Source organism: Etheostoma cragini, chromosome 4 (assembly GCF_013103735.1).
Source record: "Etheostoma cragini isolate CJK2018 chromosome 4, CSU_Ecrag_1.0, whole genome shotgun sequence".
Taxonomy (NCBI): Eukaryota; Metazoa; Chordata; class Actinopteri; order Perciformes; family Percidae; genus Etheostoma; species Etheostoma cragini.
The window spans coordinates 6,263,498-6,334,623 of record NC_048410.1 but is presented as its reverse complement, the minus strand read 5'-3'; the positions used below and the strand labels follow the sequence as shown (position 1 = coordinate 6,334,623).

The window sequence follows — 71,126 nt, the reverse complement described above, 5'->3', positions numbered from 1 at the left end:
AAGTAAGCTACAAAAGACTTAAAGTCTGGTTACACCAGCATTTAATTTTAATTTCAGTGGAATTAAAATGACCGGTAAACCACCTTCACAGTGCTGACCTCCGTAGGAACAGAGAGCCCGAGAGAAGAAGAAATGGTGAACAGACTGGAGACCATGATACAAAAATGCCACTTGAGTAAATGTAGGAAGTTATCGTCCTGTTCTCAATATCCCCTCACCACGGGAAAACAACAACAAACTTCAACCAAGCAAGCTACACGCTAATAATGCCAAGTTCTTAAAAAATTTGGATTTTGCAATAGGGCAGGTCTGCTTTGTTCTTTTCAGGAACGGATTATAAAGACTTACAATGAATATGTTTACAGCATTAACCTTCTTACTGCATGTTTTGGGATTGCTATGGACAAAGCACACACAGCAATACACTGGTCAAAGCAAATTACATTTAATCATGTATCTAGCTAATGTAAATAGCTCACATTACTGTATTGTGTGAATGGTTAACTTCATGAGTTTTTTTTTTTGCAAGGTGCAAAAGTTTTACCAAAACAAGTTCCTTTCCGAGAACATTTTGCAAAGCCCCCGTTGCTGCGTTCAGAGCTTAGAGCTGCCAAAGACGATTGTGATTGGTTTAAAGAAATGCAACTAACCCAGAGTGTTTTTTCTTCTATCCTAGAATTTATCTGGGGTGTAGTCAGAAATTATTTCACAGTGCTGTGGAGATTGGTATGGCAATGTAAAACTAGCTGTTTTTAAATGCTAAATTATTAATTGTGTTACAAAAAAAAATGTTTTTGTTATGGGCGCCTGGTTAGCTCACTTGGTAGAGCGGCACCTAGGTACAGTATAGAGGTTTACTTCTCGACGCCGCGATTGCGGGTTTGACTCCGACCTGCAGCCCTATGCTGCATGTCATTCCCCTTCTGTCTCCTATTTCAAGTATAAACTGTCATACAAATAAACTGTCTATACAAATAAATGCCTAAAATGCCCAAGTTTAGTTTAGTTGGGTACCCTACACACATATAAACATTTGAACATGGTTATGTAAATTGCTCATATTGTATAGTTCATGTTATTTTGTAGGGTGAGAAACAGAACAGAACGAGGTAGTTTCCACTTTAAAATAACTGGTATTTCATTTATGATGCATTTACTAGTATTTCCATTTATGAGCCACTGAAAAATAAGCTTGTGAAAATAAACGGGGGTACAGTTTTATGTTAGCAGCATAATGCTTTTTGTTTGTTGTTAAAAAGAAATACAAGTGTCTGGCTCAGTCCTTGCTTGATTATGGTGCCTTGAGCTCAGTGCCATTAGGCACAGATAATAATGATAATGATGAGGATTTAAGGTTTATAAAATTGTAATTGATTTCACGCTGTGAGGCTTGGATGAATCTTTCTCAGTCACTGGCTTGTAAGACCATCCAGGAAATGTTTTTTTCTTTTTTAAAGATGTATGACTCAAAATTTTCAAGCTCAGTAATGTTGGAGCCAAAACCCTTGTTTGTTTTACTATCTCTCAAACTGATTAAGTGAAAGAAAAATTATGATTACTTGAAATTCCAAGCCCTTTTTCAAATACTTTATTGACAACTCACTCAATTGCTTATTTAAAGCATGTTTTTTTCTGTAATATAATTCATGATTGTAAATGAAATAATATAAATTTGGCATCATAAATTCATTATGTAATGGCAGTTGATTGCATAAATGTCTTAAGCAACCCTGTGTTTTTCATTGCAAATACATATTGAAACCGAGGTGCAAAACTGACTTTGAATTACAGGAATATATTTAGAACCTGGTGTAAATCTTTAATTTAAAAGCCTACAAGACTTCCTCTAACGGGCTGCATTTACCTCACAGCTCTGCTACTGAATGTTATTAACACACACCTCTCATATCCCTCAGCTAGCGCTGGTGAGTAGGAAGCATTTAATCAGATGACATCCTTGGTGTTCAGCATTTCTTTTCATTAAACTATATAAGGAAAGTGTGTCCTTTTTCTAGATGTGCAGTAAAAAACAAGGTCTGAGAGATGTAAAAGCAGCAAGACTGGGGCAATGCCATCTCTACCTGCCTGTAAAAATCATTTACAGCTTAGCCTGAATGCATGTGGCCCACTAATCTTTCGTAATGTGATAGTTGTTATGGTAAAAATATAGAAAAAAATGTTCTTTTTCTAACCACCGCTCTGCTTTTTCACTATTTTTAATTACTAGATCCCAAAACAAGTATAGCTTGGCAGTGATTCTTTTGGGCAGGTACAATGATACGTAGTTCCAGCCCTCAAAGGTCATTTACAGCCATTCATTATAATTGGCCAGTTATTTTGCATGTGCACAACGAAATTAAAATGTATGTTCTGTTCCCCTTTACTCTAGGAGAAAATGCCCCTGAAACTACATGCATGCAAACCAACTCAGGGGTTATATGTTTGAACATTCAGTGTAATTAATTAAAAACTATATTGCAGTGCCACAGATTAAACTTTTATAAGATGTTATTCCACACTACATTTCATTTCACTGTGGCTTAAAATTCTAAAGTCTAAAGTTCAACTACTTATAAGGGCCATCATCTGACAGCTGTGAAGAAAACAAATACACACACTCTACATAGTTAGGCCACTAATATTTCAGAGCCTCGGTTTGGGTCATAGATTCTAACTTGCACAAACCTTGATCAGAAAAAGGATCAATGAGTCAGGCAGCCTAGCCTTACATATCACATATAAATGCAACTACCCTTCTGCCCTTGCATTCTCTAGGGGATGGCGAGTGGAGATGGAGACTCCCCCCTCAAATCACCTACTTCGTATAGCGTAGAAAGACAATGACATTTGAAACTACATACGTGAACAAGCTATAAACATGAACAAATCCAGTCTACGTAGGCAGGTTGTAAGTTGTTTTTTGTGTCCAGGGGGACTGAGTTACAAAGTCTGGGAGTTACACTTTCAAAAGAGTGATTGCCTTTGAGGGTCTTAAAGTCTGGAGTGTGATACACGAAACAAGCCCTGGTCAGATGACCTCAGTGACCTACTAGCAAGATGCACCACCGTAGTCAGTATTGTGAGAAGTAGTCAGACCATGTACAGATTCTATAGTGATAACAAGGACTTTGCCGTTGTTGAATTTATCGGTGAGACAGTGGGATCACAAATATATCCACGGAAAGCATTTGTGAATCATGACGCTGCCACCATTTGCAATCTCCGTTTAAGCAGTGTTTGCTTTGGTGAGACATGCCCTGGAACGAAGTAACCCGACCATTCCAGAGATGACCTACAGAGTCAAGTAAACAGAGCTGAAACTTAATATAAGCATGAGTGATCATGTTCTCATTTGGAGCGATAATGAGCCTCATGATATTCCTCAGCTGGTAAAAACATGAGCAAATGTCCTATAATTTCACTGTGCTTCAAGTGATAAACATGATATTCAAGTAAAGATCAACCAAGAAAGGTTGATTTTAAGCAGAACAGTTACATATGTATTCTGCTAGACTCCAACAGAGAGAGACCTCTGGCTCTCAACTCTGTTTAATCACCTCTCCAAGGGATACACAGCTCTACTGAGCCAGTTTAGCTGCAGGTGTGACACACACACACACACACACACACACACACACAAAAATGTTTGAACCAAACTACACCGCAGTCAACAAAAACAAGCTGACCTGACAACTTGAATTACACTGGTGGTATATTCTCACACTTTTACATGGACAAATGAGTGATTGGCAATCATTATTATTGTTTTTGGAGTTGTGTTGTCATGTCCACCTCCAATATTCACTCTCGTCCAACTCCTGAGGAGAGTATCTGGCTCCAAGCAGGAGGTGTATGAGCGCAGGGAGAGAATCAGATTTCATATCACCAAGGGGGTATGCCTCTCCTCTCTAAGCGTAGCTCCTATGACGCCATTTTAATGCTACGAAGCCATCACCCGCCGTTAGCATCCCATTGACTGCCATTCATTTTGACGTCACTTTGACAGGGAATAACTTTACATGTGAAGCGTTACATCTGAATCTATTTGCCCATTGTTAATTTCTAAAGCAACATGCCAATGCATAAAAGGCTCCATTACCTTGTATTCATTATGGCTTTTTCATGCACTGTTCAATATTGAGATTTTGTGTTTTCTTTTAAACTAGTGGAAAAACTAGTGCTAATGCCTAGTTTGCATATTTAAACTTATCTGCATTTTTATACAACAAAACACCTGATTTCTTATTCTACCTCTGGCCTCCACCAACCTGCATGTCTACAGTGAGTGGGAAATTCAAGTTCCATTATGCAAAACATCAAAAACATTTATCACTTTCCCACACAGATTTAAAAACACAGTCAGCATCCTCAGCCTAAATTACAAGATCTCAACTTTTTTGTGTTTTCGTCCATGTTCTTGTAAGAAAGAGCAAGTGACTTACAGAATCTCTGCAGGTGGCGGAGCTGTTTGGGGACAATGATCGATGGTGTGTTTTATGCCCATCTTTAATTCAGATGTCTCGTGGTTCTGTGTTGGAGAGAAAACCAGAGTCTTAAGATGCAAGATTGATGCTCAAATGGGAGGCATGCACAGCCAGAGTGAGTCATGCAGCTGAGGCATCATGCAACAAAACAAGTGGTAGATCTGCAGTATCTTTGTCACGCTATATCGATCAACTGGGCTGTCTGGTTTGGTTGTTTTATTCATAAATCACATGAATTGTGACACATGTTCAGTAAATTCAAAGGCTATCTTCTAATTTTATTATGTTCTTCTAATTTTATTTGTGTTAAAAGTTGACCTTTACAACTTGGAAATCAGGGGTCGACAAAACCAAGCAAGAATCTCATTCAAAACTTCAATGGATCCGTTTGTGGACAGTCACCAACATGGTGTTTTGTGTTCAGGTCTTCTAGTTGAAGTCTGGCCATCATCCAGCATTCCCTAGTGGTCAAAACAAAGACATCCTTCAGAGGATAAAGGGAAGTGGAACTTACACTTGAACTGTAGTTGTTCAAATGGTATGAATGGAGTGGGACTACAGGTGCTTGAATTAAGCAGTTCCCATGTTCACCCTCAGAGGCAGCACACCTCAGAGAATCAAACACAAAGGAAGCACATAGGAAACACAAATCAGAATAAAACGTTTGGTCTTATTTGTTAAACAGATTCCTGCCAGCGTCACATGTATTCATATTTTGGCAAACTCATTTAAATCCTGCTTTTTCCATGTAATTTGAAAACTGTGGTAAAAACGGATTGAACAATAATACGAGGGATATTGTGCCTATTTTAATCCTGAAATACATCACCATCAACTGATGTTTTTCTAATGATTTATTTTAAGTGATTACTGATTAATCACTTTACCAAGCATTGAGAGGCCCCTTGTCTTAATTTTAATACAGTTTAAGATTCTCTTATGCTTCTGTTTTCTTTGATTCACCATTGTGCCTATACTAACTACCCAGCTATTCTCTTTTATTTGAAGTAAACCACTGTTGCTGTTGTTGCAAAGATAATAATCTTCCATAAACTGGAATCATTACAATGATATATTCATGCTATATAATAAAAATATGAAGCCATTCATGATGATTATTATATAGTAGAGGAAAAGGGGGTAGGATCAAATTAGGCCATTTGATTAGTAAACTCATGGTCATGCTCAAGAAACCAGTTTAAGATGATTTGAGCTTTTGATCCTGCTGGAAGTAGCCATTAGAAGATGGGTACACAGTGGTCATAAAGGGATGGACATGGTCAGCAATAATACTCAGGCAGGTTGTGGCATTTAAATGAGTTGTTTTAACGAGTGGTTATAGGAGTCCTGTTGCTTTTCTTTCAGCTCAAACCAGTGCTGATTCTAGCTTTTGGCCGGCCCTATTCAAGATGCTTTTGGGGGGCCCCTATTCAAACCTTCAAGATGTTAGGAGAAGATGCATCAATCTGTGACAGGCTAGATTTGTTAAAGAAAAAAAAAAAAAGCTCTCAAATTAAAATTAAACACCTCAAGTTGACCTAGTTGACTAGTGGCAGGTAATTTTATTTAAATATATTGAATATAAATATATTGAGGCTGAACTTGCAGCTTGAGGCCCCCTAGTGGCTGTAGGGGCCCTATGCATACGCATAGCTCGCCCAGGAAGTAACGGACCTGGATGAAACCGGTAATCCATTCTCCTCTGACCTCTGCCATCAACAAGGCACTTTTGCTCAGAGAACTTCCGCTCTGTGTATATTCTTCTTCTTCTTCTTTTTGTTTAGGTTTAAGACCTACAGTGGGGACATTTTGCAGAATGTTCCCAATGATTTAAGGTATAGTTTGAATAACTGTGGTGGATTGTCTTTATAAGTAGAGAAATGCCAGTCTGTAACTTCTCAGTCCTCAGTGCCCTCACTATCACATTCCATATGTTAAGATCGACTGTGACGGCAACACAAACTTCCCTTTGCAAACCAATTTACTCCTGCCACCAGCACTCTCCATAGTTGCCTTGGAAACGAAACTTGTGAAGCCTTTCTGTTTAGTGAAAGTGAAGTAATTGATGCATTATATGCTAATCAGAAATAACAGTGTGGGTAGGATGATGTGGATGTTCACCCAGTTGGCATACCAAGCAGATGCAGATGAGTGTAAAGCTGTCTGTTTCCTGGGCAGACCTTTGATGATGAATGCCAGGCGCAGCTCTACTGATGGAAACGTCTGCTTCCTGCTCAGCAGACCAGCAAAGACATTCAATAGAATATTAAAATTAATATATCAGAGAATGGGAAAAAAATATATAAAGTAGTAGAGGCGGAAAACAGCAGTGCGATAAACAGCAGTGATTGTTCAAAAGGAACCATTTCATCCAACTGGAATATCTCAGATGCTGCTGTGGTCATCACTGATCTTCCTAGAGCAGGTGAAATGTCTCTATTTAGGCTGGACAATGAAACAGTCCACCGACATTATAACTTGAATTGGTTGTGAGACTGTATAAGGTCTTAATAGAGAAACATAGACACATGAAAAATCTATTAAATACAGTAAAATGGGTCACTTCTTTAGGACCTTTCCATTTATTAGGGTGACAGTGGATAGACATGAAAGGGGGAGAGAGACGGGGAGATGACACGTAGCAAAGGGCCGCAGGTAGGATTCAGGCCGCTGCAGGACTCAACATGGGGCGAAGACTCTTACTGGGTGAGCTAGAGGCCACCCATAAAATGGATCACTTTTATGTGGTCATAACCGTAGTTTACATGGCTAAAAAGATGATGCCTTTTCACATTGTTTCACTTTGTTGTTATCACCTATTCCCAAAAGGCTGCCCCTAATGAGCAAGGCTCCACATGAATAAAAAAGAAAATACCGTAGAGCCTCAAAATACGTAGCAATGATTTTGGCTCTTGACAGTTGAAAGGTAGAAAAAAAGATGAAAATTGAATAAAACTGAAGTGCAGTGTTTTGAATTATTTAGTGCAGGGGCCGTAGCAAAGATCTGACTACTTGCTCATTTATGAAGATTAACAGATGTGGCAAATCACTCTGTTGTCAATCTTTTACAGTTCAGAGCTGAAGAACTATGAATAAATCAGATGTCATATCTCCAATGGGAGCTATTCTTTATGAGTATTTTCCTCTCTTCCCTGCACAGTATGTTTCAAAATAAAAAAAGGATGCATTTGTCATCCAACCCGACTATGTTGCATTTTTCTCTGTGGCCTTATCTTACTCATTTAAATTATGCCCTGCCAGCGACTTTTGAATCAGTCTTTACCTACAGGAGGAGAAACATTTCTGCAATTCCTATGTAGAGCTGCACATAATGAGAAAAGGATGACGCTGCTGGGCAGGAGATAAGTGTGACCTGTTCAACACTGAGAGGCTACTAGCCACAGATTTTATAGGATGGACAACGTCTCTTCAAACTCAGAATCTATGCAGAGTAATTTTGCTGTCACAATAAGAGTCCCACCTCACCTACCTGAGGAGCACTCAGACCCAATTAAGGTGCTTTTACACAGACATTAATCTGCCACTGGCCACAGCCTTGATTGGGTTCAGATATACTGGAGAATGAGAACTTCACTGTGCCACCAGTTCCTCCTCTCTCTCTTTCTCCCATCTCTCACTCCATCTCCAAGCCACTGTTTAGACAGGATGCAGTGTGCTCAGAGAAGCTGTTGTTAAATTGTACAACTGAGGAGGAAATGGATAACTGCCAACCTTGATCATTTTAAATCCTCTGTCTCAGACAACAGACTGAATCACTAGGAATGATTTTCCTCAAAGGCTGCTGCCTTATTAGTTAGCATTGTCATGCCTCCTACCGCCTTAACATTTAGATTACCTCAAATTCCCTATGGACTCAAAAAGGTCCATAGCCCTGTTAGTGTCTCTGTGTGAGGCTAAATGCTAACATCAGCATGCTAACATGACAATGTTAACCTGTTTAGTAAGTATAATGTTTACCATGTTCACCATCTTAGTTTAACTTGTTAGCATGCTAATGTTTGCTAATTTGAACTTAACACAAAGAACAGCTGAGGTTGAGGATGTCATTAGTTTTTGAGGTACTTGGTTGTAAATCAAGTAATGGACAAATGTTCATTTTGAACTGATGATCCTGCTTAAGGAAAAGGGATCACCAAGTCATTACATTTCATCATGAGGGGACCTTGATTATCTGTAGCAGATTTCAAGTCAATCCATCCAATAGTTATACAGTAGTAATAGTGGCCTCACTATACCTCCAAAGTACTGCGGAGGAGGGTCTGGCTAGCCCGCACAGCACTCCGGGATAAGAGAAAAATGTGCTCTGGTTTATTGTCATTTCTTCAAACCAATCACAATCATCATGTATTGCGCTAAGCGCCGGACAGAACCGCCGTGCAGCTGCAAAATAGCCTCAGGAAGGAACTGGTTTTGGTGGAACGTGTACGTTTAAAAGTGTTTTTAGTCATGCAACAGAAAACTCTGATTGGACCGATAGTCTTGCTAGCTGTCTGGATTTACCCTGCAGAGATCTGAGGAGCAGAAAACCATAGTCCTTATAAATTGACCAGAGTTTAAAATCAGGGTAACGGCCATCCGGAAAAAAAAAGGACATACGGAGGAATTTTGGCGTCAACAACTCGGTCCTGTAACTGGAACGTTCTATAGTTAAATAGTGATAGATATTTCACTCTGAACCACAAATGTTCACCTAAGGCTGGCGCTAGAAAAAGAGTCATGAATTACTGAAGTCAGTAGGCTGACCAAACATTTGTCTAACACCTCAGCTTCTATTGCAATAGAACGTATACATCCGGTGGACATTTGCATTAAAATGGAAGGACAAGGGAATGTTTGACAGTGTCATGTTTGAGCAGTAAAAGTCAAACACCCAGAGCACACTAATTTGGTTACTTGAAGGCTCGGGTCTACTACCTCGAGTGTGATGTGGACATTATGAGCAAACATCCATTTTTCATTGTATCATTCACTTGACTTAATTTCCAGTTTATGATTTCAAATTTAAAAAAAAAAGAATGTTTGCAGAGATGCAGGCCTGTTGAATAGAATCTGAATCATCATAGTTTGCCTCGGTGTATATTAAAATTACACAATAGGGCAAGGTATACTGCTAAGAATTACAAGAAAAAAATATATGTACAAAAAAAAAAGACACTGTGACAAAATAACAATCATTCACAATATAAGTGTTTTAGAAAGAAAATGAAGGAAGGCTGTACAGTCTAGTGCAGGTGTGCCAAAATATTGATCAGGGGATGTGCAAAACTTCCTGTCTACACTGTGGAGTCCATCTGTTTCCTGGGCTCCATTATTTAAGGATGATTAAAGACATAATTTATTATTCTCTTTGACACAAAATGTCAAAGAGACACAGTGTGTCAAGCACAGCTACTGATTGGAGAAGACAACCACGGAGTAAAAACAGCCTTTTCACACTGTTCGACACAAGCCCAGATTGCCTGGAAATTAAAACTAATGAGCAATTACCCCACCAATGAACTTCTATTAATGTCTGTTTTCTCAATGCTCTCCAACTGAATCCGTATTTCTACTTATTTAATCAATCTAAATAAACATGACACTTGTGTTTAGTTCCTTAATCTTTTATTGTGTTCACTGTGAGCCACAGAGAATGAGCTTTTGCATTCTGATGCACATCCAAGACAATACCTCCCAATCTCCGAGCTCCTCCTGAAAGACTGTGAATGCAGCGTACACAGACAAACGTTTTTCTCCATAATCAAAACCCGGCAACCACTATTGGTTCATTTTATTTTACATTCATAAATATTTAATTTGCATGCAGCTTCTATTATGAACCTTTCTGTTCATATTTCTGCTATATAAAATGTATTGCAATTTACCCATTATAAAGAGAAGAGTTGCACTCAGCGTGAACTGGCAGCCTTTTTCAGATTTAATCTGATATCCCCTACCATGCCCATGCAGGGCTCTTCAACACACGACAGTAATGACTTAACAGGGTGTGTTCACAGAGAGAAATCTCTAACAATATAATCAATTATTCACCCACTCTCTCAGCCCTGAACAACTATGATGTAGCAGAGGATCAGCATGTGTGCATTGCTTTGATGATGGAATTCAACAATGTAATCAATAAACGGTGAGGTAAACTGAAGGTTATTGTTTTTGTTTTTTTTATAAACTAAGGCATTGTTGTGTGTGTATTAACATTTTGAATTACAAGTTTATAGATTTGCAGTCATTTTCTCTCCGACAGAGCTGAGCATAATGTTACCTCAGCAGAGATTATTGACAAACCTGTGTGGAGATTCATCGTTAAAGAAAACCATTATACCAAAATGACTGCACTTCCCACAGAACTGCATTTTCGTGAATGTGAAAAGATGCTTGTGTGTGTGCATGGAGACGGGACTCACCTGAAGATTGTGGTTGCTCAAAAAGAACTCTACTGCCACCTGTAGCTTGAAGCCTGTAACAACATCCATTATTTGAACATAAATTATAATATTTTTTCTTTCTTATTGTCCTCTTAGAAAACGTATAAATGATTGCCACTCACTTTGTCACATAGGGAGTTTGAAAAAGTTTGATGTGGGTGGCACTCTTAGCAGCTGTTTTGTAACAGGACAAAATCAGCATTCAAAAGGAGAAAAGCTACTAATTCTGCATGTGCATTTCATTTGATATTACCATTTTCCTCTTCTGTGTTACTGTATTTGCAGAAAGATCTGTGTCGATAGTTTTCAATACTTTCAGGCTCCAATTGCTGCAATCACAGATATGAGGAGGCATCTGCGGAATCATAACAGAATAAAGTGAAGGACCATTTGCAATATTAATGTGGTAATTATGCAAATTAGATACCAGCTTTCATCACTCACAAAAAAGCAATATTTATGTTCATTGATCAGGCGTCTCCTTTCTTGTTCATGATGTTGATAATGCTGGAAGCTATAACGTCTGTAAGCTTGACTGAAAGGCTTGTGCTTGCTTATCAAGTGTCTGAACATCTTTTCCCACAGAAGTAATCAGTGTCATAGTTAATGCTGACAAAAACAAATCCTGCTGTCATGCTTTAATTCATGTACTACGCTGATGGCACACAGCAGGTGTTGAGCTATCTAAGGACAAAGTGTTGTCTCCTGTGCTGTGGAACACACACAGATAATATGTGTATATTGGGTGTTTTTACACTAGTGTAATTTTTGAGGTTCCGTAAATTCAAATTTCAAAATATTGCCATACAAAGATTGCAGCAAACAGGCCTCGTTGCAGAAGTCATCCTGATGTTTATGTGAACCAATACTGCTCCCTAGTGTCAGAAATGAAATAAGGGGAAATTAAATGCAAGTCCTGTTAATAATATATTATAATGCAAAACTTGAATGATCTTTAAATTGACCCTCCACATGGAGGTCAGAGGACAGGTCAGATACAAATGACTGAAATATTAACAGAAGGAGATAATAATTGCAAATGAAGCCATCTTGGGGAGCTGGCAGTGGGCAACCTTTTCTGACCTTTAAAATCAGCTACAGAGCAGCACTCCTGGAGCGTTAGTGTTTTTGTCATGGGTGCTCATCAGGGCAGATGTTTCCAATGCATGACCATGGCTCCTCTGGTTAATGTACAGTCCCTAAACCACTGGTTCTTCCTCACAGTTTTTCAAGTACAACATCAAATGTGAGGTGTAAATTGGTCGATGATTTGTTTGCCATAATCGGAATTGAGGACAAGAATTTCAAAACGGCTGCTCTCAACACTGTGTCACCCTGCTGATTAAAGCAGAAATGAGAAGAAATGTGAGACTGCAAAGGAAGATGACTACAGAACCTGTTTAAATGTGTTTCACAGATCTGAGATAAAACCATAAACAACATACTCCTCATACTTTTTTTATGTGTGCCAGATTAAACACTGAACTACAAGTGAAATCCGAGATTCAAAGGGTCACTCCAAGAATTCAAGAAAGTCTGTTAACTCACAAAATTAAAGATGCCAAGCTTTCCGATTTCCACCCCCAAAAATAGGTTATTTGTACAATTAGAAATTACATTTCATTTGTTAGGCACAGAGATGTTTCCTCTCTACCCCTCTGGACTGAAACAAACTGTTGTTGTTTTGTGGTTCTATTCTACATACATGTGCAAGATCTAGTGGGTCCCCGAGACTTCAGCTGTCAGTCATGGCCGCAGTCTTTCCGCAACCAATCCGGACCTGGTGGGGGAGAACGGACAGCGGAGCACGGAGCCGTCACACAGCGTAGCCGAGCCGCAGCCGTTACGCATCCTGTGAATTTTGGGGGTAAGGAAGTAAGGTGGGGTGGTGGGCCAAACAAACAGGAATTCTACCCATGAGACTGGGTTTTAACTTTGCGGAACAAATGGAACTGCATCACATGCGTATCCAGAAGTGAAGTATCAAATGCACTGATTTTAACACACAATCCTTTTCTAAATTTAACTAAGCAGTTTTGTTGCCTAACAAAACTGTGACCGTTTCACAATACGTATTAAACTGTGACCATTACGTTTATTCCCTGTGACCTGTAAACTAAAAAAAAAAAAAAAAGAAAGTGTGGCCCTATATATTTTATTAAATGTCTTATTCTCTACGTTATTCAAATATAAATGTTTTTATTTCAAATATTTAAAAAAGTATTTTTCTTGTCTCATGGTTAGTGTGTAAATCTAATTTAAATAATTTGTGATCTAACAACACATATTTGAGAAGGCAATTAAAAACGCATTTGGAGACTTTTCTAATTTGCTACTTTTAGTGCAACTGCTCACTTTCCGTTCTTTGTTGACACACTCATTCATCACAGAGAAGTTGCGGTCTGGACTAGACGCTGCCTTCAGACAATAACCACTCACTGCACTGTACGTGTCTCCAGTTTTCCACTGCACTAAGCAATGAGGATGGAAACGTTACCAAGGGAACCAACCAGAGCCATGGAGTGTACTTTTCTATTAGAAGACACTGATAATTACTGACTGGAAATAACTGAAAGTCACAGTGACCCACAGTGAGTCATTTAAGTAGGCCTAGTGAAAAATGTGTTGCCATTTGTTGTGTAGTTAACTACAAAACTACAAACAGTGTTTAGCCATGCAATGAAAGGAATTTTTTACATTTATTTTACCATTGCGTTTCTACTGTAATTGAACCCCTTTTCATCGCTGTGATGACATGCCAAGTCAATGCATTCATCAGACAGCCATTTTTGTTAAGGACAGGTTTAGGTCTCAGTAGGCGACATGCAATATGAAACTGAAATCGTGACACTCGGATCCACATACCTGTGTCACGGAGCGAGAAGGCAGAATCCCAACACACCCCTTCCAAATCCCAGAGTTATCCTTCCCGCCCAGATCCAATGCTACCACTTTAAATTAATATTAGTATTAGACGTTAGCACTGAAGTTAAGTGCTGACTGAGCTGGATGCTAGCTGGCCGGGTATGACTGTGGGTGTGTCCCGGGGCCGGGGCTGTTGTCAGCTCTTATCCCGACTAAAGCCTTGCAGCGCTGGGAGAGTGAGGCAGACAGGCAGGGGTGTGCTAGCTAGCTAAATTACCATTAGATTAGTTGTCTATACACTTAACGTTACTGATGAATTTGTGGGTCCCAGAGATGTATAATTATCAAACTAAAATTAACTGAGCATGTTGAACAATATTGTAATCTTATGTTACAGACCAAGAATCACCTAACGTTATAAACCAAGCATTAGCATTAGCTAGTTGTCAACCAGCACCTTTACAGTGGGCACCAAATCCCTTTTACTCTTTGGTCCCCTTACAGGTTGTAAGCAGAATTGTTCATCACTGTTACCATTACCATTATTCTTATGTCTCATTAGAAATGCACCACTGAAACAATTTTGGAAACATTATTTTAAGATAGGCTATAAAAGAATCTTTGGTGTTGGATCGATTGATATTGAAATCAATCAATATCAATAAATAAGGGCTCTGTTGTATTACTGTGTTGCAAAGTGACATGTAATCAATGACAAAACCATGTCATGTGGCAGAAAAAGAGTTGTATTGCGTTTACTGCGAGTTTTAGTAAATGTTACGAGGACAACTTTTTAGCTGGCATATGATTTTGTTTTCCATCCATCCATCCATCTTCGACCGCTTATCCGGTATCGGGTCGCGGGGGCAGCAGCTCCAGCAGGGGACCCCAAACTTCCCTTTCCCGAGCCACATCAACCAGCTCTGACTGGGGGATCCCGAGGCGTTCCCAGGCCAGGTTGGAGATATAATCTCGCCACCTAGTCCTGGGTCTTCCCCGAGGCCTCCTCCCAGCTGGACGTGCCTGGAACACCTCCCTAGGGAGGCGCCCAGGAGGCATCCTTACCAGATGCCCGAACCACCTCAACTGGCTCCTTTCGACGCGAAGGAGCAGCGGCTCTACTCCGAGCTCCTCTCGGATGACTGAGCTTCTCACCCTATCTCTAAGGGAGACGCCAGCCACCCTCCTGAGGAAACCCATTTCGGCCGCTTGTACCCTGGATCTCGTTCTTTCGGTCATGACCCAGCCTTCATGACCATAGGTGAGGGTAGGAACGAAAATTGCCCGGTAGATCGAGAGCTTTGATTTTGTTTTGTATTTTATATTAATTTTCCAGTTAATTTTCTTTTTGATTTATTTTTTACAAAGTAGTTTGAACTACTTCTAAGTAGCTTCACTAAACCAAATTATATTTCTTTGACGTATAGATCAAGTTCTTCCAGTGTGAAGTAATTAACAGCTCGCGAAGCTTTCAATGTAGATTCCCTAAAACTGCACATTTTTCACATACTTCCTGTCCTTCCTTTTATATTACATGCAGTACATGCAGTATATTGGGACACTAATGGTGAAAAACATGGGTTTATAGATATCAAGTACTTTAATTAGTATTAATACTTTAAACATAATTCTCTTTAGCTGTAATATTCATTGTAGAAAAATAGATTATAAACTGTAAAGGATGTGTATGATATGCTACATTTTTATCAAGTAGCAAGTATTGCTACATTCATGACTATGAAAGCACTGAGCAATTTGTACCACCAAGAGGGAAATCAGAGGGTTCTGGTGTGGTGTGTACAAAAAGTCCAAAACAAAGGCCACTAGGTCAAAGGTGCAGAGAGTTATAACGACTTCCTCCTGGTGTAAGGATTGTTCTTGCCCAGACAGAGAGCTATGCTGCTCGGGGAGGCCTGTGACGACGCGGAGCAGGAGCTGCACGAGGCCTGGTCCACCCTGTAGGAGATGGAGTTGTAGAAGATGGGGTTGTTGTGGCCGCCCGCATGGTCACAATGTGGCGGAGAGGAGCTGTCGTAAATGTCCAGGCCACAACACATGCAGGAAAACAAGGCCCTTAGTCTGCTGGGTTCAGAAAGCTTTGAGTGCTCAGATAAAACAAGTCTGCGCTCTTCTACAGGAGAGGGCAGGAGATCCATACAGCTGGTGCCCCCCTCCATGGGAAGGCTCAGGTTGCAAAGGCTACTGTGTCCATCCTTACAGTCTTTAAAGCTAACTTCAGCAGTTTCTGCTTCTGCCTCCGACACCTCCCTATCCCCCTGCGTGTCCTTAGGCTGCGTTCCCAGATCCTCTACCCTGGCCTCAGGTCTCATGTCAGGCTCCTCAGTGCTGACAGTGAGAAACCTCAGGACCACCAGGTTAAGAAAAGCCCCGATGACTGTCAGCCCAACCAAAATGTACATGAAGCTAAATGCCACGTAGGGGGGGCGTTTCTGCAGAGCGTCTGTCTTCTGCAGAGCCACAAAATCCCCAAATCCAATGGTGGTGAGTGTGATGAAGCAGTAGTAGTAGGCATTAAAGAAGGTCCAGTCCTCAAAATGGGAGAAAGCCGCAGCTCCGATACACAGGGTGCTTGTGCACGACAGCAGACCCACCAGGACCATGTTCCCCATGGACACCTCCGTCTTCCGGAAACCCAGACCCAGCTTGGCTCTCCGCAGGAGGTAGCGGACAAAAGTGTTGATCCTCTCGCCCAGGCTCTGGAACATGACCAGTGTCAGAGGAATGCCCAAGACAGCGTAAAACATACAGAAGGCCTTGCCAGCATCAGTGCGTGGAGCAGCGTGGCCATAACCTACAAAGTCACAGTATATTGCAGGTCACATAATGTCCAGTGTAACGTCTAGAAAGATTTACAGTCATCAAGATTTACAGTCATCAAGATAACTAATGCTTAATGCTCACAGGCACCCACTGCAGAAGTCAAGTCCAAAGTCTCTGGTTCTGATTTTAAAGTAGGTCTTAAACATGGGGTAAACCATCTCAAAATAAGTGTAGTGGTTTCCATGGTTAAACCTATGAATCAATATATTGACAGGATCATTTCCTTAACATGACTCTGTTCAAGTGAAACTGCTCATTGTGACCAAATTGTTGAGAATCAACACCAAGCTGTGCTGCTCTCTCTCTCTCTCATATATATATATATGTTTATATTTATATATATATATATATATATATATATATATATATTGACCCCAGAGGGCAGGCATTTCCAGGGCTAGTATCTACTGTAGCTGGTGATAACGGTCAAGCATTTGCCTCATTGTTTTGATATCTGTCTGCTCCCTACTAGCCAAAAAGTGATTAATGCAGCTTTAAAGAAAAATGTAAGGTGGGTAGAGAGCAAAAATGTGTTTAAAATCTGTAAAACCAGACAATGAAAGTCCAGCTTTCTATTATTTAATGCTTTGAACACACCCAGAGGTCTTTTCCCTTATTTTGCTAATCTAACCTCTGTTCAGGTTGAAGTTGAGCAGGAATGCTGGAATTGAAGTTACCAAACAACATGAACTTATAAAAATGAACAAATGGTGTAACCTCTCCCACCGTAAAAGGTTCAGTCAGATTACACTTCCGTCCTACTAATATTTGCTCTGTCCTCATTCACTTCTTTCAAGATAACGATGGGCTAATTCAATCATTTGTTTCCAGAGTTCACGTTCTTTTAACTTTTACTGATCGGATGTGGTAATTTTTTCCAACAGTAAAATTGTTTGTAAAAAGTTATTTTTCTAGCATGTTTTATCACCGCGTTTAGTGCATTATCACACTATTTCGCTGTTCAGTTAGTGATCAATCCGATCAGCATTTATTTATGATCCAAATCAGATCACATTGGGTGGTTCAAAAAACCCCACCCTCACTGCCAAAAGGTCCATAGTTTAAATCAGTATTTCTTTGGTTAACCAGTTTTTTTAAAGTAACAACAGACAACAATTCAAATCCCCCTCAAATGAAAAAAGTATCCAAACCGAGCCAAAGCCCTAATCTAGTTAAAAACTTTTGTGAATGTATTAACTGGCACAGGACATGTAACAATCTAATGTCTAATTTATCAATGAGCCACACAACTAACTTTATGCACTCATAACAAATTTTTTAGGCTTGCGTGTGTTTGGACAGAAAAGCAATTTAAATAGTAAATATTTAGTAAATAGCAATTAGTAAATATTTCCGGTGGATTAAAAAGCATGCTCATTAAGATACCAACTACTACAGCACAAATTAGTGGTTAATAAATCACTTCAAAAAATGAAGAATTTGAACCTCATTACCAAATACAAAATGAGGGAAAAACTGCAAAAAGGCCCCTTCCACTTGGCTTTCTACCGCCCTGGACTCAGAGAAACATGTGCAACAGTTGAGTGGGGAGTCTGCTGTGAACCCAGAGAGAGTGAAGTTAGGTTGACACTGTCTTGACCTTATGGTGTTGATTACAGAAGATGATTCAAATAAAAAATTGCAGCTCGATTATTACACCAGAAGACCAGAAGACAGGAGAATGCTGCCAATCAAGTAGGGTTACTGTACGTAACCACTGTGAATCCTTGTTGACTACAACAGTTTGTTTTGTGGCCAACTGCCAACCCTGCAGGTAGTAATGCTGCATCTGAAAATATATGATGACAGTTTTTGGTGGAATATCCCTTTAAGTGATTAGTGATATAAGTCACTTATTAGTGATAAGTGATATATGTCACGATGCCAGTTACTAAGTTGGTGTTTATTGTTTACAGTGTGCTAATCAATTGGAGATAGTTCAATGACAATGGCAAAATTCCCTTCCCATTTGCAAAATCACACACAATAATCATTTTAGTGCAACACCTCACGCTGCACCGCAGCCCCGTAAAGTTTCACCTGTTCCTCTGAGAAGTGACCCCCAAAGCTTGGGTCCCTATCACAGGGCTGGCTCCCATTTTAAACTGTAAAGAACGCCGAAACACATACACACACATACAGTGACACAGAATGCTGCTTGCCCTGTGTTTTTTTTACATAAGAAGCGGGTATGGAGAAATCATAAAGTGTAGCCTACTTGCCAATTGTGGTGATAACAGTGATGGCGAAATAAAACGAGCCGGCGAACTTCCACTGCCTCCCGGCGCGGTGCGGCTCCGCCTGGAGGACCACGCGCTCAATCTCTCGGTAGTCATCTTCGGTGAAGTCGTACTTGTTCTTCAGCTCGTTCAGCTTCTGCTCCAGCGCCCTTTCCCTTGAACTCTCGCTGTCCGACTCCAGTGCGTCAAAGACGGCGGCTCCCATGAGCAGGTAGAAAACAATGGAGAGGATGAGAGAGAGGGTCCTGATGTTCTGCGTCTTCATCCTCAACTCCGGAGTGCGCGCGGAGCGGAGGAAGGGAGGGAGGGTGCCACTGCTAAGAGGAACGGACGCACAGAGGACACATGATCTTCCTCCATCAACACCATACATCTTACACATCCAGAGTGATGTGTTGAGGGCCCTTTAGCCTGCTAGGATTACAGCATGCGGCTCGGTATGGATAGGCTGTGTGCTGCAATTGTAGTAAATTTATAGTATCCATTCATAACAATAGTTATCTCGAGACACTTCACAGATAGAGTAGTTCTAGACCACACTTTAATTCACAAGGACCTAACAGTTCTAGTAGTTCCCTTAGTAGTAGTAGTATTTACCCTGTCAAATGATGCAAATAAATGTAAGTCCTTTTCCACTCAAAATGTGTTTTGCTTGCTGATGCATCACGATTCATGATGTTTGTGCAGTTTGACACTAGAAGGCTGTTTTTACATGTATCTGCTGAAGAGGAAAGGTTTCTCAGTGTTCACTTTAAATTTGACTATGCATGATTTTGTGACATCCCAACTGCCCTTTGGGATCTAATATCAATTTACACAAGTGTGACTTCCACACCTCCAGTGCACTTACACTGGTGATGGACTTTACAGCATTATTTATGTATTTTCTTTCAGGATTTCTGCACCAAGGTAAGAGTAAGAATGTTGAAAAGGAGATGCAAATTTTTTTTTTATTGGGACAAAAACATAGATATATAGGATTAGTCTGAGTAAATGTGTCAGTTATCAGTTGGCATTGCTTTCCTTGCTTTATTATCCATATTGGGTAGTATTTATGCTGCACACTTTCTCAGACTTACTCTCTGTTAATAACTGAGCCTGTGTTTGGAGAGATTTGGGATACACAAGTGTCAGCGTGTGTGTGTGTGTGTGTTGTGTCTACCACAGAGCAGAACAGCAGAAACAGCTGTGCTTTCCATACTCTACTCTCCTGATTATTTTGCCCTGTGAAGCGTTCATGTGCAGTCTATTCACAATACGCTCGGCTAAAGTATTACTCTGAGCGATGAAGCATTAGCTGGTGGCAGCGCTGACCTTTATCAAGCACACTTAGTCACTGAGTGATCCAGCAAGCTTTCGTCATTAACTAAGTCCACCACACAGACTGCGCGAGCGAGAGACAGTAGAGATGATCTGTGTTAGTGTAGCAACGCAGAGGCCTGGCTCATGGAGCCTCGCTTAGGTTCTCTGTGGCATCTGCTGGTTTTTTTTGCTCAGTGTCATGCTAATTGGGTTCACAACAGAGCAACCAGAAAAAGGCTGACTGCTGTGTAGGCCCATACTGCAAGTTATTTCAGTTTCATATCCTGCATGAAACTACCATCCATTTTAGGACTACATTCTAATTTGTGGGATCCATTCACGCACTAACCAGGGCCATAAAGAGCCTGAGATCTGTCATTTAAATCCACATTTATTGCCTCCAATCCATAAAGAACATATGGCTATATCTACACCAAGTTTCTTCCAGAGACCTTGTCCCGCTTTAGTGATCACAAATAACCATTGCCGAGCAGATGTTAACAATGTAACATGCAGACAAGTCTTGAGTTTCTCCACTGGCGGAAATAGCAATTATCTCTTTCTGAAAGGAGCCCCAGAGAGATAATAGCCATGCCAGAGTCCGCCTAAGGAGAGCACACAGAGCTTACATCAGTATTATTCAACATCAGCTCTTTATGTAGATTTCACATTGTATGTATGGGAAACATGAACCCACAGTACAAACAGCACTGTACTGTGCAATCACTGTGAAGGACAATTGACGTTTTTCACAAGGATCCCAGGGTTTAACAACTCTCCAGCCATGAAATAATGATGCTGTATCTGATTTGCTCATCTCATATCTGTCTTTTCTACAGGACGCTTCCAGCATCCCTTTATCTCACACAGGAAGACATTAAAAGCAGGATGTCCACTGACTGGAGTCCAGACACTCATCTGTCCAAGTGCCATCCCCGTAAAAGATTAGGCAGGGGACATATACTGCAAACATGATGCTATCTTTACATTGATAACAGCTGGTAATGGCAGCAGAGATAAAGATAATGATCATCCTACAGAGACACTGTGTATTTTGGTACAAAAAAAATCAAAACTTTTCAAAGCTGGTTTAATTAAAAAAAGCTATGAACTTGCAGGCGGGTGTCTCTTTGGTGACATGTCATCAGTGTCACAGAGGGAAACAGGCCTGAACTTTGCAGCTAATGTGAACAGTCCTTTGAGCCTTATTAGCCAAAAGGGCACGGACGTGGTCTCTAAAATCTACGTCTCCTTCAGCGAGAGCTGCATCATTCTGGTTGACGCACCTGGTGTGAGGATGGAGTGTTGTATTTGTTTTTGTTTTTTTTGTTATATGGATCACAGCTTTTTCAAATGATGGTAAATTGTAGCTGACTGCAGTCTTTGTTTTTTGAAATGATAGTAATTGTGTCATTTTCTGTGCAAGATCACAGAGCTAAAATAAAAAAAATTCTATATTTTGGCACTTAGGTAATTTCCTCCTGTGAGTGGACTACCTCGGCTTTGTTGCCCACATGTTATTCTACCAAATAATCGGATAGGCACAGAAAAGAAAAGAAATAAATCAAAATAAAATAAATTCAAATTTAGTGTCTTTAACAAAGAACCTTGTTATTGTTCTTATTTGGATATTTTCTTGATAATTTTCTGACCTGAGAATTCTTGGATGATGGATGGATGGATGAGAAAAAGGGTACTTTGATGGCTACCAAACATAATGAGTAACTAATGAGACCCAAGAACTATAGTTTACATGCACACAAAAAATACAATTAATATAACATCCATCCATCCATCCATCTTTGACCGCTTATCCGTTATCGGGTCGCGGGGGCAGCAGCTCCAGCAGGGGACCCCAAACTTCCCTTTCCCGATTAATTAATTAATATAACATAATAGACATATTTTTGAATAACCTTTGAAAGGCTCAATTGTGATTTTTTTCTGAACAGTGGTTCAAATGGATTTATGATTTACATGACAAACAGCACGTGATCTTAATCTAAATAAAGGAGTTTGGTGTGTTAACCAGAGATCCTCAGATGTCCTTCAAACCCATAAATGTATCAGAATATGCGCAAATTCAGTGCTGGACCTCAAATTTAGGGTTAATTAATGAATGCATTGCTGGACTGTAATTTATTTCGTTTTTTTCAAGGGATAGTCTGCACAATTTAGGGGATTTAACCCCCATCCCTGAAAATTAACAATAGGGTCCTTTTTAAGGGACGGCTATAGCATACCTTAAAATAATACACTTCATTAACATATCCGTTAATTAGGCTATCCAATCAAGACTCATTAAAAATACCTTACTAAGGCCTACATTCAATTTACAGAAATATTCATGTGTAAATTAAAAGGAGTTTGAAGGTAAAATTGTATAATGACAAAGGAATGAGATCACGGCTGCTCTTATTTCTTGAGCTAATTGTGTCTGTTACAGCTAACTCTTAACACTCATCCACTCCTGATGTAGCCTACTCCCTGTTTTAGATTTGTAGAAGTGAAAGTAACAGTTATGTAAGGGCTGTGGATTAAAAAGTAACTTCTGTATAAAAAAAGGGGGGGTTTACACTTCTTAACGTCTAAAAAGTTAACTTTTCAACCAAGTTTTGCCACACTTTAACCTGCAAATACCGATAATAAATTCAATTCTTAAAATGTCTCTTTCAAACTTAACCCACGAGTGAGTTCTTACGTAGGCCTAGTCTATTTCTGTTTATTTCACTTTAACAGCAAGAAAGCAGCCTGAACCTGATAATCTAATTTGTGGGCGTTAGCTGTCGAGAATAAGTTTCTGTTTCCTGTAAAAAGAATTTCAGAGCAAATGAAAGTGAAAGAGACGAACGTGTACAGCACATAAATCGCAGATGAGGACCGTGTACTTTTCCCTCAGACGACTTCTGCGAATCATGGCCGGGTTCAGCTACAACCGAAGTTTTGTTTGGGGGTGGCTATGGCGCGGATTAGAATTTCTGTGGTGCTGTGTAAAAACAGTCGGATTTTTACCGAGACGTTGGTTTAAGAGCATCAAGGGCCAAGGTAAGCCTGAAGTAAACGTAGAGGGCCAACGAAATTACACAGAGGTGGAGGAGGTGGTCGAGCAGTCTCGCTGTGAGGGTCAAAGGGAGAATGCCGCCGACGGTGAGAGGGCCGCAGACTCCAACCGAGATCTCGCCTACGAGAGTAGCCCGAGACTTAACAAAGATGGTGCTACGTTTGACAGCGAGGACGAGGAGTATCGAGTTGAAATCACGGATGAGTTGTACTGTGGCTATGACTCGACCTGGGAGACCAAGGAGCAGCCGAAGAGCACGCTCCCGAGGATCAGACGACCAGCGGCTTCCAGATATGTGAGTTAACCAGAGACCTGCTGCACTGGGCACGGGCCTGCTGTGGGCCTGCAGCAGTGTGAGAGGACCTGCATTATCACTTTCTATTCTTTAGGTTTTAGATGTGATCTAATGGTGAACTAATTGTTGTTATAGCCTAATATCCATCATGTCACATTGGGAATTAGTTTACAGCAATTTTAACACAGTTTTACCAACAACAACAAAATTGGCAAGGGTGACTTGGAAAAATAATGTACCTTTTTTTTTTTTTAAATTTAGACCTCGTAACCAATAAATGTCTTGAGTTTAAATATTGACCTTCTTTTATTTTCTGTGTACTAGTACAACAAGTTCAGCAGATTTGAAAATTCTGCAAGGGACATGCAGAACTACAGGCGTGACTACCCTGTAAGTCCCCCACACACACACACACACACACACACACACACACACACACACACACACACACACACACACACACACACACACACGTTTTAAGTTAATCAAGCACACATTGCTCTTTTATATTTTGCAACAGAACCAGACCAGGCAGCAATGCTTCATAAAGCCAGTATCTGTAAGTACACACATGATGACTGTATTTACGTGACTTATTATATGATGTGATTATTACCAAATAATCTACGTGCAATTCTCTTCTCTCGAGTAGGATGACAACCCTAATTTGAAGTTCTACCTCGGATTGACGCCCTCTTTACCTGACGGTAGGCCTACATGCACATGGACATAAATTAAACAAGCTCTACATTGTGTTTTAATTTGTCGAATAAGCAAATGCAGGATAAATCTGCATCCGAAAAAAGGTTTTAATTAAGTTAAGGACTCATTAAAACATAGTTATGTTTACATATCACCCCTCATCACAGGAGGACGATGAGTCTGTGAGCGGGTTGACCAAAGAATGATTTCTTACGTTTCATTTGAACAACTTTAAGAGCCCTGAAGGTGTAAAACAGTTCAGTATTGCACTTGAGAACAGCAAAGAAAATAGAAAAGCAAGAAAAAAAGATAATTCTTATGTAGCAGAAACATCAGGCCTGGATTAATCTTAATCCACGCAACTATTACAAATTAATCTATTTATGGTGTTTTTCTTTTTGTTATCAGGTGTCTACATACACCAGTTCCACAGTGAATGGTTTAATAAGTATGATAAACTGGAGTCGGTACACTCCTACATTCAATGGTAAGTAACTATAATGAAGACGTATTTTAAAATGTTTTGTTCCTGTTTATAACATTTGTAATTGGTTTCTCTCAAAGGTTGTTCCCACTGCAGGAACCAGGGATGAACTATGAGGCCAGTACACTGACAAAAGAAGAAATAAAGGTGAACTTTTAAAAGATTACAAGTTAAAAATCTTGAAAGACATTCCTACATATTGTGACAGAAATCCTATCTTTCCTTTAGGAGTTTTGCCAAAATAGCATTGCAAAGGCCAATCTATTGACGTCGTACAAGCTCATGTTGGACTTCTATGGTATCAGGTTGCGTGATAAAAACACAGGGGAAGTCGAGAGAGCATCAAACTGGAGAGACAGATTTGATAACCTTAACAGGTGATCTCTGAATTTTAGTAACGTAGTGTTCACTTAAAGTAATAAAACCATCTAAAGTCTGTTTTTTTCTATTTCACTGTTTGTATTTGACAGTCACACTCATAACAACCTGCGCATCACCCGCATCCTTAAGTGCCTGGCAACCCTGGGGTATCCTCACTACCAAGCCCCCTTGGTTCGCTTCTTCCTGCAGGAGACTCTCATCCACAAAGAACTCCCAAATGTCAAGGATAGTGTTCTAAACTACTTTGTGTTTGCGGTCCTTGATAAGAAACAACGCAGGAGTCTCATCAAGTTTGCCTATGCGAACTATGACCGTAAAGATGAGTTTGTGTGGTGCCCGAAGAAAATTCAGATGATGTGGTCGTCAGCGTCAAAGCCGCAAAAGCAATGAATGGCAAAAACGAGGCTTGTGAGTCTGAGTCTGGATCAAGAAGATGAAGCCAAAGATAAGGCAAATTAAGTTGCTTAAGCATAATTTGTCACTGTGCTTCAACTCCATTCTACATAATGATGTATACTATACTACACAATATGTACTACACACTTATTGTCATAGATTCAGGAACAAGAAATTAATGCTGTGATGTTAGTCATCAATCACAGTTCAGTTTTAAGACCTATTCTTTTATCCAGTATGGTTGGACTTTCAAAAACAAAGGTGCAATATTTTGAACTTTGTAACTATGTTAACATCACATGTATGCAATTGTGATGTGCTTGTTTTTATGTGGATACATTTGGACGGATGGTAATTTTTAAGAATAGCTCATCAGTGGGACGGTCAAACGGTTGTCCTGTTCCTATTGTCTTAAAATGACAAATAGTGGCAATGTACTCTACCCCCCCCCCCCCCCCAGTTGTGTTTATGTATTAATTAAAAATCACTTTTTTCAACACATAATTGTCTTTGCCTGACCAGGTTTCAATACCTTTTGCAACATACATCTTCTGAGGTTTCATTAGTATGATGATTTGGTTTGTGTTGAGACCCCACCTGTGCTTAGATAAATGTGGATATGAACTGCAATTAAACATTTTGTAGTATAACCCAGGATGCTAAAAACCCACGAATTATTTTGGAGTAACAGCAGCATCCTGAAAAGAATTCATTGGCATAAATGGCCATCACATGACTCTTTAGCATGCAGAATTACTATTACTAAATCAAGCTAACCATTTCCTAAACATTACTTTGGACCAAGAGTTAATTATTAGGGGTCCAAGCCCGAGGATGCGTGCACCGCAGTAACGTGAAGGTGGCGCTAAAGCAGAAAATCTGCGTATGGCCCTGTAACTCCCAGACCGTACATTGAGAATTTAAAAACCATATATCCACACGTTCACTAGATCCAACTGAATCTTGTGATATAGACCACGCCCATTTCCGCCTAGACTTTTATGCGTGAAAAATCGCGATACATCAAAAACCAACTTTTTTTAACTCCTCCTAGACCGTAAAATGGATCTGCACGAAACTTGGCACATAGCATCTCCAGACCGACCTGACAAAAGTTGTATAAAGATTTTTTATAGAATAAAAATTGCGCGTATTACCCACAAACAAATTTGTGTAGCTAACTATGAAAACACAGACTTTGCCATTTCTCAGCCCAAATGAATGCTGTCAAAATTAAACCTTAGATCATACCTTGCTATGACCCTCTGAGGCTCTAACTCAAACGAAATTTGATAGGTACCATCTAGGGCCACTCCTGAGGTGTCCCTTAGAGTGGGGTACTGATTGGTTCAAGTGGGTTTATTGGTTCCGTCAAAACACTCAATGCATTTAAATGGGAAATTTGCAATTGCAATATCTCTGCCACAAAAAAAGCTATCAACACTAAACCTGTAAAGATTGATTGGCATGCCGCCCCGAGGCTCGGTACCAAATTTGGTAAAGATAGGCCATTAGGGGACGCTATAATATAAACGTAGACAATTGTGGTCTATTTTATCCAGGTTTTGTAACCAGCTTAGACGCCCAGTTTTTCGCGTTATTGCACTATTAATTTGTACCGTTACGTGCGCCTCTTCGTGTTTCCCAACGTTTGCCCCCACACCGTTTTGCTTTGGGTTCTGCTTTTATGCACTCCCGGGTGCGCTGGGAAGCTTGGACCCTGTAGTAACTGCTTGCAATTCTAGTTATTTAAATTAACAACATAGAAACACTCATCATCAAATGGGTTTAATTGGTTGAGCTGAAGCAAAATCAGGACATTTCATTGACAACCGTTGACGGGATGTATACTGTAGATAGTTGGAGTTTTTAAGGTCAATGCTGCTGTACATAACACACATTTGTGTGTAAACAGTGTTTCCTTAACTTTCACATTATCCATCTCAGATATATGGCTTTTATTTTCTCTACTTAGAAAAGTATGATTAAAAACATCAGTATTTACACAAATACATTCATATTTACATATTGCAAATGGTGTGTTACTCAGTTACATTATTGTTTTCTTAAAAAAACTGCTTGGGCAGGAGATAGGTACATGTAATAGAACTCAGTAGCCTACTTAATACATCTTTACACAAGCAAACTACATGGCCTTCAGTTTTGTTTTTCAAATGTGATAAAACAAAGAAACCTTAAGTGACAAAAAGAATACAAACATTGTCAAACTTTTTTTCTAGTACGAACACAACTGTGGAAATTTAACGAAATACTGCTCATCTACTTTTACAGTGATACAACTGGATTTCAACTGGTGTAAGATTGAAGTGTCTCTCAAAATTGTACTGTAGTGTCAAAACAGAGACTAGAACCTGTTCTTGTCATTTGTCTGCAGTTATATCTTTCTCCTTGGGTGTATCATGTTTACTTTCTTTTTTCTCCTCTCTCTTTTCTCTGCTTCTGCTCCTGTCCCGACGATCCCTGTCTCTATCTCTCTCCCTGTCTCTGTCTTTGCCTCGATCTTTCCCACGTTCTCTGTCCCTGTCTCGTTCCCTGCTTCGGGATCTATCCCTTCTCCTGTCTCTGTCACGTTCTCGCTCTCGATCACGGTTTCTCCCTCTGTCGCGGTCATGGTCCCTCTTATCAGTATCCCTGCCTTTGTCTTTTTCCCTGTCTCTCTCCCTGTCTCTCCTCTTGTCTGTGTCTTGATCCCTGTGCCGCTCTCCCTCCGTGTCCCTGTGCCTCTCGCCCTCCCTCCCTCTGCTGCGGTCTCTTTCTCGATTACGCTCCGGATCATGTTCTCTTTCTCGGGTACGTTCAGGATCACGGTCTCTTTCTCGGCCTCGCTCCGGGTGGTGTTCTTTTTCTCTGGTATGTTCCGGATCACGGTCTCTTTCTCTGCCACGCTCCAGATCGCGGTCTCTTTCTCGACCACTCTCCGGATCACGGTCTCTTTCGCGGCCACGCTCCGGATCGCAGTCTCTTTCCCGACCACTCTCCGGATCGCGGTCTCTTTCCCTACCACGCTCCGGATCGCGGTCTCTTTCCCGAACACTCTCCGGATCGCGGTCTCTTTCTCGGCCACGCTCCGGATCGCGGTCTCTATCTCGACCACGCTCCGGATCGCGGCCTCTTTCTCGGCCACGCTCTGGATTGCGGTCTCTTTCTCGACCACGCTCTAGGTCTCTTTCTCGGCCACGCTCTAGGTCTCTTTCTCGGCCACGCTCTAGGTCTCTTTCTCGGCCACGCTCAGGATCGCGGTCTCTTTCTCGGCCACGTTCCAGATCGCGGTCTCGTTCTCGGCCTCGCTCAAGATCGCGGTCTCGTTCTCGGCCTCGCTCAGGATCGCGGTCTCTTTCCTTGCTGCGCTCTGGATCACGGTCCCTTTCTCTTGCTCTATCCCACTCTCGCTCTCTGCTCCACTGCTTGCCCTGCCCCCTGTCCCATGAAGGCCTGCCGGCATGAGGGACTTCCCGCTCTCTTTCCCTCCGGCGGTCCTCGGACAGCTCCCTCTGTCTCTCTTCCGAGTGTTGCGAGGGACCAGAAGCAGGTTCTCTGTGCCCTCCTTCAAAGCGACTAAAGCAATCGCCAGTGCGGGGTTCTGAGTCCTCTCGGGTGCTGCTGCTCCTCCTCCTCATTTCAGGAGAGTGGCGGAGCCAGTGGTCGTCCCGGTGCATGTCTGGACTGTGGGCTCCCATGCGACATGGAGGACCTATGGGAGCCTCTGGAGGAGTTGGCAATAGTGGCCCACTGTGGCGAACAGGTCTAGCCTCATCAGAGTGCCTATCAAAGCGGTACCGCTCTGATCCTCCAAAATGCTGAAATAGGTGGGGTCTATTCTCCTGAGGGGGAGGACCTCGGTTGTCATCAAAAGCTCCTCGATGTGGTGGTGAGGATTGAGGTATGGAGCTCCCGTACTGGTTATGTGGATTGAAGTGCTGTTTACACATCTCGCTACTTGAAGGTGGGCCTCTTCTGTCCTCATACTGGTTAGTTGGAGGTCCTCGGTATGCTGGACCAGGCAGGGGACCCTGATTGTCTTTAAAAACATGGAGATCCACATTTAGGTTGAAAGAATTGGAATTGTCTTTGTTATAATGTTCTGCAGGGCCTCGAGGTTGGTCTACCATTGGGGGTTGAGCCCCATGGTCACCAAACTGAGACGGCAGGGGACCCCTGGGCCCTGGAAAGTGGGACGGAGGAGGAAGCCGGTTTTCAAAGTGACCAGGAGGTGGCCCCGTAAAAGGCGGAGGAGGACCTCTGTTTGCAGGGAAATTAAATGGTGGTGGAAGCCTAGTAAATCTTGGTGGTGGTAAATTGTTCTGTCCATCAAAAGTAGGAGGTGGGGGAAGGCCTGTAGGGTGACCTTGCTGTCCGATGTGCTGTGGGGGAATGGAGGGATCAAACATTTGAGGAGCAGGGCCTCTCTGGGCCATTGGAGGGAATGATGGTGGTGGTCCTCTGGGTGGCATTATATTCTGGGGAGGGGGTCCAGGAGGGACCTGCTGCTGCAGTGGCTGGGGGCCTGGCCACGGGTTCTGATAGGGAGGGTATGCTGTTGGAGGAGGACCATATTGCTGGCTGTTGTCACTCTGCATTGGAAGCGGACCACGTAAAGGTACACGGATGGGTGGAGGGGGTCCCTGCATAGGAGGAGGACCTGACATTGGAGGAAGACCCTGTATGGGTGGTGGCATAGACATTGGCGGAGGCCTCATTCTCAGGCTTTGTCCCTGCATGCGATGGGGCGGAGGGAAGTTGGATGGTGGGGTAATGTCAGCTGGTGGTCTGTACTCGCTGTCAAACCCTGGTGTTGACATGTAATGCGGCATGTGATGGGACTGAGTGTCAACCTTTGTTGCGCTCTGAGTGAGTACTGGGATTGTTGAGGTTATTGTGGGGGTGTTTGCAGGCTCATTAAAATAACTTGTGGTTGGTGCATCTTGGCTATTCTCCACATACTCTGGGTCCTCACCAGCTTTTAAAATACTGGCAGCATTTGGCCAAATACTGTACTTGTCCATCTTAGTTTCTACCTTGAGTGGCTCAGCTTCCTCAGTTTTCACTTCTTTCTCGTCCATGTAGTTACACTCCAGATCAGGTTCCACCTCCTCTCCTAATAAAGGAATTGCTACATCTGCCTCGTCTGACTGCATGAAGGGTAGCTCTTCACTTATCAATTCATTATTAGGCTGTGATGTCTCTGAGCCTTGTAAGGAGTCTGGGAGTTCAGTTACATTAGACAGCTGAGGCTCTTGACCCACAGGTTGTGAGGAAGGAGTAGAATCCTCCAACACAGCAGATGTCTCCTCCTGCTCCTCTGGATCATCGGTCAACTTCTTGCCAGCAACAGCCTGGCGAGGATCCCTGCTCTGTCGGGGATCTCTTTTCTGGTTGATCAAGGGAGCAACCGTTGAGGACTTCACTAGTTCCTCAACCTTTTTTCCAAGCTGCAGTAGCTGAGTGTTGCCCAAAAGGGATTTAGCAGGTTGAGTCAAGAGTGTGTCTGAAAGTGTCGATGAGGCACCAAGCGTCCCTGTAGATGACATTTGATGCTCTCCCTTTTTCTGGATCGTCTGATCCCCAATCTGTTTAAGGCTCTCCAAGATCTTTTGTGGATCAGTTTCAGATTCAGTTGAAACCTTAGCTTTACCTGGTACTCCAGTTTTGACCTCATCAAAAATTGAGTCATCCTCTGGGTCATACGCTACATCATCACCTTCATTTGCAACCACCTCAGGCTGCTGAGAGATTTCAGGTTTGCTTACTACCTCTACAGGCTTTTTAGGTACATTATAGCCCCTACTGGGGTCATACTCTTCTTCTGGATCATACGGTCGATCATCATCCTCCTCCACCAGTTTCTCTTTAGAGCTCTGTGCAAACTGCTGCACAATAGGGTCTAGCATTGTAGCGGGCGGGAGTAATTCTCCACCTTGATCAGACGGAGAGTTGGAAGCTTCTGAATCATGCTTTTTCTTCCCAAAAAGAGTGTTGAGGATGGTCTGAAGAGGAGTGGCTGCTGCTGAGGAAGCAACAGAGCTAGATGAAGACGGGGAGTCTTTGCCAGTGGTAGTGGATGTGGCATTAACAGAGGACAAGAAGGAAAGGACTGAGGAGGTGGCCACAGTGCTGATTGAGGTCTCAGAGAAGCTGGGTGGAGGTGACCCTGGAGGAGTCGTACTGAATGGGATTTCAAGACTCTGTCGTGTAAATCTTTCAGCTCTGACTGAAGGAGATGGCTTTGGAAGGCCAGTGTCATCGACATCTTTTGTTTGAGTCTTGGGCCGTTTTTCCTCAGATTCCAATGGCGCACCAGTACGCTTTCTATCCTTCTGGCAGATCAGCAGCCCCAAGAGGAGGTTGGGACGAACTGGTTCAAGACCTGCAAGATGGACAAAACTAGCTTAGAAAACATTTGCACTAACAAACAATTTCACAAAGAGACCATTAAAACAAAAGATTTGATTATTTCTGACGTATGCGATGGACACGGGTAAAAAAAAAAAAACGGGTGAAATGAGCCTCTAAAAATTGTCCACAATGCATCCATAAAAAAAACTATTAGCACAGAAGGCTTTTTCAGATATACAAAAAAGATATAAAAAGTCCAACTCCAAAGTCTTTTTATTCAAGAAATGACGAAGGTAGTTCGAGTCTAATTGTCTACAGTTTAGTTTGTAGTCATCCAACTTGTTTTGTGAATTAAACATACTGACATCAGTAATTGAATCTTAAATGAGTGCCAGCTACACAGAAACATCAGTAGGATTGTGTTGATGATTGATTTGTAGATATCCTGCCAGATATAACAGTCCAAATGAATCAAATAAAACCAATTCACCAACATCACTTGAAATTGCCAAAACATGACTGCAATAAAACTGCAACAGATTGTAAACTTTAATATAATTCTGGTTAATCCACAGTCAGTTGCATACATTAGGTGTTACTGAAGTTTGATTTAGGATAATTACCAGCCTGGTCACAAAAACATCATACAAATCCAAGAACTGTAATTTTATTTTTCTGAAGCTACTCAGTTAATGAAGGAAACACTTTTAATATTCTCAATATTCAGGAGTAGATCTCCTGATCTTTGAAACCCTCTGAGATGTACAACCTCGATACTTCTGAAATTTCAACTACTTCAATACTTGTAGCAATGTGGGTATTGTTAGCAGTTGTGTACATTCACTGTAAAGTTTACATCAAGTACTGCAAGTTACCATAGAAACACCAGTGCAGTATACAATGGTTGTTATGTCATTGCAATTTATTGATTATACAGATGTTCAATTCTGTTTATACATGAGCCAAGTTGTAACAAACAGGCTGACACTGGACTCAAATGGCACCAACCTGCAATGCAAACTTCTTTCTTTATTAGAAATGTGAGATACAAAGTCAGATACACAGCAGAGAGCACAACAGCTGTAACTGTAAATGCACAGAAGTGTGTTCTGGGGGAGATTCATCAAGGAGTGTGACTGCCCTCTACAGTACAAACCCATGAATCCACAAGCTCTAATTAAATAAGTCCAAAAATGACACTATATATACTCACCAAAGGAACAGAGACAAAAAAAAAAACTTTACAGCAAAAACATTACAATAAATGCAACTACATTCATGTCACCACAAAGGTATATTTGTGTATCCCTGTAAATGCTTACCTGGCCCATCAAACGGTAAAAGTTTGGAGGGTAATGGGTCTTTTGAGCCCAGTGGGATGAGATAGAGGTCCTTGATACGACGGTTGTTGTTAGCCACCACACCAAATCGTTTCCTGCTGCTAAAGTAAGAAAAGAGAGAGACATATGCGACCTCCTCTTCCTCTGTGGCTGGGTGGAAACGGATCAGACACAGTTCCTGCAAACACAGAGCAAAAAACAGTATTTAAGTAATGCAAGGCATTCAAATAAAGATGTTGAACACTTTGATACAATCCATTTTTCTCCAAACAAACCTTGGATAGCGAGGTTTTCAGTTTCCCGACGTAGTCCCACACAGTGTTTGGAGATATCCGTCCTCCAACATGAATGGTGTCTGGCAAATCCTGCACAAAATTGACAACACTAAGTATCTTGCTTATATGTATGCCCAAAGGATTTGCTTTCAGCTTAATTACCAGGCAAAATTACTAACCTCCTTAAGGTGTTCAAAGGATCCTGACACCAAATAAGCCTTGGTCACAAACTTAGCCACAGCCTGCATGTTGATAAATCCTTTCCAAATCTTCACTTGACCATGGAGAAAGATAGCGGTCTCACCCTCAGGAGGAGGCTCGGATGTACTGTAAAAACCAAACAGTCTTCCTTTTAGAGAAAACCCAATATCCAAGTCCATACACAGTTTATCATGTACACTGCATTTCTTAAAGAACAGAACAATGACACTGCCCCATCTTACGCTACTGTACAACCACCAATCCTTTAAAAAAAGAAAAATAGAATTTGACCTACCGATATACATTTTCTCATGCAATTTTAGCACATAACAAGAATATGTTGCTAACGAATGTTAGTCCACCACAAAACCCAGTCGTGCCCGGGAATAGCTAATTTATCTAACCGTAATGAGATTGAGCACCTTGTTTTCACTGGTTTGGACGTGGCTACCGCAGATGGTGGAGCTGGGGGCATCGGCAGTGGTGCTTTGGGTGCAATGTCTACTGGCGCACTAACAGGAGCTGGGAGTGTTTCTGCTGAGTTGTTGATGGGCTTTTCTGGAGCGTTGTAGGTGACAGTCACAACGGAGCTGTGCCTAGCCATGCGTGGGTCTCTACGGGTGATGCTGACAGAGGACACAGTGGGAGTGATAGATGCTGGGACCTGGGCTGGAGTTGCCAGCATATTGGGGTCCAGCTGTGACTGTAACTCTGAGACAGCTGACTCCATGTTAGACTGGTAGGATGGAGGCATTGCATGTTTGTAGGTTAAGGGGTCTTGGTGCTGGAAAGCTGTGGGGTCCTGTGTTTGGCTGAGAGGGGAGACAGTATCAGGCCTCTTGGTCAGTTTGGCTCTCTTAGCTGCAGGCTCGTCTTCAGCCTTCTGACCTAGAGAGCAAAATTAAAAGAGTTATCTGCTGGATAACAAATCATTTTAAATATGCTTGATGATTATTGTTATTATATTCTTCCATGTCTCATTTACCTGTGCATATTTTACAGTTGAGGTCAAATAGATGAGTCTTGTGTTCAGAAGTTGTGTCTTTGAGCATGGTACTAAAAATGTCTGGCATGCTGCTGCCACTGTTCCCCTCCACAGCAGAGGGCTGAGCTGAAACTGAAGGAGTGGCGCTAGACTCATCTTGGTCCTGTGGACACAGAGAAGAGGTCCTCCATCAACTCTTGGTTGAAAACAAACAGTTTATGGTCATTTACATAAGACCCGTGATTTGGGCTTACTATTATGTACAACACTATAATTTTTGCAAAGTATATGTGAGTAGGTTTACTGCCTAACAATGATGAAGAAAGAAAGCTTTAGAAATAAAGAAATGACATTGAAGGACAGTTGACAAAATAACTAGCCCGCAATATCTTTACTACGGTATTTACTTTGCCAGATTTGTGTTAATAAGCACTCCATGCACAGGTGAGAAGGAAAAGTGTGAAAGCTAAAGAAAGACAGCATGCCACCACTTACTGCAGCGGAAGCCATGCGAGTAGATGAAGTGGTGGCAGAGATACATACATCTGTATCGGATGTTGGCGGAGCATCCTCCATATCCATGCTATGTAAGCCAGAGTCATGTCTGTTGCCGAGTTTGGAATGCTCCGAACGGACCCTTGCACTGGGAGACTGGGCCTGCAGGACACAACCATATAAGTATGCTGTAGCAATTTATGTTTAACAGTTCCTAACTGTCAGCAGGGAACTCTTGAACCATGTGCTTAGCTTTTAGTTAGAGATAAGTAATATTTACCTCAGGAGCAATGGGCTTCTTCCACTCGGATATCTCTTTGGAAAGCAACTCTTCCGCACTTAGTCTCACCAGTCTGAAGGGACTAACCTCACCACCCACAACCCTGTAGAACAAGCCCTGAGACAAACGTAACGCACCAATTTAACACCTCAATATGAGGGACATCAAGTAAGCACAGAAAGAAAGATGCGGGCATTTCCTTTAAATACACAACTCTGTAAACACAAGGTGTACTGAAGATATATTAGAATATAAAAATAAGTGCATGCATGTTTACATTGACTCACTTTGTTTTTAGGATCCTTCAGGTTGAACATAAGAGACCTGTATTTGTTCTTGTACTTGCTGTCAGTGCTAAGGCAGAGGTTGAACATTTCCTTTTCAATGGCAACTGCCAGCCTTGCCACCTCATTCTCACTCATTTTCAGATCATCACTGTCGCTCACCCTGGTGGTAAGAAACACAACAAATCTTAGTGTTGATGTTTAAATGAGCTTAGCCAAAGATTTACAGAAACAATCTAAAAAAACGTAAGTATTCTGAACTGGGTTTTGCAGGACTCTTACCTTTTATAGAGGATGTCTGTCAACGAGCGGCGGATGTTTGTTCTCATCTGGTTGTTGGGGGGCGGTGACATGGGGGACATAGGGGGCGCTGAAGCAGCTGGATGTGGCGGTCTGGAGGATAAGGAGTGGCTGGGGGGAGCTGAAGAAACAGGAGATGACGGGACTCTGGAGGATGAGGATATGTTGGTATGTGATGGAGCCTCCTTTTGTTGTGGCTGCTTCTTAGGAATGGTAAAGTTGGACTTGGTGACTCTCAGTGCTCCTGTGACATGGATCGGTCCTGGAGGGAAGCGGGACGGGGTATGGACGGGTGTCGCACCTGGTTTCTTGGTCTTTGCTGCAGTTTTACTCTGAGGTGTTGCAGGTTTCTTGGGTGCCTTTGACCTGGTAGCCTGAGGAGAAGGCTTCTTGCCCTTTGGGGAAACCTTGGCCGCTTTAGTAGTTGGGGATTTCTTGTTTCCTTTGACTGGTGTTGTGGTAGCTCGAGGTGGTTTCTCAGGAGCCAAGGGGGGTTCCTTCTCTTTCTTCTCACTCTGCTTCTCTTCTTTAGGGGGGGCTGGAATCCAAGAAAAATATCAAACACTTTAAAACATGCCATCATTTACAATATCAGCAGATATGAAAAAGTGTGTATTTTACCAACACTGCAGAAAATCATGATTAAGGACTGTAATTCAGACTTCCTTATGCTTGAAAAAGCTCTTCAGTGTTTCAATGACAATTATCAACTTCACAGCTGTAAGGTTAATAGAAATTGTCATTCACAGTTATAAGTGGTTAGTTATTCGTGCACAATTAACACACTGCAATAAGCATTCTAAAATAAACACAAAGTTGACAGCTGGGCAGTTAAAAAGCCCCTCTTTATTTGTGGCAGCGGATGGCTGATACATTGTGCTGTTTATGCAGGGCCACTTGAAATAGAAGTTTTTTCTTTCCAAACATTATTTTGTGGTAATGGTTTTCGTACTCCCTTATAAGGCAGCTTGATTCTCAGTACCCATAGATCCAAACAGGAGAAAGGGAACTGAAACACTAGTCTTGTTTAAACTCATACTGTAAACTTACTATAAGTAGTTAGACGAAAGGACTACACCTACCAGGTTCTCTTAACTTGAATGCAAGAGACAAGCAAGATTAACTGATTATTCACTGACTGAAATGTTTCACTGCCCACTAAAGCATAAATCCTTCATCCCATGGCATGAATGGTATATATTTATCAGAATTAAAGGAAATTATTGCAAATGAAGTTCATAACGTAACTTAATTTTAAAATGAAGTCTTATGAGATCAGCTACACACCCTAACCACTAGCACCAGCTTATAAGCCAATGCGCTTGGACCAAAAGTTGTCTTGTTAATGGTTCTATCAGTTGAATAGGTTATTCAGGTATACATGAATAACACATTTCTTAAAAGAATATTCACATAAAAAAACTATCAAAAAAAAATATATCAACTACTTTGAACCAAGACTTGAATACACTTCTCAAACCTCTCCTCATTGTCAACTGCAGATGCCAGTGCATCATCTATTATGTCCAAGTTGCATGTAAACTACATTAGTATAAGCACGAACCCTACTTTAACAATAACTATACACCTGCTAAAGTATATAAACCACAAAAATATTGTGCAGAGCAATAGTATTGAGACCCAAAGCAACCAGTCAACCATCTTTTGACGAGAGACGGTCACACCAAGCAAAATATGCACTATGAAAGGACAAATCAATGAGCCATATCTTCCTCCTGTTAATCACAACAATCACTGGTCAAACTGATCTCCTGACCTGAGAAGACACATTTACTTAACATTAACACTTACTATAACATCAATTAAGATCCTTATGCCTTCAACAATCCCTTATAAAAGGAGACATGAAAAACTGTCCGTATTTCATGGCAACAAACGATCTTGTCAATATATATCAGATCTGAGATGCAAAATGTGTAGAAAAACTTGAACATGTCTCCCTCTTCTGAATCTTTGAACTCTGCACAGGTCTTCATATTCTGTCTTCTGCTGTGGGCCTTCTGAACTTCACTGTAGTACCTCCAGATGGTCTGGTCTCTGCGGTAGAGCTTCCTTCTTTACCGGCTGTTCACCATTTAGGTGCTCTTGACCGTTGCGTCTCCATAGCCATAGTGTGTGTAGATTTATCAGTGGTATATGCTTGTTTGAGCTGAACTGGTCGGGAAATCCTACAGCAAGCCAACACTGCTCACATAATCAATCAAGGCATCCTAAAATCTGTTATATCACCTTTTATTTCAATGCCAATGTCCCACGAGTTGTGATGCATCATATTCAATATGAATGAATTAAAAAAAAAACTTGAGTCCGCCTGTTACCCACAAACTTCAGGGTAGAAAAAAGACAAAGTTGTGCGTAACATTTGATAGAATCAGCTCAATATGAGTTATGTAAGGGTCACTTGTCCACATTAACGTGGGGAATCCTTGAGACACCTACCTGCTGGAGAAAGAGGGAAGGACCTTTATGGGTCAACAGCAGAGGTGATGAACCCAGGAGATGGCGAGACTTGTGCAGGTCATTTGAAATCTCACTTACTAGCACCAGTCCATTCATTATACCCATAAATCTCATGGTAAAGCATAAGAGCTCTGATTTTGAGATTACCCTCCTGTCACCTCTACCATGTGATCCTTCACACGTTTAACTCTACTGCCCTACATTTGAATTATGAGGTATTCAAGAGGTACTCCAACGATTGCGTGTTGCACTGGTAAAACGTTGGGGGGGGGCTTTGTTTCCTGGCTTTTAGTCCATAAAATTGGCCAAGATCACAAAAAGCTGGACCCTATATTTCCCAAAACATTTCTTAGACCCTATCTGGTAAATGCCTAAATTTTTTTAAACTCCTGCCTTCAGTTTATAATGCAGGCTTTCAGTTAAGGATATAATGTCTCCCAAGGTGATATAACCCGGGTAGCATCAAAGCCAAATAAGACATTATATAATTGTGTTCACAGGCTAAGTACCTACTAAAATTATCTTGTTCAGTGCAACCTGTGGAGTGCCCCTTTTAAAAACATTCAGGGTTATTGTATACTTAACCAAAGCCACAAATAGCACTTACCTTTTTCACAGCTCCAACCATTTCATTGAGTAACAAATCCTTAGAATTATCAAAATCACAACACTTTGCAAATCATTTTTGAGTCTAGCACACAATGGAGTTCATCTCCAGAGCACTCATGTTCACCCCCATATGTACGGATCATTTCTAAATTCGCACCACAGGAACCACATTTAAAATGGAAAAATAACAACGTGGTTTTAACAGCCCAAGACCTTCAAAGAGATACATACACTTTTTGTTTAACACTGTTGGTGATATGGGTGTAGTCTTTTCTGGTGTTACTGCAATGTAATTATGGTCGCTGGACCAGGATGCAGTGGCCGGCGGGGGCGGATGTTCCTCAGCATGCTCATCTTCGTCATCATCATCATCCAAATCAGCACTATGGTCTTCTTCGCTGTCCGACTCCTCCTGGGTCTTCTTTTGCCTCTTTTTCCCACCAGCCACGCTCCTCTGGGGAAACGGAAAGAAACAAATTCAGGCCTTTAAGTTACAGAACTCATCATTTTTGACAACATTACAGGTAACATACAACATTTCTGGCTTGAGCCATGTAGGATTTTAAAAGAGATTCCCTCTATGAAGTACTGCCAAATGCCAGGAAAACATGTGCATGGTAAACAGAATAATTAACTTTTATGTTTTTCCGTCTCCCTGCTCTCAGTTTTAGTCCTTTCTAACGCACAGCCTACATAGTACAATTCAAAGTAAATTAATAGCATTTCCGCATTCACTCAACTCTATATTGGCAGCCTTTAACATTGCTCTGCATGTAGCATTTAAGCTTTGGTAAACCTGGACATTATTCTATCAAAAACTTACATTGCGTATAAAAAAGTATTCTTGGCAGGTCTATTTTAGTCTAGGCTACAGAGTCAAAAACATTTCAGACATTGCCTTTAGGAACCAGTATTCCAAAGCAAGATCAACCATATGAAGATAGTTTTCCGAAATGTACACATCACTCACAAAATTGCAATGCATGCAGGGTAAAATAAAATAAAAAAGTTTTCACATTTGGATAATATAAAACCGTAAAAGCAAATACTGTCCAACAATACTGTCCAGTTATAATAAAGGTGTTATATACGGTTGATCATATATACGTTACTTAGTAGTTCCTCATGTCTTTTTCCCCCCCATTTATTGTCACATAGTTGTACGCGCAGCACATGTAGGGAGAATCAGACCACACATTTAACGCCTATCAGGAGCAGGTGCATGCAGTGAGAGTGAAAAAAAAGAAAAGAAAAAATAGAAGAAGCTTGAAATGTTTAACGGCAGTCAATAAACAAAACATTGTCTTAACTATCAGGAGTCATAATCTTTAGATGTTCCTTTTGTTAAAAAAACTAAAAAACAAGCTTATCACTCACCATCTTAAAAAGAGCCCTGGGGAATTGATTAACTAGTAGAACCTATGGCATTGCATCTAGAAAACAATTTTCACTTCATGAAAGAGACACATTTTCTCCAGGGAACATCTGCAAATCTATTGAGCTACAACATAGCATCGTATCATTGATAAATGAAAAATGATGCATGCATTGCTTTTGTCCATATCGCGATCCAGTTGGAATGATGACTCCATTGTTGACATGAGCTAAGTGGCCAGCAGACAGGCCATTTGTTCACTTTGATATGATCCGTTAAACTCAACCTGCTCCACTGCTGGTTAACAAGAAATGATGATGATCATAAATTTGTTAAGCAATTTCACTTTCAAGTAGTATTTTAGAGTTATAAAAAAAGCTTTCTGAACCCGTATATGACCTCTTGTGACATTATTAAAATGCAGAGGGTGCTGACTTTTTACACATACTTTCATTAAAAAAAAAAAAAAAAAAAAAAATCAAGTTGGGCTGTGCAATTAATTTAAATTTTAAATCACGATTACGAGTTTGGTTTCAAATAAGCACAAAAACAGAGTAATTGAGAAAAAGAATTATTTTGCACTTGCAAGTAAACGCCTACTTTGTCTCGTTCTGAATGGAAGAAAACATTCCAAACAGCAAAATTATTTAGGGAAAATTCACACTTCAAGGTGTATCCACTGTTGATTTGTTTAACAGTTTCACTTTATTTACTTCAATAAATGCAACGTTTGCAAAAGACAATAGTAATTGTGTTAATCGTGATGCAATATTGACCAAAAATATTCGAGATTTTTTTTTTTACCATAATCGAGCAGCCCTAGTTTCAAGTTATATGAAAACCTTTCAGTTTTCACTCCTAATACTAATCATATAATATGACTGGAATAACACTTGGGGGGGTAATCTGAGATAACAATTGATGTATACACAAATGTTTTCTATAATGCTAATCAACAGTGAACCAAAAGAGACTTTCTCAACAAACATTCTAACACATTTTAAGAAATAGTTTCTCAAATGTGATAAAGACATATCTCAAGACTAACTCTCAAATGGTCCAAGTTACCTTTGGTGTAGACTTTGTTTTTTGGGCCTTGGCCTTGTCCTTCTGCTTAGGCTCTTTAACATCAGTGATGGACTTCATGGCTGCAGCAGCATGTCCCAGAATACAGTCGTTGCCACAGTACACGGAATCTGGCTGGGCATTATTTTCACAGCCAGGCCCGATACATTTTGGAAGGGAAGACTCTTCCTCAGCCTTTGGCCTGGCCTTCTCCTCTGGCACCTCCACTATCGGTGTTGTTTTTACCTCCACGTTTGACGCCACTTTCTGCTCTGCGTCTGGTGGTGCTTTCTGCTCCGATGTGGGTGCTGCCCTCTTTTCCATGGTGGGTGCTGATTTTGGGCTTGCTTTTGGTTGGGCTGGCTGCTGTAAGGCCTGCTCCAAGTCAGTAGACAATAAAATTAACAGCTTATGATGAGCTATGTCATTTTCAGACTCAATCTAAATAAACACTTCAGGGTGTAAAGATAGTCACTATATTTTTTAAATGTAAATGGGTTAGTTAAGAGTTTATTTTTAAACAAACCAGAGTAGTGATCATTGGAACAGGGAAAAGCATGACAGCTTTTTATGGTTTTATTTAGTTTTGGTCGACTTTGTTTAACTAGATATTTTTTAAAGAATTTTTTCGGGGCTTTTACTCCTTTATATTGTCACAGGTCAGATTCAAACCCTGGACCTCTGCATCAAAGCATAAAGCTCTCAGTACATGTGCGCCTGCTCTACCACTGAACCAACCTGGCCACAGTCAACTTTGTTTTACGATGATAAAATGACTGCTTATGGCGAGTCTGGTGGGTTTGGCAATATCTTGCTCATGGGGACAGTTTGGAAAAATAACAAAGTTACCCTTTAACCAGTTGTTTGTCCACTTAGATTTATAATCCAAAGCCAATTTTTGGTGTTCTAATCTGCATTCTGTGAACACTGCAACACTACCCGCACAGACTCAAGTCAAACTAATAGTGTGATAATAGCAGCACAGTAGTCTAAACTTCAGATTGGGGGATTCATAATTCAAATTTACATTTCAACCACACATTATAGCCCTTTGACAGCTAGGGTAAAATGGACTCGAAATTGGTTTATGGATAAACTTGGCCACGGAATCATAGTAAGGCTGCACAATTAAATTTTAATCACAAACTTGGCTTCCCATGATCAAATTTGCGTAATCGAGCGATATTTTAAATGTGTCATTCCATTCATAGAACTCTCCGCGTTTTTTTGCAAAGCCAATCTACCGCTCTGTGAACCACTGTCTGATCATGTGCCAGTCAGAGTTGTCCCCTGCACCGCGCAGCTTAGTTTCTAGATGTAGTCAGTCACAGAGTACAGAGTAACGTGAGGAAAATTCCCCAAAAGATAGCAGTCTGTCATACATCGGTCACAAGGTCTACCAATGTACTAGTACACGCAACATTTTGTCATGTCTAGTTAGTGTCTGTTAGCTCACAGCTGTATGTATGTACAACATATAACTTCAACATAAGAGGAATGTAGCACAATATGGATGTGAAAGCTCTTATAAATAGCCTATGTGACAATAAAATGTGTTTTGGTTAAAATCTCAATATTTTGATCTCAATATTGATCAAAATAATCGGGATTATGATTTTGGTCATAATCGTGCAGCCCTACATTATGGTTACTTTGAAAGTTGCATTATTAAGACACTTGCCATGCACTATGAAGTATTGAATGACAAAACAATAGGTACAGCATATTAGACAATGACTTAATAGACTAATAACAGCAATTCAAAGCCTTTAAGTTGAGATCAGTTGCAACCTACCGGCTGAAAGATCTTTATCTTCTTTTTCCCAGTTGGATTAGTAGCCTTCTCTATCCTGCCTTTGATGCCCATGTCTTCAGCCCCCTTCTCTTCGGTTCCAGCAGTAGAGGATGAAAGTGCCGCAACAGCGTTAACCCCACTGGTGTTAGTTTTTTCATCAGAGGTCGCACAAGAAGCAAGAGCAGAAGCCGGAGTCTTGGCCTTCCCAAGATCTGTACTTGTTGCAAGAATAGATGTGGCAGGTCTAACGACCTGATTTTTCTTAGCGGTGCAATTGGGGCAGATGTAGTCTTCCCCATTTCTCTCCATCAGGCGCCCACGGGCCTCAGTGATGCCCACACAGTCTCCATGGAACCACTCCTCGCAGCGGTCACAACAGATCATGAACCTAATGAGCACAGAACATTTATAGTGCCACAGTTCTTTAAATTAATGCTCAACAAAAGCTCTGGCTTTTCTCATACTTTGGAGTATTAACACATCATGAAAACACAAAGTTGTGGCATAAAACACAACTTAAAATACAGAGTTTAAAGTGAAAGGAAGAGCAAATGGTAATACATTAGTTTCCCTGGATTTTTAAGCGTTTAATTGAAGTCATACGCTTGTTTGCCTATTGGTGACTTCATCACAATTATTACCACTGATCAACTGCATGTGGGCTGAAGCAGCCAGTGTGTGCAACATGCATAGTGTATGGTTGCAAGACTGTGTACTTGTCTTCTGCACACGATGGCTTGTCAAGATGCTTTCAACTTTGTTTTTAACCTCATACGCTTATTAGGCTGTATAATGTCAGGGAAAACTCTAATATGTTCATTAAAACAGCATTCCAGTCTAACCTTTACACTTAATAGTTGTGTTCATTTGCATACCCTCGTTTTGCATTGATACAAAGATTGGCCTATCTGACCCGGTAACAAGTTTCGATTTGCCTAAAAAATGCACACATCACATATTTCCCTTTGGACAGCAGGCATAGGTATTGTTTATAGTGGCGGTTTCTGCCTGCACCTTTATCAGTGGCCTCTTCCACAGTTCCACGATGCTATGTACGCACACATTATGCGCTGGGCATCAAGTGCTGGCAGGTGTACCAATGGTAATGATCATCATGAACTCGCATTAATGAGACCACTTGAAATTTTAACTTGCAAACTCACAAACACATAATTGAATACGCAAGTGGATAGTCTGTAGCCCTGCATAAAAATGTACTGCATTATTAACACTTAAAAGATGCGGCAATCATTTTGATAACAATAACACCGATAATGGATAAAAACAAATTAAAAATACCTTTTGTTGTGTTTCTGGCGACAGATGCAGTAAAGTGCATTGGGATCATAACCTCCCTCATCAGAATCAATGGAGGATGATGAAGAAGATGAAGACGTTGAAGAGTCATTCTCATCATCCTTGTCCACTTGTGTCTGAGCCTTGTGTGTCATTCCAGAAACTTGAGTAGCTTTAGGCTTGGTCTCCCTCTTGACAGTAGTGACTTTGTTGGTATTAGCAGGACCTTTAACAGGGGTAGTGTTCTTATTGGCTACCCTCTTTTTATTGATGTATGTTTTTATTGGTCCACGTTTCACCAACATTGCTGCAGGCTTGTCTGATTCTGTGCTGTCCTCATCAGTCTCTTTATCAGTCTCCTTCTCTGATTCCACCTTGTCATTTTCATCTACATGTTCATTCTTCTCATCAAGAACCTCTTTCCTCTCCGAATCCTGCTCTGGCTGAGGCTGCACTGCATTAGTGCAAGCTACATCTTCTGGATGAGGATAACTCTCTTCATCTTGTTTCTCCTCATTTTTATCTTGTAATCTGTCCTCGACAGTGTCTCTGCTGTCCTCCTCATTCTCAGAGCTTCCCTCATCTTTAACTGTCACGCCACGGCGTCCTCGAATCTGTCTGCCACCTCGACTTTTCCTTTGGGTCTGCTTCTTTGCACCACTTCTAGTCCTTCTCTCTGGGGACTCTATCTTGTCCTCTACGGTCTTGGTGTCAGCGTTACCATCAAAGCTGGCCTCTGAGGCAGTCTCATCAGTTGGGGTTTGAGAAGGAGGATCGCCACTCAGACTAGGTGGGGCGCTCTTTCTTGTCCCTCTTTTGGCAGTCAGGAGGAATTCTTCTAATTTGTCAGTACGCTTAGATTGCCTGCCACTGCGACGAACAGGACAGCGGTTATCAGGACTTTCGGTTGCTGCCTCCACTGGCATCTCTCTCTTTGCAACAGTGGACCGTCGAAAACTCCAAGTCTTTTTAACTTCACTGTTGGCCTTGGAAGATGTGTCTGGCTCTTCTAGTGTCTCTTTGGCCACATTCTGGCTTTCAGTTTGAAACTGTTCTTTCTGCTCTGTCTTCCCTTCACCAAAACCTGTGAACAAACAATCAAAGAAGGCTGTGGGTAAAAAAAAAAAAAAAAGAAAAAAAACATAGCATGCAATCACCAGAGTGCAATAGACCAATAAAGCCAAGAAGCTCCAAAACATTTTTTGTTAAAGCAACATATTAAATCAATTTAAAAATGATTGTTTGACCTGGATTTGACCCTTACTTACTCTCACCCAAATTTAAAATTTAAAGATCATAAAACCACAATGTGCCCGGCATTACTACAACGTTCCCAACCCTTTATTGTGTGGGGGAAAGAAGCTCAGCCAAGGTACCTTGAGAGCAGCTATCCATGCGGTCCTGGCTCTGCTCTGGCTCAGGAGCTAGAGAGAGCTCAGGGCTTGCATTCTCCTCCATAGATGATGGAGTCAATCTCTACTTTCAAACAGAATGTCTACAATTAGGAGAAGAGAACAAGAGACCAGCTATGAGTCACTCTTTCAAATTCATAACATGGCAAATACTGATGGCTGCCATCAGTAATAATTTGTCAGTGCTGGGATTGCTCCATGTCATAATTTGTTTTAAAGAAATACTTTACTACATTTAAGGTCCAAAATAGTAGGCAGAGTACTACTTGTCACTCAATCTTAGACAAAATGACAAACAAAAGCTGTGACATATAATCCGAACACACGCGGGTGCCGTGAAATATGACAGTACCAGGTTATTGAAAAATAGCATAGTGGACTCTAAATTTGATGAATTTACAGGGTATCAGACCCCAGATGTGACAAGAAGCTAACGTTAGCACACGCTACAGTCTCTCTGCCTGACCGCTGCAGGGGACGCTGTATTAAAAGTTACCTACGATTATAAAAAACGCTTTCCAGGTTAATGAGGGTGCATATCGCTCAAACCATCATGAAAAACATCGCTAGTAATGGTCATTCAGCATTTTCTTCTTTTGCCCTTTCGTAAAATCAGTGGTGACGTTAAATCACAGGTTGCAGGTAACCTTCCTACGGTACCGTCTATTTGCTGGATGGTTTCAAGGTAACAGTTGGTTGCTAACTTTAGCACATAAGCCCGTTGACAGTGACGTTATAGTTCATACTTAGGCAATGTTTCTGACCGTAGTGGTCAGAGGGACGGAAAGTGTGATCTGAGATGCTAAAAAAACCTACACGCTGTTTTCGGGTCACGTTAATTTTTGCCGTTTAACCCTGTATGTGTGTCAGGAACCAGATGAACATGTCTTGTCTCACTATGCCCAATATCCCATTTTTCCAAAATCTGCAAGCTTTTAAGGATAGGACATTCAAATATTTTTCAGGGGGAAATTTACCAATTTTTGAGGACACTTAAAAATAGTAATTATTGGATGAAGTCACAATTATGTGAAATGAGTGCAGATTAAAATGCATACAGTAATCACCATACAACATGAGTAAATAAAAAACAAGCATTCTATTGCTATTCTTGTGCATTTCTCAGCAACAGCTGTGTTTGTGTGAGTGTATGTTAGAGAGAGAAATGGAAATAAAATGAATAGAATCAAAAAAATAAAAGAATGGCTTAATGTATGAGTAGGCCACCGCTTATGGCAAATATAATGCTTCGTAATCCTGGGGCTAATTCTTTTAATTTTTTTATCAATCAATTTTTTTTGTTGCATGAAATTGCACAAAATGTGTACCATTACAGTGAAATGTTATACCATCAGCTCCTTAAACTTGTGCTGCATGATAGGTCTGCACTATTAATGTTTATAAAATTGCACCTTGATTCACAATTTAATTATTAAATATCTTAGATTTTTTAATGACTTTTTTTCCTACTTTCTTCTGAGAGTTTTAAACATAGACTGTATAAACTAGGTTTAAAAGCGCTCCCAATTGCTGCAATGCTCTCCCTTCTCTTCATTGAAGCCTCTATGTTTACCGGCTTGTGATGATTCGCAATGTGCTATAGGTGCCAAAAACTAATTCTACGTTTGGTACTGCCAATTTATTTTGTTATGGTTGATATGGGCAATAAACATTACTCGATTTTTTTTTTTTATCCTTTATTTAACCAGGTAATATCCATTGAGATTAAAAATCTCTTTGTCAATTATCAATAAGATAAAAAGAATTGTGATTAATAATTAATTTTTTCCTCGAATCGTGCCGGCCTATTGCACGATTCTTCATAAAGCAGAACGTGGCAGTCAGATTGGCACACAGGAACAACAGTAGCATTTCAGCTTTTTAGGGGCATTCTAAAATTTCTAGTATGCCCGTTTATATGCCAAAAATTGGGATGAGAACCAGGAACCATGTTAAATAGTCAGGAATTCACTAAAACCAAGTCTAAAACCATATTTATTGTGGGCCAAGACAAGTTAGAAATTGTAGTGTTTCTAGTGGTGTGATGAGACAGTTCACGAGACTGGGTTCACAAAAAAAGAGAAGATTTTAACACAATTTAAAAAAATACTTGAATGATTAAATATGACTGGGAAAATTCAATCATAAGTTACAAAATGAAAAATGAGCACTGTTAAAGGCTTTGCCACAAACTGAAATGGCTTCTCTGCTATAACCTAATCAAACAGTGTAGCAACATTTCCACAGATAGAAGTACGACTAATTTAGTGAGACACAAAGACACAAGTGCTAATAACTGAATGCTACTGCAGCAACTGTTGACGCACGGGACAGCCATGTTGGATTTTGAGCTTGGGGTACCTCAAGATTGTCAGAGTTACACGCTCAGAAATTCGAGGTTAGGGGGCATTTCCAACTTTGACTCGGAAAATCTGGCTTCTCATTACAAATGGAACACTATGAGCCCCGCTCTTTGTGAAACACATCGAGGAGAGGAAAGAGACGCTTGCGCTGGCGTGCTCTCAGGTAATGAAATTTGGCATATTGATTTCTGAATTCTGCTCGTGTACTGATACTGCGAGACTCTTAACCTGGACAAAAACTATCTTAATGTTTTAATCTTGTCACACCCCTAGAGAATTATTTCTGAAAATGAGAATTCATCTTTAATTTAAGGACAAAATGAAAAAGCCAAAGTTTGTACCTGAGCTTCAGCAGTGATGAGTAACAGGGTTGATCTTCAAACAAAACAAGGCCTTGCACCAGTAACCATCCGTCTTGGTACAAGGTTAAAGGATCTGGCAAATAAAGTGAAATACAAGTTAGGATCAAAGTGCTCTGCTCCAGCTAAGATGCAATATTAATGTGGACTTGTTTAGATGATAAAATAAATTGTGTTAATTTCCTGGAAATGTTAGATGTTTAGTAACTGGGGTATTTAGCAATTCAACAAATCCTCAAAGTTTGAATATTTATATATGATCAAGAAACAAAAGTGAAGTTTTAATTAATATGCCACAATGACTTTGCAGTAGTTATTTAAAACTGCAAATGGATAACGCATGTGGTGTAACAATTTGTTGACAACTGACAGTAAATAAGAACATCTGCTGAATAATCCAAATGTGTTGATATTTGAAAGCATTTAAAATTCTGTCTAAATGAATGCATCATTATATCTGCTTTAAAAATCAAGCATTGGTCTAACGACTGAAACTGATTAAACAGGATTCCTCCAATGCCGGGCCTGTGGTCACGACACCTTGCCACGTGAATTGCAGGACAACTGTTGCCATGAGAGGTGGGAGGGCCCCGGGACGAAGATAAAATGTAACAATAGCGGACAAAGCGACCAAACCAACCTTTTATGTTCAGATACAGCAATATGACATACTGACACAGAGATGCTATGTTTAAGATTGCCGTGTGGCAGTCCAGCAGTGGCTGCTTGACACAGAAAGAGGGAAGCTGCATTGGGCCTTGGTGCGCAATATAGAAACTCCTAAATTCAGGTCACAACCGTGCTTCATTGTTGCATGTGACCTGTAAAATGTATTAATAAAGCAGGCCTAAATCGGTGGAGTCTGAAAACAGGCTATAACGCTACTTGCTGCACAGCCGACACATGCTATAGATAACAGGACACAGCCAATGATGGCCGAAAAGAAAACGTTCTGGCAAATCACTGAACAACCGTCAACCGTTAGCATTAGCAAACGTTTACCAAAGCACAACTTGTGTTGCATTATTGGGTGGGGCACACTAAGCAACTCCATGTATAACGTTAAGAATGTCTTTGCATGTTGAGGCTTTTAATTTCGTCGTTTATCGTTTCGTAACGAGAAACAGAGCTTTGTAAAACGTGCGCTTTTAGCCAACATGCTTGGCTAACGCTATTAACGTTCGCCACCACGAGCACGGGCAAGCTAACTGCAAACCCAACCTGTAGCTATTAGGCATTTAACACACCAGATTATAGCACATAACGTTAACTATCAAAACCTTTGGAGATGCATTATTACAGTACAAAGAACCATATACAACTAACCAATGCGAACGGAATAGAGTGGTTTGGCTGTAACGGTTACGTTACACAAGTTAACGTTACAGCTAGCTAGCTAGCTAACGTCAGACGCACAAATACCCTAACTTTAAAACAAAACTGAGACACGGACGTACCTCTAACGTATTAAACACTTCACTAGCATTGCTGAAATATTAAATTGTTGCATTCTACCCACCTACACGCTAGAAATACCGACGATTTGCCCTCGCATGTCGGTCAGTCCTCCATTTTCCATTCCCGCTGGAGGTAGCTAGCTAACTGAATGCGGCAGATGGCTGACGGTTTAGGTTATACGCCCAATGTGTCTACAGCGCCCCCACTGGTCAGGAGGGACACTAAGCAGGCACGGGCAACAATGTAAGGTTTGTTTAGCTTGAATCCTGGGTACGGTAATGCACAGCCTGTCAGCTGAATTTGCAACTCTTCAATTTTTTGTTTAATTTTAAGCTATAGACTTTAAATACCCTAAAAAAAAGCAAATATGAAGATTTACCAACTGAAATGTTTGTGGTTTATTTTATTGTAAACAATCTTGAACGGAATTGGAATTTGCCAGAATTTTGAGAAATTCAATTAGTCACCTTTAGCAGACAATATACTAAACAATATAATAGTTTTTAGATACTATTATACTATTTAAATGTCTTCAGGTAAACATTTGCATTTGTGAGCTGATATTTGCCAAATTCCTAAAACTCAGAATTCTTGACTTATATCTGTGATTGTTCTTCTATTTGATACATAACTGAAGAAGTTTAACCTCTAATAAGTCTGTATTTAATGTCCTCATACACCTCTACTTCAGAACTCCTGACATACGATGTCCTGAAATTTCAAAATGTGCTACATCCGTTAAGAGTTAAGAATACAGTCAGTGTAGAGCTAACAATATATACATTTAAATATAACATAATCAATCCAACATATGAGCAGGTTTTTATAGATTATAACTAAAAGATTTAATTTAGGATGGGACTGTTTGTGACCATTGTATTATCTGAAATTGAGTTTTAGAAATTTTCTGTTTAAAACCAACTTACCTACACAACATAGTGTTGTTGAAACTATGCTTATTTTTTGCAGACTGCTTTCTAACTAATTAGACCACAGTGTAACATAGAAACAGCTTGTTTAAAATGTTTGTATTTTTTTTGCAGTATACAGCAGGCAACATTAGAATAACAAATAAATTAACATATAATACAAAATAAGGAATTTACAGTCATTTCTGTCAACCATCTAATCTAAATCTTGGTGGTCCATTAGCATGGGTTACATTTTTGCAGTCTTGAACTGTTTAACTGTTGTCCTTTACTCTATGTGTATGTTCTGTGACACTCAGGCATGCTCTTAAGATCTTTATACGGACAGCTATAGGCTGCAAACGAGTGCATGAGTATGCAGTATACATTTTTTTTAAACTGCCCCCTCTAGTGGTACCAGCTGCTGCCAGTCTTGTTTCCACATTTAAAATGTAAAGACCACTGGGGGCAGTATGTGAGCCCTGAAAAGCAAAAAATAAAAAATAAATTAAAATAATTTAGATTGCTCCCTTAAGAACTGCTGTGCTGCAGCTAACAGGAAAAATGTACATAGACATATTCTTATAGTGGAATTCTTTTGTTTACATTTTCAAGTATGGTGAGCTTGTTTAGGACAAAGTGACAGCAACATTGTCAGTGCTCTTCTCCATGTCACAGTCTTTGTCTGATGGTGCAGAGACCGGCGTGTCTCTCAGAGTGTTCGGGCCACTGCTAGTCTGCCCTAAACCTTTGTGTGGGAGGTCTGTTGTCGACTCAGCCTCAGGTTCTTGCTGTGGGGCTGTAGCTACAAATAAAACAAAAGTGAAAAGTATACATTACATCTATGAAATGCCAAGTGTAATGTGGCTGATGATTATGCAGGCAAGCAAAGGACCGGAGACTCCCAGTAAGGATTGCGAGCTGCTGTGAGAAAATAGAAATGTTTGTGAATTGATCAACGTGTGAATGCCATCAACTGGACGGTGCTGTTACCTGATTGAGTGCAGGATTTCATGTGTTCTGGCCAGTGGGCTTGCTGACAGGGGTAATCACAGTAGCTGGTGTTCCAGCAGCAGTAGAAGATGGCCTCTTTCCTGCAGTTAGCACACCACTGTTTCTTCTTAGTTTCATCCACTGATTGCTGCTTCTCCAGCTCCATCTGTTTCTTTACCTCAGTCACCAACCTCTCTCTCTCCTGTTCCAGACTTTGCCTCATCTCTGCCATTGTCAGTTCTACATTGACATATGCATAAGTATGATCAAACACAAGTAAAACTCATTACACCGTTTTGGGGAATGAAGACTACACGCATAGTACTCTGCTGATTTGCAGTTCTCACCAAGATTGTGCTTCATTTCTGACAACTCTTGTTGATGCAGCCACTGTAATTTTTCTATTTCGATTCTCAGTCGTCTTATCTGAATTAAAAACCCATGGGTAAGTCAAGGGTAACATGCAAAGTCAATGTTATGATCTGAATAGTATTCAGTTGCCACAGCGCCAAGAGCAAACACCTACCTCTGTTATTGTATTTCCTGAAGTACTCTTAGAAAGGTCATTGTAGATTTCAGTCATTGTACCTTTGATTGCATCCATTATCTGAAAAAGAGTATACCATAATATAATATAAAAAATGTTTTATGGATGGATATAATTGACAATATTAATCTGGTTTCTATGTCTTGTCATCTTCAAGTCTCATTGTATGTACAAGTAAAAAAATATATGGTTTGAAAGCTATCAAGGACTGGTATTGACTGTATCTAGTCATGCTGTATCTAGAGAAATGAAACTAATTGCTCTCAGGGCTTGTTTTCATCTAGATTATTTAGCCGAAGAATGATCAGTCAGTGTTGAAGTCCAGTGGATTTGGCACCTAACAAAAGAAATGTAAATGAAAAATGATACTAACTTTATTTGTGTACTTGGCAATGTCTGCAGCTGCATCCGCTGAGGCAGTGGGGATATACAGGTCGGTTGCCGGTGAAGATGTAGCAGCTGTGCCTAAACTTGATGCTGCAATCATGGCAACAGAAGCAGGACTACTGGATACCAGGGTGACAGCTGACGTGGATGTGTCTTTTTGTTGAACAGCTAGAATTAGAAAAAAACTATTATTCAGAAACATCATTATGGACAATCTGAATTTGTGAAATATTTAGCACATTTATTGATGTAAAGGGTAATTTGTAAAAATTTTGAAAGACAATTATATGTATGACTTTAGATATATACTGGCCATATACTGTCGAGTCATAATTGAATGTGTTATCTACCTTTAACAGCCTGTCTGGTCTGATAGCGTGTGCTTTGTGAAGACTGCTGTGCTGACGATGAGGAGCCTGCTGTCGAGCCATTCCCAGTGGCCTGTGTCTGGGTCAGCGCTTGACCCTGGCCTTGCCTGGGCGACGACGCCTGCGTTTGCGTGGTTGCCACAGGTTGCTGGTTCTGTTGCTGACGCTGGACCTTTTGCATGTGCCACTTCTGAGAGGAGGTCTGAAATTTGGCAGTGGGATTCCATACCACAGCTCTCTGCACTACCGGCACAGTCTCTCTGGGCAGCAGAGGACGCTGTTTTTTCAAAGCTGGTGTGGTGGAGGCTGAGGAGGATGAAGAAGGGGGTGTTGCGGTGGCACTGGACACAGTTGCAAGGCTTATGGTTGCGGGTGAGGGAGTAGTGAAAGAGACCATGGTGACAGGAATGGCCATAGGGGACTGTGTGGAAACACTAGAGGGTGTGGAGGGCGCTGTACTGTTTTGAGATGGGATTGTTGATGAGGTCAGGGCTTTACCTACAAGGCAAAGTACCAACATTAGTTTTCAGTTTCGCCTGTAAAGTTGATTATGTTTTCACACATTACATATGCTAAAAATTAGCATTACATGCAGGGGGTGTTTAATTATTTCTAGTGGTTATCAGCAGAGAAAAGTACAACACTCACCTTCAGGTTTACCAGCAGATGACTCTTTAACAGTGGCATTGTCTTTCCTGCTCCTCTTCCTGTCCTTGCCTCCCTGTTCCTCTCCGAGGTCAATAACCAGCTCTCTCTCTGAGTCAGAGTCCTCCACTGGCGCGTGCTGTTTTGCCTCTTCTTTCACTTGAGCCTTCTCCCTAAGACCAGTTGATGATGGAGGTGCTTTGGTCTGCTCTAGGCTCTCCATTTCCGAATCTGTGCTCATTTTCTCTTTAGGTGAAGCATTTGATGCTGTTACAGTGGTGTTGCCTGCTGCAGTCTCGGCTGCCACGAGCGAATCAGCTTTACCATCCTTATCTTGGCTCACAGAAGGTTGGTCTTTGACTTTACTTTTGGTAGGCTCCTTCTGGGCTTCATCAGTGGGTGCTGAATCCCAGGCATCTTTAGTCTTTTGCTCCTCATCACTGGCATACTCACTGTCACTGGAGTCAGATTTATCAGAGTCTTCTGAGTCACTGTGTTCCACACCTTTATAAACATCAACAGAGATTTCATCTATACCTGCAAAACAAAGTAATAGGATGGATATATCAAACCGCCATTCAATATCTTATATGTTATAGGGTTCAGCCAGTAAGTAGCAAGCAAAACTAAGCAAGAATCCAAATTATTCAATACCTCACCACAATACAACATCCCATCCCCAAAATGTGTTAAAGCACCTCTTCCGTTATGGCAATGATTGCGCTGACAATCAAAAATTGCATTACTTCAGAGGAGTTAAAACAGAACTGACTACAAATGTAAAAAAAAATAAAGAAAAAACGGGTTTAAAGAAATGACATAAGTAGTAATATAAGTATAGAAATTGAGTATTATTATTATGTGAGAATGTAAAAAAGTGGGGATGATGATGATGAATATAATCACTATTATCATTATGGTTATCATCATTATTTAGGATATTATTCACCTTAGGGTGGCAATGTACTGTATATATAAGTACTGAGCCCTAATGTGTAGGTGTGTATGTATATAATCATATATATATATGAATAAATAAAAGGTACATAAGGTAAGTGTACACTGTATGTAATTATATATGTATAAAGTTATCTGGGTAAGTGTATAAGTTCTTTAGTTTTTGTATAATTTGTTTTATCTTTGTTTGTCTTGTTAAGTTTTTTCCTTGACAAAGTGTTACTCTAACAATGTGCGAAGGGGGGGCCTGATCCTACCCTTTGGTTAGGACCAACACAATTCATTCATTCAATCATTCAGAAATTGCTATATTTTCTATGCAGACTCTACTGACCCAACTGTGCCTTGCAACTCTCAATGGTTTTGTCCAAGTTCAGCTGGAAACGGCTCTTGATCTGTCTTTTTGGAGAGGTGAGGACTGGTGTGGTTCCTTGTTTCTGCTGAACCGTTTCACTAAGCTCCTTAAGGTCCATTTCTGCTTTACTCCGATCTGGAAGAAAATTTCAAACAGCAAAAAGTGCACAATTTTTTTTATTCCTAGAAGAATCATGTCCAACGGTGACTTGTATTACTCACATAGAATGTATTAAGTATTTTAATGTATATTACATAATTGCCATAAAAGATTTACCTAGATTTAGGTTCAGAATGCTTCCTGTTGGTAGTGTCTTCTCCTGCTTGGACCCGCCAGGAGCTTGAGAGTGGAATGGTTTAGGGCTGTCCAAAGAACTGCCTGCAGGACAAGGTCGAGGATGGGCAGGCGATGCTGTTAAGAAATATTTACTGTTAAATTAAGTCTCCTCGCATTAGACACAACATACTTATTCAAACCCTTAAATGCACCTGGTGAAATACCTGTACAGTCCATGGACTCTTCTCCTGTACTGTACTGGCTGTTTGGAGCCTTTGTCTGTGACTTGTCAGCTGGGTCATGTTCCCCATCCGAACCAGTATGGGCAGAGGAGTTGGTGCTCATGGGGGAGCGAGGCATATCACTGAGAGGGAGCCGTCGGCCTGCTGTGCTCCCTCCCACCCCAGACAGCATGGTCCTGGTCAAAGGGATTTTGGGTGAGGCAGTCATATCAAAGCTCAGCTTAATCTTCTCCTGTTTCTCAGGTTTGATTGGGGTGGAAGAAGGGTTGGAGGGATCCAGCAGCATCTGGAAGTTGTTGTCAGGGGTGTAGGGGGTCCTGAAGGGGGCATAGTTAAATACTCCAAACTTCTTCCTCATGTTTTCCACATAGACCTCCATCTCTTGCATGGCACTGTTAAAGATGCTCTTGGTCTTCTTCACAGAGAAAGGGATCTCTTTGGACATGAGGTAGCAATTGTTCAAAGGAACCCAAGCCCTGAATGACAAAGATTCACATCATAAAGAAAGACTGACATGTGCCTAAGTAACTGAGTAACTGAAGCAAAAAGGGCTAATACCTGTCATGCTGACCAAAAAAGCGAGCATCCACTTGTCCATCTTTGTCCCGCAGAGCTTTAGCGGGCCAGAATGGAAATCCTTTCAGTTTGGCCCACACTAGAGGGTGTGGGTTACTCTGCAGACATAGAGAAAAACACTAAAACTGAGGGCTCTTTCACACCTGTAGTTCAGTGGACTCAATGCGATTTGGGGGTGAAGTTGCAACATTGTTGCATTTTTCATTTGGTACGGTTTTGCACTTTGTCAAATGCACTAAACACTGTAAACAAAAGACAGAATTTTGTATTCAATCCTATTTATTTATTGATTCTTGTATAATCTGTACATGTGCTGTCCGTCTGATATTTTGCTGATGTAGCACTGAAATTTCCCAATTTACAATCAATAACAGTCTATCTATCTATCTATCTATATATCTGAAACTGACCAACACTACTAGTATAACACCAAATTTTTAGATTTTCTGGTTCTGCTTAAGTGTTTCTAATATTTTAGAAGAAGGCGAACAATGAGCAGCTGACAGACAGTAAAGGAGAGAGAGATGATGAGATGTGTTGTCACACAGACGACCAGCCATGTGTGCTTAGAACAGCTTATAGATCTGTAACTAATCCTCCCTTAAAGCATGTCTAAGTCCATAAATTGTGTGCAAGGTTTAAATTGCAGGCTAGTAAAGTAACTCGGTTTTTGGTTCACTTCTTTCTTTTGGTCGGCCCGCGTTCTCAACTGAAGTGAACCAAACTCTAGTTCACTTGGAAGGAAACCGAGACCCTTGTTTTCAAGAGAGTTAAGAGATCAGAGCTGCACAGAGTTTGTTTGTTTGAGCCGCATCAGATTACAGATGAGCGTTTACGCCAGCCCAAACGAACCGGACTATCTGACCAAACGCTCCAGGGTTTGTTTTAAACGGTCCAAACGAGGTAGATGTGAAAGCAACCTAAGGGATCTATGTTTGAAAGGGTAAACAAGTTGATGGCATCATCAACAGAAACTTCGAGTTACTCAACTAGCTTACACAAGGCTCACAGAACCAGTTGTCTCTCTTTTGGCAAGCAGACAGATAACACTCAGGACAAACTTCAATCTCGTTCATCTGCAATTAAAGAATCAGAAGACATATCAAATTAAGTTTCAGCTGCCGTTTTGTGTTTTAAATCAGTAAACAAATCCAAATACCAAAATCTTTTGTTACCCAAACTACGTACCCACCTCATGTTCACAGATCTTTACTATGACTTTTGCTGTTGCTGTGAGTTTGTGATTGCCTGAAACAAGGACATACATTCATGATAAACAACTTAAATACACACTAGACAGGGTGATAATTAAATAGCATTGTTATTGTAACATTATTGATAACCTCATGTTATCATTTTACAAATCCTGTTACTCAAATCAATTATTCTGAGAAAATTGTAATTAACAACTAATAAAATAAGTAATTGACTTCTGACAATCAACGGTGGAACACAGTTGATTTAAGTGAACATCAATTACTAAAGGAAATGGTACATTTATATTCTTTTTAATAGCATGATATTGATTTAATCTGTTAGATTATTCTTAAAGAAAACTTCCACACAATAAAACATACCTCCATTGTATATAATACAGTTGTGCAAAATCCATTTAGCATCTGCCAAGAAGGCTTCTGTGCAGCCAAACATTTGCTTTTTTATATTCTGCGGCACAAAAAGAAAAGATGGTGCCTGACTGACAAACTTTTAACGTTACTACATTCATGTTATCCAAGAAAAATGTGAAAGCTTATGGTTTACCTTCTCAAGTGTGCAAAGATCCATAGGGTGAAAAATGTACTCTGCATAATCTGGATGCTGTTCAAGAGAGACAGGTTTCTGGAAGGGTTCGGTCTATAAAAGTGAGTAGACAGGAAAGAGAGTGAAGAAAAACAAAATCTCTGCACAACCTCCCCCCCCCCCCCCCCCCCCCCCCTCCCCCCCTTTCACATTCTACCACCATGCTATTACTAAAACACATCTAAAAGCCGCTCCAAACAAAAGGAGGAAAATCAGTGGAGGAAGAAATCATGACGAGGTCTTGTTAGTGGTGTAATTGATTACCCAATTAAAAGTCTTTCTCTGCGTGGAAGCTGCATGGGGGGGGCGAGATGACAAGCGGGGATGATCCTGAAAGAGAGTGAGAGGGGCAGCTGTATCCTCACCACCAGCTAGCATGTTTACCTTCATGGTTTCCAGCCATGACAGGCCCATTATAGTACAATGACTATGATTGTTAGTTATGTTATTAGAAATAATTTGCACATGCAAATCAATAATATATCATGCTTGACTGATATATGGACAGGTAGTTCTTCAGGGTGCAGATCTTAACATCTGACAGGACTGATGGGAATATGATGGTTGCATAAGCCATCCAAAACTTAAGACTGGCCAGAAAAGAACACATGCCAATATCCAAGTAATAAATCTGAATGTACAAGTAGAAAAGGCAGAAATGAGAACATACAGTGTACCTCATCTGTAATTATACTGTCTGCATCAAAACAATATAATCAGTTTGGCAGCATGAATTCCCTAGAATGACAGAGGGAGCAGAGTACTTACACCTGGCTGTTTCATCTTCTGAAGGGCAAACTTTAGTAGGTAAGACAGCTGCTCTATAGTAAGCATCATCATGGCTTTGCTCTGAGTCTCTATACACTCAGCAACTGTTATTTTCTGAAAGACATCAAGAGGAAAATAGTTGAAAACATTCGTCATTGCACAGAATGTATGTAGGCTCAACGTCAACATTTATTGAAAGGTCCTCTGTACATTAAACACATATTAAAACAAGTTTTGACTAAAGGCTTTTAAACATGGCCCTTATACCCTTGAGGGGCTTTCACACCAGCGCACGATAACTCACTGCCTCCAGTCATGAAGCGGTTGCCGCCTAAATGAACCTGCACAGATTTTCCTCTGCTGCCCAGAGTTCATCGTGCTAAACTTCTTGCTGTACTTCGGGCGGCTGTAATCGCTTTTAAAAACGCTTTGCTTTTTTGGGAAACGCTCTTACAGTTAGGCGGTGGTCAGGGCGGTTTCCGCGCGACGGTGTGAAACCAGTGTGACACTATAAACATTCCTGGGTGAGTACCTCACACTCCGGACAGAACCAGTCGCCCTCGGGCTCAGCTGGTAGTTTGAGGCACTTGGCGTGGTACACCCTGGGGCAGAGCTCACAGCAGAGCACCTGGCCCTCGCGGTGGCACAACCAGCAGTAGAAGTCATTCCTGCCGTCCTGCGGTACAACATCAACAGGGTCTGTGGTGAGTGCTGGCTGCTTCACATAGTAAAAGGGACCATGTCTTAGTTCTGACTGGAATGCGGGCAAAAGAAAGACAAAGTTGGGGAATGTCAAAATCAGTTCAGATTAGAGAAGCCAAATTGACATGCACACCATCAATACAGACACACTATAGTCACTAAAGTCCAGAACACAGACTGCTGTGAGCCCTGATAATTACAAGTGTTAGACACTAACTGCTAGTTGATGAATTTAAAAGTCACATTTTTTTCATTGTGATGGAAATGACATCAAAAGATGACAGGTCTTGTTATTTATTCTAAGTTGTGTGACTTGCTCTGATTTCAATGTGTGTTAAAGGACAAAACCATCACCAATGTGCAGAATGCGTAGGCTGTGTGACCAGCCTTGGTTAAACCAGCAAAGGCACAGATAGTTACAGTGGCTACTAGTAATCATTTACAGATCAACTTAATGTGCCAAGTGTAAGATATTAGCAATCATTTACCTACTGCGCATTTGTTAAGTACTTGAAACCCAAAGGAAGTGAAGAACACACTTTGCATTCTCACACTGCAGAGAAATTATTTGTTGAATTTAGAGGTGCACAGATAGCAGTTTATCTGACCTCAGAACACTTATTAAACTACTATTACCAGTAGTTCCCAATGAGATTAAACTATTACGTAAAAGTGTAAAATCTATTTATTTTTAATTTGGCAGACAATCCTAAACATGACACTGTAAAATACAGGGAAATAACACAATGGACCAGACAAGAGGTGGAATCTGCAGGATAACTGATGATATAATAATATCACAATATTTAGCCCCTGATGGAATCAGAAATCCGACTCATTCCAGCTGATGTTCTATAGCATGTATCAAAGTGGAAACTTTCAGTTACATGGAAACGTGCCATTATTCAGATGTCAACCAGCCATAATCTCTCAAACAACCAAGATATAGAACAGTTAAGAGCGTAAATGTCTGCAAAAAGGAAAGAAATACCTCAGAATCACGAGAGAATGTACTATGCCACTGATGCCAGTTTAGCAATAATATAAAGCAGGACACAATACCACTTTGTCCCAACCCTAGGGCAAACTGTAGAGTGCTGGTGAAGTTATTAGCAGAAGGGGCTCTTTTTAGAGGAAATGTCAACATACACATCATCTCATTCTTAACAAGAAATTATATTAGTTTAATTGAAAGAAGTTCACCCCTATCTGCTCCAATGAAGCTGCTAATTGGCCAAGAGTTTAGATTGTGATTATACTGGGGAGCTCCCAGGTGTGTATGTGTGTAACTGTGCCTAATGTGTGTTGATGTGGAGCAGGGCGTTCCTGCAAAAGAGCATTAATGCTCAGTGAACCTACCCTAAATAAAACAGACTTTCACATATTGACAGAATATGAATAACTGATCACAATCAACCGGTTCTTTACCACAGCAAAAAGATTATGTCATCAAAAGTATCTGAGATACTGTACATGACCTCTATTGTAGGAGGTTCCCAATTTCTTTTCAACCAAGGAATCCTTACAAAAGAATTAACTGGAGAAATAAATAGAATTTTTTATTTCACAATAACTAAAATGGAATAATCTGAAAACTGGCAAAGTAGCACAGACCACACTTTGAGAATCACTGCTCTATCGGGTCTATCTTCTATAAACTTAATATCATCAAAAATAACATTGACATCCTCACCAACAATATAAATATCTAATTTGAAAATAATTTTTTGCGATGCATCACAAAGTTTTACATTTGATGTTGGCAACCAAAGTCTCAGTTAAAGACATCTCAGACCTTCGGCAGGTAAAACCAAAACTACCCACATGGGGGTGAGGGCCAGAATGTGTTTTAGTTATTTGGACAATTGTAGACTGTATACACTGTATCAATGTATGTAATTAAGGTGGTTGATCTCTTGATTATTAAAAAAAGTTGTTGTCTCGTGTAAGTCTGAATATCAATCGACAATCAATCAATCAATTAATCAATCAATTCGGTTGGGAGTAATAGCAGTTTAAATCCTGTTTTTTGTGTTTGTTACCTGGTCTTTGCTGCTGCTAACAGCACCTGGTTTCTTCTTTTTTTTCATTGGACAGGGGGAGGTTTCAGCAGAGGATTGACCATTAGATGAGCGAGAGGGACTTGGTATCTTTCGTTTTTGGGTCATCCGTTCTGTCGACCCCGTGTCCGAAACTACAGGCAAAAGGTCAAAGATTACACAAACCGGGAAGGGTCCACTGATGGCCTACTTGATGGAGGAAAAACATTCCAGAAATGACGCACCATAGTTGTCCTTCACTCTCACAGACGGGTGAGGCCAGTAAGCATGGTGAGTTATAGAATAATAAACCAAGACAACCAAAACCCTTTCACGTTTTAATGCATCATTTCACAAATATAGAAACAGAGCTTTAACAAAGTATGTTCTTACCTTTGGAACGTGTTGAGATCTCCATTCCTTCCGTTGTAATCTCAGTACTCTCCTCTTCCTCTGCCGCACTAATGCAGAAAAGTCAAAGGTTTACCGGTCAAACATAAGCTCTGTACAAAATTCATATTAAAATGTTCAAACCACTACTTCTGACACATTACTATACTTATGAAATAGGTTTCAAAGGCTTAGAATGATAAGAATGATTAGGCCTAAATCTGAAAATTAAGTTATCACCTGCAAAGGGTTGATAGATTATGTGAATGGTTACAATGTTTCACCAAGCACTGTTGTATGGGATGGTGAAATACCAGAAAATTACTTGTACATTCTAATTCCACCAGCACTGCCTGTGTGCAGGTGACAAACAAATTGTTTTCATTGTTTTCTACTCTGCTAAAGGTAACTTGATTTCAATAAACAAATCAAAAAATGATACAAAATAGTTTAACTGCGCTGCATGAGGACATCTGGAAATAGTCTCAAAATTGCCTAATGCCAAACATATACGTACAGTATATGCCTGACATGATAGAGTTACTGTAAAGACCTTTACCAAAAATAAACTGCAACTACTTTCAAGACCCTTTATAAGTGATATTATTGATAACATAGTAATTATATCACTCAAACCATTCATCAACAGTTTAAAGATCATACAAAAAATAACACTAAGGTCTAAAGTAGTGTTAGGGGCCACTGTCGGTATAAAATTATAATAATGAAGGAGCCGGGGCGAGGTGGATAATATCCTGAGAAAAACTCTGAATTGACAAGATTAAAGTGATTGAAAATTTTGCAATAATCATGGCTTATCACATTTACTACTTTCACCCCCTTAAATCACAGAGATAGCCATCAAGGCGCTCTGACAGTTCTGAACCCATACAATCTTTATCACAATTGAAAAATGGGGAGCTCAAGGCAACATTTTGGCAAGCCTCGTTTACCCAACATTTAGGCTGGAGACACCAAGTCCACCTGTCCATTTAAACACGTGTGACAGCGCATATCACATAACCATTCACATACATTAGGCATGTGCATGCCGGTGTAAACAGAAAGCAGATTGTCTGATGTTGCTCTGGGGTTGAAAATCATAAATGTATGAGTTGAAAATACAAAAAAACACTTTGGAGAAAGAACAACAATGGCAAAAAGGGAGACCAGGGATTTATTGGGTTGGACCAACAACAAGGTGAAACTGATACTTAAAGGTAAGTAAGCCTGTACCCAACCGTTAAGACTGACTGACATGGATCATCATTTACAAAGTTCGCTTTCCTGCCTGTCCAGAATACAATGCAACCCCAGAGTTTTCAAACCTAAACGGGGTCAGCCGTGTTTCCAAATATCTCAGTGTAGTGTGGGGGCGATGCGAAAACGTAGCAAAATATTTGTTTTTTAAACAAAAACCTAGTAGCATGGATGTAGCCATTAGAGACTGCAGATGGAACAGATACCTGCTGCCTTCAGATGGCTGTAAAGAGAGTCACCAGTGTAAAGGAAAGGCCTTGAAAATAGTAATAAGGCGCACTAGAGATCACAAGTGTTAAAACATTACACATTGACCCTTCCCAGCATGAGTCACAAAAGGTCCAATTCACAGCAATGTCTCTTCAAAGTCTGAATGCTATAAATTCATTGAATTATAATTAATTACAGGCAAAATATAAGGCAAGCAGCATTGTCTGTGGTATGATGAGGTTGATACAACCTTGCAAAGTGAAACGATGTGGTTCCGTGACAACAACAAAGAACTTGTAGTTTATTTTTTGTAAATCTTTGACAATTTAATCTCAGAGAATTTCTGATTTTATTTTGCAAATTCATGACTTCATAATCTCAGACAATATACATTTTTTCGTGAATGTATCAGTTTAATATCAGAAAATATAAAATATACAAATATACACGTTTTCTTGTAAATGTAATACTTTAATCTTGGATAATCTGAGTTTTTCACTGAATATTACTGAATATTTACCTACAATGGCCCTAATGCACTGTTGTGAAATAGACCTCAACTCTGTGACTCAGACATCTTCTAAATGTTAAAAAGACTTTAGACTCAATTAAGGCTTAAGTTAAACATGCTGTAGCGATGTTAGATCAATGTGTACGGCCATCCTCCAAACAGAAATATCGGGCACCTTTCTCCACTGACTGCAGATCTATGATTAGTGAACATGAAAACACAGAACAGTGAATCTGCAGTGTTGGAACTTTCTGACATCAAGTGAAAAGCATGCAAACAAGACTTCCATGCTGTTTAAAAACAACCATGTAATATTCATTGATCAAGTAACCTCATAACAAGACAGCATACCATAACAGCATATCAAAGGATTACACAATCACAGGCCCAGTGCTCTTGAGAAACATTGTCCTAAAATTCAAGCTATTGTTTGCTGTGATCCACTTTCTATTCAAAATCTGCCCAACGGGTTTTTCTCAGTCAGTTCAACATGATTCACCTTGGTCTGCAGGCGCCCAGTTGTCGATCCTATTATTGTTGCTATTTTCTCTGACGCTACAGCAGATGCAACTGCCTCACCATTTAGATGGCTTTAATTCTGCCCATTTTTATTTCACTTACTCCCGAGGTAAGCACCATTTGACTATCTAGTGTGAAAAATACACACACAAAAAAACTGCTTTCATTTCAATGATCTTGTTCACCAACCTCCTACACCTCCTACTCCTCCATCACAATAGAAGGATGAAATAACAGACAGGAACACAGCACATCTGCAGTGTGAGACAGGAGTGCAGTGAAATGGCTTCACTGGCCTCCACATCTAACCTGTCTGGACAGCCTTAGACAATCTACCCATGGCAGGGCAGGAAATACAGCAACAAAAGAGAAAGACAGGGAGAGGGACAGGTCCAAGAACAGAAAACAATGCTGGCCTTCCTGACAAAAACATATTTAAAGCTAACCCTAACCACAAAGCACCCTCCTACTGGTACAATCCTTTCCCCACCCCATTGCCACAACATCCATGCTTTAATGTAGGAAATCAACAGCATACCTTATTTCCTTACTCACATACAGATTCTTCTGCCTATTCTTTAATCTTTTTCAATTATTGAGGGCGTTGGGGGATGAGGGAAAAGATGGGTCCAGGTTTCCCAGAAGGCCTTCTCTCCCTGCTGCTGTCGCCTGCAATTGTCAATCTTTAACCTCGGCTGCAGGCTGCCGATTGGCTTGAGCACCACACGGAGAAGCCTGATTGGGTGCTCAGCTCGGTGTGCCACACGGGCTCTCTTCTCCCCACTCTCCCCAGCTACAGTGCTGCAATGCAGAGAGGACTGCTCCTCACTGTTGCTAAAAAACCTCCTGAAAACCAAGTCTCTCACTCTCTTTAAACACCATACAGACATATACCAGCCGTGTGCCTTTACCCAGACATGTAAAATGCAGCTCTGCAGGCATGACAGGCAGAGGATCAGATTCCCTTCCTCACTCTGTTCTCAGCCAGTGTATGTGTATGGCATCCATTTTGAACATTCTCTCTCTCTCTCTCTCTCTCTCTCTCTCTCTCTCTCTCTCTCTCGGACCACTGTGCGCACCGCACACACAGCACGTACACACAACACTAGTGAAATCTGCTGTAAAAGACCACATGCAGCTTATTATGTGCCCCAGCATGTTGATATGCACCATTGGCCTAATACTGGACATAAAGACAGGACTGAAAATGTCACAGGCCTCCCAGAGAGCATAGAAGGCATAACTCCCTCTATCCTTCTCTCTTTCTCTCAGCAATGCTTCTTCAACATTTACTGTCTCATAATCAATATCTGCCTGGGTATTTTAAGTGTGAGCAACAGTAAGCAAAAAACAACACAAATTTACAACTGAGAGCAACGCTACATATTTTCTATCTTTCTGTAAAAGGGATTTGTGTTTGATCAAATGTATGCATTTCATTTCATCAATACAGAACTTGAAAGCATGAATACAAAGATTAACAAAGTTAAAACACTATGGTATGCTACATATTCAGTTCAACACAAGTAGAAGCCATCCTTCTAAACAGAAACACATCCGGGCCAAAATGTCAAGGCCAACTACATAATCTACGCAGGTCCCAGAAGGTCAACCGGTGGCTATTTCAAAGACGGACACCAAACTAAACAGGCTGTGTGGGTCGGTGTAATGCAGATTTACGTGTGCCTACATCAATTTTCACACCATAGTGGAATGAAGGGATTAAACGAATAACCAAGCTCCATTCACAAAACACTGAGGGGGGGGATTTTCTGTTTCAGTCAATGCAGATTGCTCCTGAACCCTGGTCAAGCAACATTATATGTGCCATTATGTCCAGGCCATGGTTCCCCTGGTTAGATTTAAAACAGAGCCTTTGTCAGATATCATCCACTTATAATGACAAAACAAATATTACATATGCCACCTTGAATATGTTAAATGTTCAGCAATAAAATAACGATATTGATTAACTGGCAAAAATAGATACAATCAACAACTAAATTTAATCTTTTTTTAATCTGATTCATGCATACAGAAAACCAACATCATTATATATTAACAGAATCAATCTAACCTGGTCGACTTCAAATTGGTTTTCAGCCTCTCTGGATGAGGTGAGGTTTCTATGCAGAGCCTTTTCAGAGGAAGTCCTTCTCTTCTTCCTTCCTTCCTTCTCTCTTACATACAAATACTCAGTGTGCTTGGAGCAGAGGGACAGAAAGGGGAAGCTCTTTAAAATGGCTGACACTCGGCAGCAGAGAACACTGGGAGGCAGTGCACACCATTAGGCTAAGGAAATTTCTCCAACCCTGGGATAAATAAACTGCTAAAGGCATATTTAGTCCGTAAACAATTGGTATTTTACAACCCTGGTGAGCAGTTTACAGGATTGGGCCTGTTTATTCACCAAGTAAAAAAAGGGAATTATGGTGAATTGAACTAGGTTTCGGGTGACGTGTAGAAATATAACTACACAATTTACAGTTCTTCATTGCGATGTTAGTCTGGTAAAAAATTAACAACAGCCTTGCTCTCATGCCAGTTTGAGGCCTAAATTAAACTTGCTGTGCTGTCAGTTTACCATCTGTTAATTCCTCTGGGGAGTCCCCTCTGCACTGCTCCCTGTCTCTCCCATCCTGCCTGGATCCCTCACCAGGCCTGCAATCTTGACAGCATAGGCCAGGGGTAACCACAAAAAAATCCTCTTTTGATCTTGACAAAATAAAGCAGGTTTTCTTAGTCAATATGAATATGCAATGACCTCACACTTGACCTGTGACCCTGTACTGTATGTGTCCAGACAGCCAGCCAGTAAGCGGAGGCATTATGCTGACTGTACCATGCTATGCTCACCTTCCAAACTCCACTCCTATACTGTGGGGTGACAAATTCTCTTTCCCCTCCCCCAGTCTGTCATATAAACCTGTATTATTACTGAGGCACGGATCACACACAGTGGCTGGTGCCTTATCAACAGTGTTGTATATGTAAAAGAATGAAAATAAGGCTTACCTCTGTGGATGCATGGCTACAAACTCTGTGTGATATGTCAATGCTTATTAAAACATGGAGGACAGCCCTGTCAGCCCTCACCCTGCTCAGAGCACAGCCACGGCTCTCAAAGCTGGCCGACTCACTGCTCTGATATAAGGCACGCTAAGACTGGCCATGCATGCTGAAAGAATGTAAGGCTGCTGCTGATTGGCTAGCGCATTTCCTGCCTGCTTGTCTTTTGTTTAGAACAGGCAAGCTGAAACGCAGTACTCATAGCAAGAGGAGCTAGGCCCAGATCAAAATAGTCAGCTTTTGCACACCTATCAGCTACCAAGAAGACTGCATACAGCAGTTGTTGTTTCATAAACATAGGACCTTGACGTAGCTGTGAGGGATAGTCAGCAGATGTGTACACAAAGAAAGGGCCTATGGTCGAAGGAGGAATTGGTCTCACTTTTCTCACCCTCAAGTTCATGGGAAAGAGAAAAAACTTCCTCTCTTACTGTTTCTTTGGCTGATATATTTGACTAATATACAGTCGTGATTTTCCTGACACAGGCTTCTGAAGTAGTGTCCTTACACACATAGGCCACAATTGTTCTGTTAAAAAACATTGACTTTCGGTTTCTGTTACATTATTCCACCTTGGAGCATGATTCAAGAAGATTTTCAATGACTTACATGAAAGTGTATGGTACCTCAAAAGACATAGCACAGTTCTCCTGCATTCGCAATTTTAGGAGCTTCTTGTTTTTGTTTGTCTAATGTTTGCTATCTTTAGAAACATTTGATGTCATATTTACGTTATTACAGCTTATAACTTAATTTTGTAAATGAATTTCACAAAAGTCAAGGGGGGTCGGCAGTAGCTCAGTCCATGGGAACTTGGCTTGGGAACCGGAGGGATGCCAGTTCAAGCTAGCAGCAAGGAGGGATTTAGTGTCTTGCTAAAAAGACAGACATGTATGCTTAATGTGTGAGGCAGTAAATCAAAGATAAAGGAATTATTCAAACTGTATAACCCTAACTTTATTTATGTATTATCACATGTAATAAGAACAGATTGGACATAAACTTTCTTAAAAAGTAGGAAAACATATTAGATGGCAATGGCAGTTTACATCTATTTTGCACTCCTTTTTGCACACTGTATGCATGCAGTGTGGTTCCTTCTTGTACTGCTAATGGGACAAATAAAGTATCTTTCTTCTCTAAATATAAATCTGAGAAGTGCTTATCAAAGTAATTTGGATGATGCTACCTGTAAGCATATCAGCCAGGGATCTGTTGCATATTTCTAAAAGCTTTAACACCACACTTTATTGGGTTACAAACAAATGATTGCTTCTCTGTAGGTAAAATGCTATTTGTCTGAATATGTCAAGAATCTGCCTGCACTGTTCAGTTTCCATGGCCTCTCCTTCTACAGGAAGAAAGACAGGAGCAACCTCTTGTGGGAAAACTTTATATGGTTATATAATATATAGTTCAGCACTAGTCCAGAGATTCTCAAACATATTCATGAACCACCAAATACGTAAACAATTGAATCAAGGAGCCCATTCGACAATTTTTGTCATAAAGTGACTCACTAATAGTATTTAGCCATAGACTGTTAATATTAACATACAGTCTATGGGTTTACCAACAGTCTGTCCTTTCCTTTATAGTATAAATGATAAATCCTTAGCCTGTACAGTGACACATGACAGCTTAATACGGGTGGTGCATTGAGGTTAAGGCATTTTTTGGTATTAAGATAAACTGAACAAAATGGAACTGGTGAGAAATGGCCTTGGAAAGAGTCAGTGTGGGTTTTTCTGAAAATTAAAGATACCAAGTACAATGTCTAAATGTTAGGGGAAAAAAGTTACGCTAGACTTATTTAGTTTAACTCGTCTCTTCGCTGCATTTTAACCAGCTAACGTTAAATTGCAGACTGATACCTAATAATAAATGTATTAAAACGTTAATTACATAAGACTAGGGATAACTTTGCTTTGCCTACTGTGAATTGTCTCTCACTAGTTAACTCTAACATTTCTATAACTGAATTGTAGTAACCTTGACTTGCTAACGTCAGTGCGTTAGTTTAAGATAATGTTAACTAGCACGAGCTTCTGCCCAAAACCAACTAAACATGGATGTCTCAGCTGAGGATGAGTGAATACAAACACTTCACCGATCTATTTACCCGATGATTTTTACAATAAAAAGTTATTACTTTGGTTATTCCGCACATTAAAATGTAGCTAAAGGTAGTGTATCATCTGTCACCTTTGTCAGTCTCTAGTGTATTTCACCGTTTGGAGTCCAGTCTGCAGACGGTGACCCGTGAGCTTTTCAAGAAGCCGACCAGTAACGAGGTGTGCAGTCCCCAAGATGGCGCGCTAGCTAGACTTCACTGTGCTTGAATAGCCTTGGATTGCATGTTACATTCAAGGCCTTAAATATAACATGCAAATGTAGTTTTAGGAAAGTTCTAGCATCTTTTATCTTTTTATTTTGTATGAGTAAGTGCACACGCTCTAAATCCGGTCACTTGATGAGCTGCATTGTGATTCATCAGTATCAATATAATTTCTTATGAATTTCTCATGCTTGACGTTAATCTGAACTGCCATTGAAAAGGGAATTACGTTAACATAAGTAATGTAACGTATAGGCCTACCACAGGCCTACCACACATGAAACTAACTTGTGGTTTTTGAGGTAATGTTAATGTTGCCATTTCAAGAGAAGTCAAGTGGCAAATGTTACAATCAATCACACCATTGATTATATGACATGGATCAGAATAGGCTTTAGTTACAGAATAAGTGAGAAAGAAAAAAATGCAGATCTAACTCTCTGTCTTTTCCCTGTGTTTTAGTGACTTGATCTTATTAGTCTTTTCGTTGAATAAAGGAATTATATCAATGATTTGCCTTTTAATCATAATGCTTTCCAGCACTTTATGGGAAAATATAAAGCAACTGAAAAGACAATCAATGTGTTTTACTGACATTTAAACTCTTTAAGACCGACAATAGTATTAGCCTGTATGTAGGCCTACCCATTGTTAACCTGGATTTTATTTTTAAACTCTTTATTGTCATCTTGTTTAGTTATGACATGTGTTATAGCTTACAATGCAAGATGTTTTTTTGTGCATAGTGTTGAGAAGTAGGTTGCGGAATGGGAGTTGGGCTGGAGCAATGAAAGGCATGCTGTTAGCTGTTTGCAGGTAAACTAATCTGAATACATTAATGATTATGGGGCTATCTCCTGTCCTTTCAAAGTAGAGAAGCTGAGTAGGGACGGGGGATGGGATAGAGTGGCTTATGCTCATTGAGGGGGAGGTCATTTTGACATGCATGGGGGAAGGGGGACAAACAGAGGGCCACTGGGCCCCTCTTTGGGTCTCCGTGGAATGTAGGAGCTCACTCAGACAGACCTACAAACAGACCAAATAC

The 71,126-nt window shown here is 40.5% G+C and overlaps 4 protein-coding genes across 15 annotated transcripts; 1 reads left to right on the top strand and 3 right to left on the bottom strand.

The window, feature by feature from the left end:
• Positions 1–15,330: 15,330 nt before the first annotated feature.
• Positions 15,331–19,163, bottom strand: LOC117942769 (potassium channel subfamily K member 15-like). Its single transcript, XM_034868413.1, has 2 exons — positions 18,856–19,163; positions 15,331–16,604 (listed from the first exon to the last, which is right to left on the bottom strand). The coding sequence occupies exons 1-2, from the start codon at positions 19,136–19,138 to the stop codon at positions 15,637–15,639; spliced, it is 1,251 nt and encodes a 416-aa protein (XP_034724304.1). The 5' UTR covers positions 19,139–19,163; the 3' UTR covers positions 15,331–15,636.
• A 3,776-nt stretch (positions 19,164–22,939) lies between these two features.
• On the top strand, positions 22,940–25,698 carry LOC117942754 (opioid growth factor receptor-like). The gene is made up of 8 exons (XM_034868394.1): positions 22,940–23,531; positions 23,856–23,921; positions 24,052–24,090; positions 24,184–24,238; positions 24,642–24,720; positions 24,798–24,864; positions 24,946–25,094; positions 25,188–25,698. The coding sequence occupies exons 1-8, from the start codon at positions 23,049–23,051 to the stop codon at positions 25,486–25,488; spliced, it is 1,239 nt and encodes a 412-aa protein (XP_034724285.1). The 5' UTR covers positions 22,940–23,048; the 3' UTR covers positions 25,489–25,698.
• Positions 25,699–27,269: 1,571 nt separating this feature from the next.
• LOC117942725 (death-inducer obliterator 1-like) lies at positions 27,270–50,442 on the bottom strand. 4 transcript variants are annotated; one of them, XM_034868323.1, is made up of 17 exons: positions 50,283–50,442; positions 48,746–48,839; positions 46,006–46,124; positions 44,633–45,713; positions 43,334–43,721; positions 41,542–41,913; positions 39,330–39,552; positions 35,991–36,546; positions 35,712–35,871; positions 35,425–35,541; positions 35,145–35,306; positions 34,650–34,812; positions 34,087–34,552; positions 33,643–33,790; positions 33,464–33,553; positions 33,171–33,366; positions 27,270–31,879 (listed from the first exon to the last, which is right to left on the bottom strand). In XM_034868323.1, the coding sequence occupies exons 3-17, from the start codon at positions 46,085–46,087 to the stop codon at positions 27,876–27,878; spliced, it is 8,208 nt and encodes a 2,735-aa protein (XP_034724214.1). In that variant the 5' UTR covers positions 46,088–46,124; positions 48,746–48,839; positions 50,283–50,442; the 3' UTR covers positions 27,270–27,875. The 4 variants fall into 4 exon arrangements, with proteins under 4 accessions (XP_034724214.1, XP_034724215.1, XP_034724216.1 ...); XM_034868324.1 differs by having other exon boundaries at positions 35,193–35,306; XM_034868325.1 differs by lacking the exon at positions 46,006–46,124 and having other exon boundaries at positions 50,283–50,436.
• A 788-nt stretch (positions 50,443–51,230) lies between these two features.
• Positions 51,231–67,825, bottom strand: zmynd8 (zinc finger, MYND-type containing 8). Of its 9 annotated transcripts, XM_034868337.1 has the most exons (22): positions 67,690–67,807; positions 66,752–66,877; positions 62,178–62,245; positions 61,788–61,939; positions 59,576–59,797; positions 59,044–59,157; positions 58,540–58,605; positions 58,237–58,329; positions 58,053–58,140; positions 57,668–57,723; positions 57,474–57,551; positions 56,458–56,573; positions 55,882–56,375; positions 55,658–55,792; positions 55,361–55,516; positions 54,073–54,606; positions 53,407–53,922; positions 53,043–53,224; positions 52,649–52,729; positions 52,470–52,548; positions 52,123–52,362; positions 51,759–51,934 (listed from the first exon to the last, which is right to left on the bottom strand). In XM_034868337.1, the coding sequence occupies exons 3-22, from the start codon at positions 62,200–62,202 to the stop codon at positions 51,759–51,761; spliced, it is 3,603 nt and encodes a 1,200-aa protein (XP_034724228.1). In that variant the 5' UTR covers positions 62,203–62,245; positions 66,752–66,877; positions 67,690–67,807. The 9 variants fall into 9 exon arrangements, with proteins under 9 accessions (XP_034724227.1, XP_034724228.1, XP_034724231.1 ...); XM_034868336.1 differs by lacking the exon at positions 66,752–66,877 and having other exon boundaries at positions 51,231–51,934; positions 67,690–67,703; XM_034868340.1 differs by lacking the exon at positions 66,752–66,877 and having other exon boundaries at positions 59,576–59,719; positions 67,690–67,823.
• Positions 67,826–71,126: the final 3,301 nt, after the last annotated feature.

Excerpts from the sequence above, each read along its gene's own strand:
- LOC117942769 (XM_034868413.1), bottom strand. The coding sequence starts at position 19,138 with ATGAAGACGCAGAACATCAGGACCCTCTCTCTCATCCTCTCCATTGTT. Across the intron at positions 16,605-18,855 it reads CACTGTTATCACCACAATTG|GTTATGGCCACGCTGCTCCA; the intron begins GCAAGTAGGCTA and ends GTGACTTTGTAG.
- LOC117942754 (XM_034868394.1), top strand. The coding sequence starts at position 23,049 with ATGAGGACCGTGTACTTTTCCCTCAGACGACTTCTGCGAATCATGGCC. Across the intron at positions 23,922-24,051 it reads ACTACAGGCGTGACTACCCT|AACCAGACCAGGCAGCAATG; the intron begins GTAAGTCCCCCA and ends ATTTTGCAACAG. Across the intron at positions 25,095-25,187 it reads AGATTTGATAACCTTAACAG|TCACACTCATAACAACCTGC; the intron begins GTGATCTCTGAA and ends TGTATTTGACAG.
- LOC117942725 (XM_034868323.1), bottom strand. The coding sequence starts at position 46,087 with ATGGAGGAGAATGCAAGCCCTGAGCTCTCTCTAGCTCCTGAGCCAGAG. Across the intron at positions 43,722-44,632 it reads CGCCAGAAACACAACAAAAG|GTTCATGATCTGTTGTGACC; the intron begins GTATTTTTAATT and ends TGTGCTCATTAG. Across the intron at positions 36,547-39,329 it reads AACAGTGTTAAACAAAAAGT|CCCCCCCTAAAGAAGAGAAG; the intron begins GTATGTATCTCT and ends CTTGGATTCCAG.
- zmynd8 (XM_034868336.1), bottom strand. Across the intron at positions 55,793-55,881 it reads AGAGTCCATGGACTGTACAG|CATCGCCTGCCCATCCTCGA; the intron begins GTATTTCACCAG and ends ATTTCTTAACAG. Across the intron at positions 52,363-52,469 it reads AGAAATGAAGCACAATCTTG|AACTGACAATGGCAGAGATG; the intron begins GTGAGAACTGCA and ends ATGTCAATGTAG.